The 72,089-nt window shown below is 39.8% G+C and overlaps 2 protein-coding genes across 4 annotated transcripts; both read right to left on the bottom strand.

Moving 5' to 3' along the window:
* Nucleotides 1–9,516: 9,516 nt before the first annotated feature.
* Nucleotides 9,517–12,440, bottom strand: foxi2 (forkhead box I2). The gene is made up of 2 exons (XM_075447943.1): nt 11,834–12,440; nt 9,517–11,149 (listed from the first exon to the last, which is right to left on the bottom strand). Exons 1-2 carry the CDS (start codon nt 12,438–12,440, stop codon nt 10,572–10,574), a joined length of 1,185 nt encoding a protein of 394 aa, XP_075304058.1. The 3' UTR covers nt 9,517–10,571.
* Nucleotides 12,441–26,715: 14,275 nt separating this feature from the next.
* LOC142365971 (phospholipase A and acyltransferase 4-like) lies at nt 26,716–31,000 on the bottom strand. Of its 3 annotated transcripts, none has more exons than XM_075447731.1 (4): nt 30,838–31,000; nt 30,441–30,549; nt 30,017–30,285; nt 26,716–27,044 (listed from the first exon to the last, which is right to left on the bottom strand). In XM_075447731.1, exons 1-4 carry the CDS (start codon nt 30,850–30,852, stop codon nt 27,009–27,011), a joined length of 429 nt encoding a protein of 142 aa, XP_075303846.1. In that variant the 5' UTR covers nt 30,853–31,000; the 3' UTR covers nt 26,716–27,008. The 3 variants fall into 3 exon arrangements, with proteins under 3 accessions (XP_075303846.1, XP_075303847.1, XP_075303845.1); XM_075447732.1 differs by lacking the exon at nt 26,716–27,044 and adding an exon at nt 27,345–28,849 and having other exon boundaries at nt 30,227–30,285; nt 30,838–30,999; XM_075447730.1 differs by lacking the exon at nt 26,716–27,044 and adding an exon at nt 27,345–28,849 and having other exon boundaries at nt 30,838–30,995.
* Between the last annotated feature and the right edge of the window lie 41,089 nt (nt 31,001–72,089).

The raw sequence follows: 72,089 nt of genomic DNA on the forward strand, positions 1-72,089 counted from the left end.
CTGCCAATTTTTCCCATCAGCATAATGTAATCAAAGTAAACCATAATTTAATGTTTGTGTAAAAGAAAAAATATGTAAAATCGCATTCCAAGGCATCCAAGAAAATAAAAGGCAGAGAAACTACAACTGTGGACCCACATTGGTCACACCGACAGAAGTACTTGATTACAGTAAAGGTAATTGACTTGATCCAACAGCAAATTAATTGCTGAAAACAACAGTTTTCTTACATTAAAAAACATTATCAATTGTTAGTACAGTATCAGCTGACAGGGGTCCCATTTTTCTAACAGGTTCCCCAATGTTTTCCAGCGAGGCAGAAAGTCATATTTTTGCCAAAGCAAGATGGCTGAATCAAAGGTGTTACAGTTTGTTTTGTTATTTCCAAGGGGGCACTGAGAATGAGTTCACCTCTCCTTGATCTCCCCCTCTGTTTATCACTACTCTCCCACATGTCCTCCCTTCCCTCAGCAAGCCAGGGCATGGGTGTCCTTGGCTCTGAGGTCTCAGCGATAACAATAGCCGGACTGTGCTGTCCTGAGTCCCAGTCCTACACAATGACCATGTCCATGTTGATTAGAGTAGGGTGGAGGTGGAACCCGGTTCGGCCTGGGCTAATAGCTTATTACGCAGTGTAAAATGACAGTGTGATCTGGAGATGTTCCAGGTGAACGGGTCCAATTAAAGGAGAAAAGAGCGGAGGAGGGAGTGTGTGTGTGTGTGTGTGTGTGCGTGTGTGTAGATGGGGTGGTGGGAATATCAGTTAGGGGGTTAGGATGAGGGCAGTGATGTACATTCCTCTGAAGTCTGGTCTAATTCACCCATGATGGGTTCCCTGCGGACTGACACCCTCGTTGACTGAAAAGATTTGAGCATCTTCCTGTTCTGTTTTTCCAAAATAGATCCCAAAAACCCCAAAACACCCTCACTGACTAAGTTACTACAGCACAGTTATGGGTAAACAAGGCTGTTTACTTGTTTATACAGTCTGAGAAAGGGGACATGGAGAAAATTAAGAAATACTATTTATATTTAAACCAATACACTATTAAACAAAGTTCAGTATAACTATGGCTTTGCAGAAAATGACTGTTGAATTTAAGCTTACATTATCACCTTGAAGGACCATGCTGGAAGTTGTATGCTTGTCGTTCACAGAGGACACTTCACAAATTTTCTGTAATATCCTGTCCCCACTGAAGTTCATGGTTTATACGTCTATACACATATATACATACATACATATTATTATATATATATATACACAAATATATATTTGTATATGTCTGTTTACATTGCTTTCGATACTCAATCTGAGCTGGGTTCCTGGTGGGCAAGCAGTTAATATCTTTTTTAAATTATTTGAAGTCTCTGCTCATTGGTAGGGATCCCCTCTGACATTTAACCCTGACACTGAAGAGGAAATGTCACTTTGACTGTGCTTGGTATCTCCAGCAATATTTAGTCAAACAACATTTTTATGTTGACTCGGGCCATCTGCTGGCTTATGGTATCTTTTAATTTAATCGATGGGCCATTACACAAATGAAGTTACATCTTTAACTGTGAAATCTGGTCCCCAATCAGCTGGTCCATTAATCCCTGAAGAAAGATATGTTTACAAAAACAACCAGTGATAGGCTTTTACCTTTGTTGTCATAGAATAGAAGAATAGAATAGAAAAATACTTTAGTCATCCCCTAATGGGGGAAATTCAAATTAGTCAAGAAGCTCAAAATTTTTTAAAATATTTACAATAATTGTATATTAACAACAACAATAATAATACCAATTCTAATAAAAATGTTACTACTACTACTCCTACTAATAATAAAAATATTAAATGACTAAATAAAAAAAATAAAAAAAATCAATCAATCAATTTGAGAAGAACTCAGCAGTCACTGTTAAAACTGGAACAAAGGACCTCCTGAACCTCTCAGTCCTGCAGCGCAGAGAGATGAGCCTCTCACTGCAGCTGCTCCTCTGTCCTGTCAGGATGCTGTGGAGAGGATGTTTATTGTTCTCCAAAACAGAATACAATTTCCTTCTCATCCGTTGCTCCACCACAGCACCGAGAGGGTGTAGCGTTCTGCCTACAACAGAACCAGCCTTTTTCACCAGTTTGTCCAGGCGCCTACAGTTTCTGTCTGTAGTGCAACTCCCCCAGCAGACAACAGCATAGAACAGTGCACTCTCAATGATAGTGTGATAAAACATGCGCATCATATCACTGCAGACATTGAAGGACCTGAGCCGTCTCAGGAAGAAGAGACGGCTCTGGCCCCTCCTGTACACTGCTTCTATGTTGGCAGACAACTCCAGTTTATTATCCAGCACCACCCCCAGGTATTTGCAGGTCTGAACAGTCTCTATCTCTCCTCCATCAATGTAGAAACATGTTACATCAATGTAACATTCCCTCACATTTGAGGATGAATTTTTTTTTCAATTGTGAAACAAACGCGACCAAAAAAAGCCAATTTTGCAACAATTACAGCTGCAAGTGTCTTGAGTTATGGCTTTAAAAGCTTAGTACATTTAGCCACTGGGATTTTTGTTTATTCCTCAAGATTGAACTGTTCTAGTGCCTTCAAGCTGGTTGGGTTTAGCTGTTTTACAGCGCTCTATCAATCATGCCACAGATTTACAATTGGATTGAGGTCTGGGCTTTAATAAGGCCATTCCAAGACAGTTAAATGTTATGACAGTTAAACAGTGTCTCCTTAAACCATTCAAGTGCTGCTTTGGTAGCATGCTTAGGGGATGTTATGAAGCTACAAGTGAACCTCGGTCTTAATTAACTTGAGGACTGAAACAGGTTTTCCTAAAGATTTTGTTTGCATTTAGCACTGTTCGTCATTTCTTCAATCCTTACCGATTTCTTAGACCCTGCTGATGAATAACTTTGCCTCACCATGATACTGCCACAAACATACTTTACAGGGAGGAGGGTGATTGTTGAGGTTGTGAGAGATGTTGCCAAAACTTGGTGCCCACAAACAGCGATACTTCCTCTAAATTTTCCAAACTTCAAATTTGCCCTCTATTTTTCTTTTCTTAAAGCACTCTTCCATAAAGCCTAGCTTTGTGGAGGGTACATCAAGAGTGGTCCTGTGGACAGACAATCCAGCCATGCTGTTGAGCTTTGCAGCTCCTTCAGAGTTACCATTGGGCCCTTTTTACTTCTCTGATTAATGCCATTCTTGCCCGGTCAGGGAGTTTTGGTCTACTATTTCTAGACAGATTTGATAATTGCACACAGCTGGAAGTAATGTCAGAAACTATATGACTTGTAAAGTTAACTGGCAGAAACATTTTTAAATTTGAGCTTTGAAGTAACAGGGGCTAATTTGCATTTACCACTTTTATTCTTTCAATTGTATTTTTCTTTTTCATATTTATTTCATCAATTTTGACAATTTTTTGAAGGTCTATTATATAAAATCCCTAAATATATCCACCATATTTCCTCTGACACAGGCCGAGGCCTTTATTTGCTTCAACATCTAAGGGTACCAGGCCTCTAAAAGAGACAGGACTTTATGAGAGGCAGATCTTTAATTCAAATTCTCATTGTTATTAGTATGACTTGCCATATTTATCTACAATCTCTTATTTAAATGTCTAAAAATAATATTTTGAACGGTGCACCTATTATTGACGTACCTGCATAGTACCAGAGATCCATTTGTTCCTATGTGGAGCACCGTAACCACCACTGTCGCTTTTGAAAAGAAAAGAAAAGTATGTAACTTTGAATGTAACGGGCTGCACTTTGGTGTGGTGGTTAGCACTGTCGCCTCACAGTAAGAGGGTTCCAGGTTCACCTCCCAGCTGGGGCCTTTCTGTGTGGAGTTTGCATGTTCTCCCCGTGAATGTGTGGGTTCTCTCCGGGTACTCTGGCTTCCTAGCCTGACTACGTCATACTCACGATTCTAGTCAGAATGTGAGTCTGATACCGCTCAATAGAGATTTGAGTATGGGGCGTGTTTCAACCGAACCAGGAGAAAAAATGCCTCTTCGCTCAATTGGACAGACCTACAACCAATCAGAGCAACGTAGTATGTGACGTAGATTAAGCAACACACACTTGTTGTAGGAAGGACGGCAAAAACATCTTTTCTATCGATAAAAGCCTTTATCACGTTCCTCTGTTCGTCTTTCAAAATGAATGCAATGTGGAGATCCTGTAGAACAGACTCGATGGCAGAATCTACACACCCTAGCTCTCCAGCGGCAGCCATGTTTGTTTCAAACGAAGTTAAACCAAGCGCTCTTTAGTGACGTAGTCGATAATGTCCCTGTTGATCATCTGTCCATCATCGTATAAAGCCCGCCCTGGCAATCTGATTGGTCCGACCAATTCTTGGTCGGGCATAATGATTTCCCAACTGAGCAGAGCCAGACCGAACTTCCCGACCAAATCTTTTATGGGCGGGGCTAAGTTCGGCTGGCACCCAGGCTACTGGCTTCCTCCCACCATCCAAAAACATGCATGTTAGGTTAATTGGTGTCTCTAAAAATTGTCCTTAGGAGTGAGTGTGTGTGTGGTTGGTTGTCTCTGTGTGGCCCTATGATGGACTGCCTCTCGCCCATTTTACCGCTGGGAAAGGCTCCAGCCCCCCCGCGACCCGACCGACGGATTCAGCGGGTATAGAAAATGGATGGATGGAGAACTGACAAACAAACTATTAGCTTGAAAAGTGACTACACACTTTACACTTAAAAAATACTCCAAGCAGGGCTTCCAATGTAAAAGATGCTGATTCATACCATATGAATCAGCTTACTTGAATGATCCGGAGTGATTTAAAATCAAGAAAACTGACAAATGCTCATTCCAATACAACAACATGTTTAAAGCAGAGTGGATATTTAATTGAAATAATTCGATAAAAATTTCGTCTTTGTCATGCATATTGTAATGACATGCTTTTAAAACTTTTTTCTAAAAATCTTTCTCTCCTGATCAGTATTAGAGGCTGGCCTCTATTAGTTCATGTCAACTCGACTTCCGGTAATTTTCTAAAGGTCCGACTTTTAATTGAATCCCGGTTTGCATTTGAGGAAATATGGAATTGTAAAAATACAAGCTGTAATGCAGAAAAAAAAAGAAAAATAATGCCAAGGGGGACCGATACTTTTTCAAGGGACTATACACATCACAGTTCACGTCACCTTCTGTGGTAATAATGTCCAAAATCCTGTATATTTGAATATACATATTTGACGTGTGAGTCTCCCACTTCTGGGAATATCAGCAGAAGATGAATCTGCTTTTTTTTTTTTCATCATTGATAAGGATGGCATGAGGCATGCTGCAGCTTTTTTGTGGAACAGCTTTTGTAGGTACATGTCAAAATAACATCCACCAGAACAGCAGGATTCCTGGTCTTCTCACAATTACTGTCAGATTTTCTGTTGTCTTTCATGTTTTTATTGATTCATTCATGTTATTTCTTAAAAAAAAAAAAAAAACTTTCTTTTTAAATTAGTATAATTAGTTTTAGTTTGATTAAAATATTTCTCTAAAATAAACCACAACCTAAATTGTGAAAATACCCTAACCACAGCTTTACAACTGTCGATCTGGTCATCATACAGGTTATTAGTAGAGACGCAGTAGCTTCTAATTGTTGGATAAACTGCAATAAAGTTATTGTAAAAAAAAAATTATGTGGATTTTTCTCAATGATATTTGGAGTCTGTCAGTTCAATGTTCAAGCTCCAAGAAGAAGAGCAACAGAAGGGGTTAATGTAATCCATTTGATTGGTGGGGGCCTCTAATAACTGGTCTCTCCTTGCGTCTTCATTGGCCCGCAGAGTTTCCATTGTGCTGGTCGGTGCAGGTGTAGGACATGCTTTGTTGATCATAATCCCCCTGGCAAGAGGAGAGGCTTTGAATGTGTTTGACGTACCCCACCGGCAGGCCCTTTGCTTCTCGGCCGCCGAGCAGCCACCGTCTTCAGTGGCCACTCATGGGATCCGACAGGCGGAAAAATAATGAACAACACCTCAACCCGTAGCTGACCTGGCTCCAATTCACCAGCTCCACACGAGGGGTAAACGAACCACTTAATTGAGCCTTCCAGGATCAAATCAAACTCGGGACTCCCCCCCTCAAGCCACCCCACAATCAACCCTCCACACACACACACTTCAAACTTCCCCGACACAACACATCAAGATGTTTTCCAACACACTCCCCAATCTTATTGCCCACTGCACGGTTTTTAACAGTACAACATTACAGGGTCAGGTTTACTGAACATAAAAGTACATGTGTACATGTTTACAAGCTGCCACCAATCAATCCCCTTTAGAGACACTTATTTCAGATAAGATATAGATACATTTCTCAGAAAAAGAAGAGGTATATGTTTGAAATAAATCAAAACAATTCTTCATATATATTTAAGTACAGTTATAAGAAAATGTCATGGTAGTTTAACCTGGTGAAACACAACAAAATTGATCAGGCTCACTTATCCAAAAGAAAGCAAATCTATCATTCCCAAGAAATAAATTTTCCCTCTTTATTTTTTAATTTTGCTGCAATAAGTTTATGTAGAATATCATTAAATCAGACAGGGGAATTATCATAAGGATGAAGCGATAAATTTACAGGAGGCTGAAGGTAACGTCCTTAGAACTATGTGCAACCACAACCCTTCGCCAAAACTGCCAAATTGGAAGTGCATATGAGACTTAGGTTGAATAAACTGAGTTTGATAAGTAGGATTTATATTTCGCCCAGCATTGTCTTAGATTGAAGAAACTCTAAACAAACTATCCTGGTTTGCCCTTGTGGATCATTTCAGAACATTTCAGAACACTTGCATTTGTGTGTCTTAAAACAAGCCACCCCGCTGATACTTTCTGTCCTTATTTAACACCTCACTAATGTTCACTTGATGAACTTCATCCCCAGCCCTTTATGTGAAACAGGCTGACGAGACTCAACAGTTGCTTACTGTGCTCCCTGTAAGATGTTTCTCATTAGTGAGGCGTCAACTCTTCCCTTTCCATTATCAGAGGAACAAATTGAGCTGGGGGTCATTTTGGGATGGCTTAGGTCATGAACCTACAGTCCATAGTCACCGATCGAAATTGCAGCAACAGACCCGTGTTTAACCTGTTTCCCAGCTCGTCCAACAATGCCGCTTTTCACATGTCACCCGATAGAGCTGTGCGAATGCCAAATTAGGACGGGATGCCTTATATTCCAGGCGCAAAAGAAGGTGATCAAACAGAGCCTGGGTCAATGGATCCTCTCTAATTAAGAAGTTCACATTTGGCAGCAAGGCCACTCATTCACAGACAGTGCTGGTGCAGCCTGGCCAAGTGGAAAGGTTTTGAAACCGCTCGGGTCTTGTGCGAGTTGTTCAGGAGTCATAATGGCACTTCAGCTGCACAGATCAAGCAACACATTTACACCATAACTGATTTGTGTTTTGTGCTTGGATTTAGGCACTTCTTCAGATCAGGTCGTCTTTAGCTATTGAGCTGTGTTTCTAAAGACATCAATTCCTAATGCTTATGTTTTAATTTGCAGGTCACACTGCATTTAACTAAACACAAGTGAACGAGCAAGATGAAATACTTTCTACAATGTCTTATCTTCATTATTAGACTGTGTTTATTTCCCTTAAACTAAATTAAATTCTCTTGTAAATGAAAAACTATATAAGCCACAAATGCTGCTTAACTCTTTTTACCAGCATTCATTCTCCTATCACTGAAGGCCAAAACAGACACAAATCCAAGATTATGTCAAATTACTATCGCATCAATTTCATTGCTCAGTGTTTAAGAACATGGATACAGGCATGGTGTGAATTATACACAGTGAACGCCAACTAAATCGTCAAATCTTTCTCCCTAATCTGCATGATGAGGAGCAAATATTTGCGATGGAATATCTTGATGCGTCGTCTCTTAGCAGGAACAAAGCAAGATGGCTTCCTCTAAATTTGGGGCAAACAGAGCTGGAAAATGTAGACAAAGAGAGGCTTAAATCCCATTGGTCTAAGGGGGATATTTTCACCTTTCTTCAGAGAGTCCCTAATTGATACATGGGGATTGGCATAAAGGACAGAAGACAATAGCTCTATTGTCTCATGGTTTTCTGTATCAAGACATCTGTCAACTGCTGTGTGTACGCTGTTTAGGCTTTGCTCCGAACTTGAACTTCTGGAAATTTCTCAGCATAGCTTGTTTCTGTCTCTGACACTGCAGGACATGTTGGAGGAAATTAGTTTTGACTTAAATTAGAAGTTTTAGAAGTGATAAAGGCACATTTTAGAAATATGACACGAAGTGTAAGTGTAAGTGTTGAGTCACCTGCAGGATGGAATACAACTCGGAAATTCAAACTAAGAAGACAGCTTTCAACCTTTTAACTGTTTTTGAGGATGGAAGTTTTATCTCCATATAAAGGTGTTCAAAAATATCGATCATAAGGAGCATTGATAAGAGCGTATTGCAGAAATATATATGAGCTGATGCTGCTGGGAGAGCAGGATATTTGTTGCAAGAAAAGATTGATTTAAATTCAAATATTCACTTATTATTCTCTTTGCATTGGAAACTTCATACTCCACATGAACTATTGTGTCTTTACTGTAGATAAGCTTCTGTTCAAGTTCATATAACCTTTTAGTTGTGCAGACCATTCACTGTAATCTATTAAAAGCGTGTGACAACTGTCTCTATTTCCCCTAAAATAAATAGCAAACCGAGGGCTACATTTCTTTCCAGAATATTAAAAAAAGAAAAATGTGAGAAAATTACTGACATCTGAAAAATAAAGCATTACTCTGGAATTGTTCAACATTTTTACTGCCATACTGATTTCTTTAAAAATGTCTTCAGTCACTGAGACCTGTTTTCCAACATGTTAACAGTATACTGTATGAGGCAGTTTAGGGGTCGACATATGGAAAATGTGGTGATCTCAACGTGATTCTGAGCGTCAAGATTTTCCTTTGACCATAACATCGCACGTCCGACATTAATCACTCATCTGACTGGAAGAGAAGGGGACTAACAGTAGCAGAAGGCCGTCAGATTTAATTTCAACTGAGAACAGCAGGTAACTAATTAAATTACCATAACATGAAGAATCATAAATACTATTAAAACTGTATAAAATGATCTGAATTTAATCCCACAACCGGCATCTGCATTTTCAACAAACGTGCACGTGAAAGCTAGAAAAGCATTTAAAATGCACTTAGATATAAAATGGTAAAACCACATACATTTAAAGTTACATTTAAAAAAATAGCGACGATAAACAAAAAATCTGTGTGTGTGTGTAAGTGTTAAGAGGCTGCATGGAGATGAAATGGAGTAGAAGAAAATTGATTGTGAGCTTAACGTGAATTTAGGGGAAAGCATTCAAATTATAATCAAGGCCTGAATACACTTGCTGCTCGACTTGAAAAGGATGCAGAACAATACAATGAAGGCCACATAATATTTATTTATGATCACTGTTAAAACTGCCTGTAGGACGTATGCACTGTAAAAAGAGTTTTTTAAAAAGAAAGACAACAGCAGATACAAAAGCCATTCAGTGATTGTCGGACTGGATCCTGAGAGAAATCACTATAGGAAAGAGCTTTGATTATCTGCTCATATATACTGTATATTTATGACATCTGGGTTTTAGTTATACTGTTCTTGGTGCAATTTGTAAGCTAATATTCACTTCTGCTTCAATCAAACTATGTTCGAACAACAGTAGAACAATGGCCTATTAACATAAATAGCATAAATATTCACAAACTTTCTTTATAATTTACAAAAATACACATCTATCAAGTCCACGTGTATTTACATGAGCCGTAGAGCTGTGGTTTCAGGCAACATGGAGGATATGAAAATAAGGCTAGCCCATTCCCAGTTCGTGTATGAGTAAAATTTAATATTACTGCATTTGTCTCAGTAGAGAAGCAAACCCTTCAGAGCGGGGCCCTCTTGTCACATGTGATTGTTGTTTTGAGGTAATGACGGTGTCACGAAGGCAACTTTGGCTGGATTGTCTTGATAATGAATAAAGTGTGGGATCAACTGGAAGGATTTGGCAGCTTTTCAAGGGCTCAACTTGTGGAGGAAAAAAAACAAAAAAAAAAACTATCAAAAGTAGATTTACAGTACAACTTGGACAAGATGGAGTAGTTTTGTCTAAAAACAATGGGAAGATGTAAAATACTTCAAATATTACAAAAGATTAGGAGAATTCAAAGGTTGCTTTAGCTTGCGAGTATATTTCATCACTGAGAGCACAGTGGGAGATTTGATTTGATTCCAAAAGAGAAAAAAAAAACACAAGTGCTCATCGATTTTTCTCAATGTTCAATTAAGCATACCAAAACGTTTTGTGTCCTGTAATCTCTCTGGTATGCTGGTCAGTGGAGAAGTGTGTCTTTGATGCAGAGGGGCTGCGTAACACTCCAACTCACTCTGCAGTCTGACATCTCTGGAAGCATGCGTTTTATTTCTTTCAGCACGATTCACAGAGCGAGTCTATGTAACAGGGTGAAGCTGTGGTCATGCGTGTCCTATAGCTCAGTCCCGTCCCTGGGGTAAATCAAGCTGTTGACGCTGAAGCTGTTGTAGAAGTGGCTGTTAAACTGTCCACTCTGCCCGCTGCCAAACGTGTTGTAGTACACTCCACGGTTGAAATGCAAGCTCTCATTGTGCTCTGATGCCCCCGTGTCCTGCCCGCTGTGGCTGGGGTGGTACGGGCTCAGGGCAGTTATGTTCCTGTTTGACAGCTCGTTCACCAGTCCGAGGGACCCCTGCCGGCTGGGCGCGCCTGAGCTGAGCGTGGACATGTTGCTGTAAAAATTGTTAAAACACGGCGTGGTCGAAGTCAGCCCAGGCGGCGACGACGAGGAGTTTTTGTGGTTTTCGCTCATGGCTTGCATCTCCGGCGAGGAAGGCCCCAGGAGCTGGGGACTGCCTGAGGGCTTCAGTGAGGCGGCCGCTGTCGGTCTACCATCCTCAACCTTCGCGGCTGTGGCTGCTGATCCTCCGGTGCTGTTCGGATCTGACCTTCTTTTCCTTTTCCGGCGGAAATTTCCGTTGTCAAACATCTTTTCACAGTTTGGGTCCAACGTCCAGTAGTTCCCTTTTCCTGCAATTGAAAATAGAATTTTTTTTTTTACTCAAATGTCACCTGATATAAGTTATGGTTTCACTATAAAGGTTTGTTCATAATAAAGATGCTTTTTTTCCCCCCATTTGTTCCCATTTTTTAAAATGTGAAAATGTGACTCACATTTGCACATATCCAACACTTTCCGAATCAGCAAAAATCCTAAAGTACAAAAGCCATGATCACTTTTCCTGAAGTTTCTGGGAAAACTGTTGAATGTCACCTTTCCCTGAGCTCACTATCTTGAGTTGAAGGTTGGAATTATAAACATTACGATCACATTCAAGTCCAACACATGCTCAATGGTAAAAAATTTTAAAAAATACTGTTACATCAGGTAATGGAAAAATTTAAAATATATCAATTATTGTAAATTAATATATTTTGTACAGTTAAAACGTTCTAATCTAATTAAACTACAAGCTCACTACACATAATCTGTCATAGAAAACCACAACTGTAGGCCTATCATAATAAGGAGCTGAATGTTGATGTTTAATTCCAATAAAAATTGGACAAAATGTTAAGTTTGGCGGGTGGGATATTCATAATAAAGACTCCATAAAAATAATTCTTGTTTTACATTTGACGGTGGATTTAAAACAGCCTTACTGAATGTTTAAGGTGGAACCTTTTTACGCGTTTAAAACATTTTCACGTTACCTGGGTCGTCCTCGTCCCTCGGCACTTTCTTGAAGCAGTCGTTCAGAGACAAGTTGTGTCGGATCGAGTTCTGCCAGCCGGCTTTGCTCTTCTTATAAAAGGGGAAATTGTCGGCTACGTACTGATAAATCTGACTCAGTGTCAGCTTCTTCTCGTGCGCATTCTGGATCGCCATGGCGATGAGCGCGGAGTACGAGTAGGGAGGACGCACCAGCTTCAGCAGCTCCTCCTGGCTGGCGATGGACAGCCAGCCCAGGTCGGCCCCGCCGAATCCAGGTGAGTTGGTGATGAACTGCCGCTGCGAGCCGTAGGAGGGCGGGATGAACGACGCCGGGTTGTTGCCGTGCAGGTAGGAGGCGGAGGAGTTGACGCCAGGCCCGTTGAGCCACAGGTACGGGTTTGGAGACGCAGCGTAGTCCCCGAGGCCGTAGCTGGCAGGTCTCTGCGTGCTTTGGAGACTCTGCTGGTGATACATGCTGCTGAAGTTGTCGCAATACACAGCGGCCATGTCCGGGGACTCCTGGGCGCCTTTAGGTGGGAGAGAGCCGACGGTCGGAGAGGTGTGGTGGTGGTGCTGGTGATGGGACTGAGGGTCGATGGAGTTCATCACTCCCCGCGGACTCCCAAAGGAAATGCTGAAGCGGTTGAACTGGCCTCTCCCGGTGATGCGCGAGCAGCAGCGGCAGCAGCAACAAGTGTCAGAAGGGATGGAGGAGTTTTGGGAGCTTTAATAGAATAAAGCATCGACTGCAGCCACATCCAGGCAGCAGATAACTTCCAGCAGCCAATAGACACACGCAGGGGGTGTGGTCATGCTGTAACTCACTCAGCAAAGAGTAGGTCAGTGGTTAAAAGCTCCAGGAGAGCAGCTGTGGTTGTTGGGTTCAGATTTTCCCTGAGGGGCGGATGGTGTGAGCATTTAACCTCAGCCAACAAACAACAAACAGGGACTCCAGAGACCACAATTATAAGTTTTGATAGTAATACATCGATTTCCTGGCCTTTTCCCACAGACCTGCACCTTCAGACCCAAGTGTTATCCTTAGAGCTTGGATACAAAGTGGAGATTGTTGTCAATTTTTAAGTCAGTATTGCACATTGTTCAACATGATCTTTAATTGTATTTTGTTGATTTAGTTCTACTGTCAAAAAAAATCAGTGGAAGGCAAACTAACACCCTGCCACCCTTCATTCTCGGCCCATTTTGAACACAGATTGGAAACTTGACAGCTCGAGCTTTTGATTGAGTAAAGAATGAATGACTGAACGCGCACTATTGCACTGTTAGCTCATAGCTGCCGTGATGTTGTTATCCGGGGCTATGGGGGGGGGGTCTTATTATTGGAAGCTTTCTACACACGCGCCTCGTGGGATGACTTCATCGATGCGCGCTGCAGCAGCACAGCTCATTCACTCCGGTAAGGACGTCCGTCGTACTCAAAGTCGTCGTCCACGTCGTCAAATTCTGATAAATAACCTGCCATGTTGCACAAAATTAGCAGTAGCAAACTCCATGTGAAGTTAGCCGACCGTCACAGAGCACAGAGTGAATAAACTGTGCTGCAGCGGCGCGCGGCGGTGAAGTCATCTCACTAGAACGCTTCCCATGAGCCCCCCCCCATAGCCCCCAATAACAACAACACAGCAGCTCTGAACTAACAGTGCAATAGTACGTGTTCATTCATTCATTGGTCTTAAAGTATTGGTGAAATAAAGACAGATAATGCCTTATTTAGAGGCTGTATTGTCTCTGCCCTGTTCTCTCCCGTTATGGACATACGCGGAACTCGAGTAATCTAAATATCTTCCGAAGTACGCCGACTTTCACCAAACTGTTATCGAGTAGATGAACGTATTTTATGCTAGAAATAAAAAACTCAAACTTCTCCTTTAAGTACGATGCCTTGAAAAAGTATCAGCCCTATGAAATACTTTCTCTTTTGGCTGCTTTATAACTAGTGATTAAGGTGGAGTTTTTTGCGGATTTGATAACATTTTCAATTGAACTCTTGTTTGTAAACCAAACCAGAAATAAGACCAAAAAGGTCAATGCCCTTTAGAAATGAAAGCTAGTTTATTGGGTTGTGGCTCTAAAAGAGTGGCACACCTTGGCACATGCTCAAAGATGAACCTCTGTCCCAGTTTCAATTTTCTGAACTACTAAAACAAGTTGTCGAGAGAATTTGTCTGTATTTAGCACCACTCCTTCTAACCTGACCAATACCTCCCCCACAGCATTATGTCCCCCCCATTAATTTACTGTAGTGGTGGCTTGTGTGGTTTTTGGCTTCAAAAAGGTTAAAACAAATGCACACGCTACTTTTCAGTTTCTTTTCTTTTTTTTCTTCAAAGTACAACTCATAAATCCGGACCATTTGTTCTTAGTATATTGTAAAAAACATTTCAATGACAAAGTGTAATGCAGCACAATAGGAAAATCCCCCTGAGGAGTAATGGGGTTAATAGGACAGTGAAAAAATTCTATTGTGAATAAGTTTTAATTGCCTGCATTAAAAACAGACATGATTCTGTCATAAAGATTAAAATATTAAGTCCTTAAACGTGAAAAATATGAACGTAAAGTGAGAGTATATCGATCAGCAACAACATTAAAACCACCAAGGAAAAGGGACTTTCGAGTTCTGTGTGTTTGACCTTGGAACCATGGCACCAGAACTTTAGGTCCTGTGGGTGAGATGGCGTCTGCGCTTAAATTTGCAACATTCCTTAGGTGGACTCCATCTTTAGACTCACTATTACTGTAGCCCTTATCAGAAATCTAGTAATACATTTGTCCAGAACATAGTCTGCAATCTTAAAAGGTGATATCTTACCCCTAGGAACTAACTTTTAATGCCTAATGCGAAATCATCAGCAGATGAAATCACAGCTGCAATGAATTGCTAGTGGGAGGGGAGTTAAAAAAAAATCCAATGACAATTGTAAACACTCTGCAGGACAATTCTTGCACCAGCAATCTTTTGCATAAAGCTGTGATTTAGCGCTTTAACCGTATTCCCAGCGCTCCGTCTGCAAATTATGTGCATACCAATCAGAAGTCAAGCTGTGTCTGTAAAAAGAGAGTAGAGAAAGTGTTACAACTGTACAACTTTTGACGTTTTTATTATGAAACTGCTATGTTTTGTGCTGTGGGCCAACCTAGTAATTTCACAGTCTGTCATGAGATTGGGCTTGTTTTTGCTGTCGCTGTACAATAAAGTTCTTTTCTGAGAGTATTTGGTTGAGTTAAGACGCTGGGATAAGAATTAGCAACTTCAAGTCTGAGGCCATGGTATTCACATGGAAAAGGGTGTTGTATGTAAACATGTACGCGAACAACACTCCATGTTGGGAGAGAGTTACTGCCTCAAGTGGGGGCATCGAAAGGAGCCAGTTGCGGTGAGTCAGGCAACTGGTCGGGGTACCTCCCTGGAGAGATATATCACTCCAGGAGGCCTCAGGGCAGACCCATGACCCGAGACTTTATCTCTTCGTTGGCTTGGAGATGACTCAGTGTCCCCCTGGAGGAGGTGGCTGGGGAGAGGACAGTCTGGAGATCTCTGCTTAGAATTTTGCCTCGACAACACTTGGACTTGGATAAGTGCTAGAAAATAAAAGAATGGAAAAAAGGATTCAATTTCCCTTTGTGACACAAGAACCCATTGATTAGATTTTTGTATCTGTGATTTGACTACTTGCAGTTTTCAATTTTTCTTTTTTCGAATCTAGACACTAACTCTCAACCACAATTCGAATTTTTGATTTATTATTTTTAGGAGTTACAAATCAATTTAGAAAAAAAATCTTTTTACTTTTATGCCATGCTGTACATAAAGCCCTGCTGCTTTACTCTTGATTAGCACTAAATCTACTGAAATCACAAAGTTCTATTTCACATTGTCTGAAAGTAGTTTTTTCTTTTTTTTCTGCATTGCCTAATCATTGTTTGTGCCTCAGTTAAATAAATCCTAGGTTTAAAAAAGATAACTGAGCAGCAATCATTTTGTAATGACTGCAGCAGTAACCAGTGGGTCGGCAGGTTTTGCTGAGATTGAATAGCATGTCACATGAAAGTAGCTTCATCCTGTCAATTTTATTTACAGCATAAATTAAAAATGATACATCAACTCTGAATTAGAATTGATATTTGACCAAAAATGATAAAAAGGCCAAAATACATCACTCTCACACACACTTACAGCCTCTCTGAGAAATTGGCAGCTTTGTGATCACAAAGACCATGTGATCACACCAGTGCAACCTTCTATATCAGAGCTAATTACATTATTTATTAATTATAAAGCAGCAACATCTGATGAAATCCATTTGTGAGCTGCTTTTGTAAATTATCTTATAAGCTGATGATGACATTGTTAGGCAACACTGTGATTCACTGACTCCTCTAAAACAGTCAGGCAATGACTTTTCAAAGTAGATTTTTACGTTTCATATTGATTTAAAAAAAAAAATTAGTTCTAAATGCTTTGATTGCTGTTTTTGTGATTCTTTTCTGTTAACTGCAGAATTTGTTCTTGCGCAGATGTGTTCCATGGTTTTTATGTTCTATAGTTATGGTATTTGTTGATAAATTACTGAAATCAGGCTGTTGTAAATTTAGTAACTGAGACTTTAAACTGACTGGAACCAACAAAATTAAAAATTAAGATTATCAAGACCATGACTTAAATCAGTTCTGTGAACACATTGCCATTGTTAGGGATATTAAGAGCACAAGGACACTTTTTGAAGTCATCAGATCCCTTCTGTCTGTCTCAGGCTCAGACGTTTCACAGAAGAATCACTTGTGGAGTCATACTGCCACCTTGAGATTTTTCCTCTGAAGCAAATCCCTCGAGGGTGGCCCCTCTCGAATATCTCGAGTTCTGTGTTGGAATTAATAGCTGCCACAAGATGGAGGCAGCTCACTGCCTAAAGTACAGAGAGCGCGAGTGAGCTGACAGGGAGGAACGGGAAGCATAACAAGGAGAGAGCCACACTGTGCTGTAAATGTTGATGAGCCCTTGTAAGTTTTGGCCCCAGAAATCTAATACGGAAATGTGGTTTTATTATGGGAGCTCCTGTAGTTTAAAGAGTCTTTGAAGAAGTTGAAATAAGCTTTCGACTGATCAAAGGTTATTCCAATCAAGAGAGTCCTGCATATGACTAATAGCTGCCCAAATAACCTGTGTCATGGTCTTAAAACAGTTCACATAAATGTTTTTTTTAAAGAAGAACCCGTCTGCATTTTGCTTGAACCCGATGGTGTTAAATTTCCTCTTGGAGAGGAACTTTCTTATATAGTGGAGTCAGACCCCTCCTGAGCCCCTCTGTGATTGCCTTGGTTGGTATTGACACATTATCTGCCAACACTTCCTCATTTTTCAGAATCTGATAGACTGGGGTTTTCCTCTTAATGCAGCTTTTCCACTGAGATCCAGGCCACAGGGTAATTGTCCTGCAGCAGCAGGAGTCGTTCTGTCTGACTGTAATTCTATAATATCGGGGTTGGCTATGACAATAATCTCAGGGTCCATCACGCGTCGCCAAAACTGTTTCACAAACTAAAATGTATGTATGATGATCTGAGATTGTGGAAGAGGGAAGAATCATTGGCTCTGAAGCTCATGTCAGCAGACGCTTTTGAAGAGCAAATGTTTTGCGAACACAGAGCTGCTTGACTTCATACTTTTCTTCTTTTTGCTCTTTTGGTTAAACAAGTCAAACAAGCAATGGAAAGCAGACAATGTGATTGTGGTCCACAAAAATGTATTTTTTCTATCTATTATCATTGTCTCTCACAGACTCAGTTGTGGTGTCTGAAAATAATACTGTTATGCGTTTCTCCCTTTAGTATGAAACATAAGGAAAAGGAAAAAATGATTTTGAAGCTCTGTCCCACTGGGACTGGATCCCACCAATTTCAACTGACATAGATTGTTCTTCACCACTTTGATTATTTAGATAAAAAGGGTGCTCATCTTGAAGTCAGGACAAACATTATAATAAGAATATAACAGTGGAAACAAGTCTAACTGTGTTCTGCTCTGCCCAATTGTTGCAATTTCACAAAGAGTCAGAATAAACTGGGAAACCTTTATCAAATACTCAAAGAAAAGATGAGTGAAATGCGTTATTGCTACCCTGGTTATATCATGTTATGCACGTGAATTAATAAGGAAACATGAAAGGACAATTGTGGCTATTGGCCTTGACTTGAAGTTCCCATCTGAATAGATAACATGAAAAATGTTCTTTTTGAGACTGTTTTAAAAGGGAAACTTAAGTTTATGAATGCTCGAGTACAACTCTTTCAGATTAGTTTAAAGTATAGTTTTCTTATGTTATATTTGAATGAGAACTTGTATTTATAAACTAAGTGGCAAAAACAGGAAAAAGACCCCCCAAAAAAGAAAAGGGTGAAGTTGTAGTACTGGAATGCATTTGTCTTTCTAGAGGGGTAAAAACTAATTTAGTTTCACTGTAAATAATTTACCCATAAAATAACCGTAAAATACTTGCTGCATTTTTTCTTTACAAAGAATTTCCTTTCATTTATCTTCTATAATATTGCAATGCCATCTCACAAAACACCGAAGGGTTCCTATGCAACAAACCGATATCTAGAACCAGCAGAGATGAGAGGCCTCCTGCTGGGTCTCTTCACGTTGCTAGCATCTAAGCAAAAAAATCGGCACATGTACAAACTGCAAAAATGACTTCCAACTCCCAGTCTGTACAAGAACTCGTAGCTTGCCAGTGCAGAAGGGGGCGGTAGTACATTCGATTTAACATATATGAAATCGGAAAAAAAAAAAAAATTGCCAGAAAAAACACAAACGTAGCGGTGGGAGGTTTGTCTTTGGGTAATGTCCTTCATACAGAGCTGCACTCGCTTGAATCATGATTATCTGTTCGTCCTCAGTTTCCTCCCTCCACACGGCCGTGCTGTAGTAAAAAGTGTTGCTTGTTTAGGATAAATGAAGACAACAAAAGAGAAGACAAAGTCCTTGAGGTGTCAACTGAGTCGATAGCTTTCCATCACAGCTGCCTCCCTTCTCATGCACTCACCAACAGAACGATTCAACATGCTGAAGTGGCAGACAGAAAAACATCCGAGTCCAACAATGGTGACTGTGCGTTGCAAGCTGAAAATACGAGAGAAACACATGTTCCCCGACACTTCCCAGACATTCTCGAAAGTTGTTTGCCTGACTTAGTTCCCCATTGGGATGCAGCACATGTAGTTAATGCATGTTAATGTCTAAAAATGACTTAAAGTGTTGTATGCTGTTTAATGCATGTTTATAAAAAGGACAATGCAATTTGTAACTTGACCACAGGTAGAACAGCGCTCGTCTGTGGATGTGATAGCCGATGTGGATCAATAAACAATTCAATTAAAAAAAAAAAAGTTGACTTTGATTTAAAAAAAAAAAAAAAAAGTTCTGCAATGGGTAAGACTTAAGACTTAGGAGGGGTTTGATGGATGGTGTTAATCCTTGAACTGTCATAAGACAAATTGTTGGTTCGAGTTTTGGCATGCACAGCATATACTACTCGGCCTGCATGGAGGTGTGTTGGTTAGCATCATGTTCCTGGTTTGGGACTTTCTTTGTGGAGTTTGCATGTTCTCCCTGTGCATGTGTGGCTTCTCTCCAGCTTCCTCCCACTGTTCAAAAACATGCTTGTTAGGTTAATTGGTGACTAAATTGTCCCAAGGAGGGAGTTTGAATGTGCATGATTGTCTCGTTTGTCTCTGTCTGACCCTGTGATGGACTGAGTATACTCCATTTCTCACCCAGTGGCAGCTGGGATAGGGTCCAGCCCCCCCATGACCATGGATTGGATTAAGTGGGTATAGAGAATAGATGGATGGATGGATGGATGGATGGATGAACAGACAACATATGCTAGTGTCCTTTCCCTTTTGACCAACTTGAAGCTAGTGTGATGGCAGATGAGTCACGGATGAACTTTGGCGAGCACGTTAAATTCCAAACTTCTTTAAGAACAGATCACCAGTTCTATTATACTGATGTGCTCGACATTAGAAATTGTCAACATCAATCATAAAGCATTTCTCTACACTCTGGGCCTGTGGGTCTGGTCTTAAGTTAACTGTGGGTGCAAAAAGAATTTCTGTCTTTTAGATTGATAAGTTAAAAGTTGCACAATTGTTGCCTCTCTATATAAACAAAAGGAACTTGGAGTGGAAAACATTTGTTTGACCTCATTTATGACACTGCTATGTTTTGTACTGGACTAAAGTAGCTATAATATGTTCTGTCATGAGATCGGACTGCAACACAACATCATCACAGACTATATTTTGCAAAATCATCAATAACTATAAATAAATTGTGTATTTGAAAACATTTCCAATGAGAAATGGACACTAATTCTCATGAAAGTAAGATTTACGGCAGCTAGATGATGAAATATTTTTCTCACAAAATATAGACATAAAAAAGCCTACAGTGTTATGAATGTGCTGGCAAATTATCCATTTTGACATTTAGGAATGGAAACTTAACAAATCCCGATAAAGTTAATAATCTGAAAAGTTTTTTATGCCTCAAGGATAAAACTTCCGTGACACGAATAACTAGTGGGTGGTCTAATGATAGATTACATAAATGTTAAATTAGTTTCTGTCACTTTTAAATTAAATGGCCTTAACATGGAAACTTAATGGACAAAGGACACCCTAGGGCAATTAAGCAAACATTGAATGATAAATGTGTGGTGGAGATGTTTTCACCCCCAAATGGTTACGTTGTGTATAATCAATAAAATCTTCATATGTACATAAACAGGCAACCGTGTCAGGCTTTGCTGCGTTACCACCAGTGGGAAAGGGGGAGGCTGAGCTGCAAACCTGTAAACCTGTGGATGCAAAGACCTTTTTATTCCTGTTTCAGACACAGTCAGGCTCATTCAGTGGATGCACAATCTCCACCATTTACCTGCAGTCTATTTCTGAGACATTAATACGCCCATGCATCAGGCCCTCTGAATCTCCCTTTCTTAGATCAAGCAGGATCGTTTACACAGGAAGCATTTGGAAATAAACATTTGCACTTATTATGTGTGTGTTTCATGAACAGACTCATATGTGAGAGCAACAGAGGACAGATAACGTGTATACACGAACAAACACAGAGGGCATTCATATAAGGCGGTAATAACATCGTGCTACATTTGAGAGGCCAGCCACAGTTCTGTGGGCTGAGCGGGTATATACAGGAGATGTTATTTCTCTATATGTTTATAACGCTGCCATGGAAAAATAAAAGGCTCAGCCACAGGCATTTCCTCAGCTCCTCTCTCTCCTCAGTCATCTCTCCAAGCCTATGTGGGAGAGAAGCAGTGAGCATTTAGATGCGGGCTGAGCACATGCCACGCTTCATCATTTTCAGAGACAGGCATCCTGATTTCTTTTTCTACTTTTGTGCGTATGCAACCACAAACCCTTTTCACCATCCATCTTTTGTTTCTTTGCCCAACTCCAACATTATCTACTTTGATTGTTTGAACTCTGCACTCTGAGATGTTGACTTATTGCAATGTTAGAAACATGGGTCTTTAAACATAAATATTTGTAGGAGGCTATTGGGTGCGTCTATTGTTTGGTTGGGCTCTCATACAGCTCATATTGCAGGCCACCAAGGAGCGGATATTTGCTCACTGTTGTGCTGTTTTGCATTTGCTCTGAATTTGAACTCGGACCCCCTTGTTGTAAAATAAAAAGTAAAAGGTCACAGCGGATTTTTCTTTAACCATCTAAATGTTATATCTAGATATTTATCGAAATAAGAATAATTCATAACGTTTAGATTTTAGAATCAATCAAAACAGTTTAGCAGCTTTCAAACTCTGAATGTATTCAAGATTCAAAAGATAACTGCAAAGCACAATTCTTCTCTAAGTGTTGCTTTTAGACCAACTTTAGATCTTTTTCAAATGTCTGTTAAGAAAAGAAGATTCAAGGAAAAGGGAACTGGAGGAAATGACCCTTATTTTGCACAGGTCTGCTCTGAATGATAGTCCCAGCCTATGATGTGAATGAAAATAACAGTTGAAATCATGTCACATTTGATTATTTTCAGATACAGCTATCTTCTCTTCATCTTTGCAACCCTAAAACCAGCTATCTGTGATCCAAAGGATAATTAAACCTCTGAGCATGGTGGTAAATGTTTGGTCTCATTTTGCTTGGCTTTAAAGAGAATGTTCTTTTTGGATGCGGCAGTAAGAGCATATATAGCCTTTAAAAAGGCAGAACTGTAGCTGCTCTGGCCTCTGATGTGCCATCCAACTTTAAAATACAGCTTTGGGAGCTTGGTCTTCTTCAAAGCCTTCTTTTTTCTTTTGCCTTTTCCCCCCCTTCTGCCAGCCCCAACTTGATTCTGCCTGCTGCTTCAACATGATGGGTGAAGAAGTCAGGTGAAAAGCCTGAAAGAAACTGCAGCTAATCCATGAAACAAGCCACTGCCGCCAAAGCTGTAGTGGTTATAGCAGAGAGAAATACTGAGGACTTGCCCATTGTGCCACTGGTGTTGTATGTGCTGATCACTGTTGTTTGTAAAATTTGCTGCAAGTAATCACCTCAAAAAACCCACCTTTCTTTTGACTTGGAGGCCTAATGGCTTTTTTTTTTTAGTAATGACTTTGTGCCTTTAAGAGCACAAACATCATTAACCGAGGCCATTGTTATTTTAATCTCTCCCAGTTAGCAGCCGGAGAAACCAAAGCTTTGTCTTGCTGAGACAGTTTCCTCATTGTAAGCCAGCCCGGAGTAAGAAGGGGGGTGGAGGTGTTTCAGCCCTTGCCACCTGAGTGGGCATCAGCAACCCTCACATTTAGGGTGGTCCTACCCTCCATCTACAAACCACGTCCTCCTGGCTCCGGTCTTCCACCACCCCATCCTCCCACCAACCTTTCCCCCTCTCTCTGCACAACCTTTCTCACAAAAAGCCCTTTACACGATGAAGAAAGTTTCACGGGCCTTCATTTGTTGACTTATCTGGCATGGCAGCTGTTTGCCTTTTCAGGGAAAAAAAAAAAGAGTCTTTAACACTGTTTGTTGGGCTTGTTTAGCAGTTTCGAGGTGGTGGACTTTTGTTACCCCCTCCGATACACAGGAAGAGCCTGTGCCATCTCCTCCTCAACTTGAGCAGGTGCAAAGACAAGGCTCAATGACATCTTTGTATCGAATGGAAGAAGTTTGGGGGTTTAACTGCAGTTCTGGCTGGGCCTGGCACCACCTCTCCCCCCATCTGCCTTTGGGGAAACTTGAACGTGAGAAGTTAGTAGAGACAGACTGCTGAAGGGGAAACCATACATCCTTAACTGACACAGGCACCAAAAGGTAGTTTGTTTTTGGCCTCCACGGCTGCCTGTCACACTGCTTTCATCACAGACTGCTCTGCTTTTTCTTGCTGTACTTAATCATGCTGTCCCTGAACCCAACTCACAATAGAAGCTCACAACAAGTCCCGTTTCCTAAGTGTTCCTTTTCTATAGGCCTTTAAACTCCATAGTAAAGCATCTGTGACAGTATTAATCTTACTATAAACAAGACAAGACATGTTAACAATTCAGTAAAATATGGTAATACTGTACAAACAGCATTCATTCATTCATTTTCCATACATGCTTCATCCATTCATTGTTGCAGGAGGGGGGGGCTTAGGTCTATCGCAGCATTCATCAAGCGAGAGGCAGGGCACACCCTGGATAGGTCTCCAGTCTATCAAAAGGCCAACACAGAGACAAACCACACTAACACACACACCCTCCCACCTTCTGTTTGGAGTGCAGGAGGGACCCAGAGTAGTAGAAGAGAATCCATGCATGCGTGCATGGGGAGAACACGCAAACTCCACACGGAAAGGCCCCAGCCGAAATTTGAACTGGGAACCCCTCTTGCTATGAGGGAGCAGCGCTAACACCACACCACCGTGTAGCCCTATACAAACAACATCTTATTAAAATAACTGGGTTAACTGAGGCTCACTGTTGGACTAATCAGGTCTGTTCCTCATTTTGCTGTAAGCCTTTTTCTGAGTCAAGACCTGCAAATCTGTCCACTCTGAGTCGGCTGATTGGGGTGACATCATGGCATGATGGGAAAAAAACCCAAACAAACACTGGTTCAGTGATCGTTGCTGTAGAATTACCGATAAGCACATCGGTGCTACAAGAAAGAAAAATATTGTTATTAAGATATTTATCGTCAACCTGTGTGTGCTGCAGGAATCTTTGACATTTTTTCCTTCTGGTTGGGTTTGATTGCCTTTTTCTTTTCTCCACTCTGCTTGTAAAATCAGGAACGTTGGCACGCCTACTGAATCTGTAAATACTGTTGCAAGTTAACTGAGATGACAACAACTGTCTCATACATAATAATATGTTTAAGCATCACTTATACAGATGCACAAAATGCACTTCTATGTGACCATTTACTAGAAATGGGAAAAATATGTTCTCGTGTGGCCTTGCAGTTCAAATTTATGATAAAACCTTCAAGTCATAGAGCCCTTTAGCTCTGCTTTGAGCCAGACAAAAAAACTAATTCCATGAAGTGTGTTGAAGTCCAGTGTTGTATTACTTTTAAAAAGAACTAATTATATTATGGGCTAGCTGCCATTTAAAAATCATTAGTTATGTTTTTATGTTATTTTTTTGTGAAAAGAAACTTGTTGAATTACTTTTGCACTATAAGATATAAACGATCAGATGCTATATCTATTTTATAGTGCTTTATTAACAATCAATTAAGTTAACAAATAAACATAAAACCAAGCACGTGGGGCTCAATGCTAAACAAGTTATAGGAATGATTGTAACTCTTCAGCTGTTGATAGCATCTCCTTCACCAGATAACCAGCAACGTGTTCATTAATTGCCGATTGAACGACAGCTTTAGCTGACTTGAACGTTGGCTGGGGGCTGCAGAAACCAGTGGAAGCACTGGTGTTGTTGTGGAGCTATTTTTAGCTTGCAGATGCTTCCTCAAATTCAAAGTGAAGTCCTTCACTGCTCACAGGCTCTTATTATCACCCAGACACAATATCCATTTCACCGTGATTGCTCTTGCCACCTGAACAGAAAAAACACAAAGCATTTTTGCTTTTTCTCTCTTTCTTTCTTTTTTGTTTATTTTATGGCAACATAACTCTGAGGCTGACACAGTTAAATGTGAGCAGTAAGGAGCTGCTAATCTGAGAAAGTAACTAGCGATGGATTACTTGAATTGCGAAAATAACAATATACACAATATTACGATGTACCACAAATAGTCATCTAAGTACTTTGTATTTTGTTACTCTAACAAAGTCCAAGACCAGCATATGACAGCTGTTGATACAGAATATGACCAGCATGGATGCCATTTTGCTGGCTGCAAAATTTTTCACTCACTGGTAGGGTTACCATACTCCTTAAATGGAATAATGTCGATCGGACAGTCTTCTGGTTTGATAACTGCAGCATCATCTTATAAAATCAACATTCGAATGAATGTAGGACGTCTGTTCAGTAATTTCGGCAGATGTCCCAGAGAGAGAGAGTTAGAAGCAACAGAATGTCATTTTCACACAGCCCACAGAAGAAGCAGGTGTTCCCGCTGCGGGGAAAAGACCTCTCTCTGGTGGGGGACAAAAGCACCAAGATGGAAATACAGGTACTGTCAGTCTCCTCTTTTTATGCTGCAATTTCCTGAGTTGTGAATTTGTATTTTACTGTGTGAGGAAATGGATGTGTGGCTTTACAGTTTGTACAAAATGTGAATTGCCAACTGCGCAAGTCCAAGCTCAGTGCGTGACGAGTACTGACCAGCCAGCCAAGCAAACTGCTTCTCATAAACAGGGACAAAACATCTGTGTTGAAACACATTTTAAAAAAATTTAGCCACGAAGCAAATGACTATCTGATACAAAAGTGGCACAACAAATGTATGTTGTGGTGTAAAAGATTACAATATGGCATGTGCTCAAAGAGGAAAATTCCTTCTATGTTGTTCCTCTTCTAAGTAGGTTAGCTTGGCTCGTTAGATGTCTAGTGCAGATAAGAGATTAATTACAACTAAGTATGTCACACAACCCCACTTAAAAAATATTTGTAATAATAAGGCTCGCCAGGTATCCTGCCATGTCACTGCCTTGTAATCATAAGCAATTAATAGGGCATGAACTATCGGCCAGAGCCTAAAGGATAGGGCTGAGTAGCCAAACTGGCAGTGATCACTGCCACTGTACAGTGATCACAGGTAACATACATTTTCACAGGAGCCCTGCTCCTTTTTGCAGCTTTTGTGTTACAGTCACCAACTTGTGGTGGTCAGAGGATTAATCTCTAAACAACAACACTCAATGTTGTAAATGAGATAATCTTGCCCCCCCCTCCTTTTTTATTTTTATTTCCAGTGATGAAGTGGTATTTCAGTACTTTTTCGAAAGCCTTTGAACACTTATTCTGTCAATGGATATTCTATGGTGGTCGATATTGAAATGACTTCATTAGAAGCCATTCTGCCAAAGGTTCGTTGTCTCTTAGTCTGGCAAAGCCTTGACAATCTTTTGCCCCCTTTGTGATAAAGATCTATCTCTGCCCTTACATGGGTCCACTGAATTCAATTGAAGCCATTACTGAATATAATAGTTGGACAAATTCTGTCTGGCAGCAGGATGAAATAAAGCTACTTGTCCAGTGATCAAATGCAGCTGAAACCACAGGAACAGTCTATGGAGGTGGTAAAAAGAAATGAAAAAGTAGGGGGAAAGAAGCTGGGTCTTTCTGGTTAATTAACTTTATGATAAAAGTAAATGCAATTAGCGTTCATGTTTCTGTGCTCTACTGTGTCAGTACACACACTGTAATCACATAAATTGTCAGATTGTCTCTCTATCATCGCTGTTGCTTTACATTTGTTTCTACAGGGTGGTTATTTCTGAGCTGATTCTGCGCTTTATGATCAGCCACTGTAAGTCAATCTCCCAAAGTGTGTAGAGTATGAGGTTTTATTATTTCTGGCTTCAGTCCCTCAGCCCGAGCCTTCGCAGCCCACCCTGGATTTCATGGAGCTCTCAGAAGGTGACCTCAGCAACAATGTGGGGCGCTGTGCTGATTCTGGGGACGAGACAAGTCCAGCTGCCCCCACCTGCTAGCAGCTTTACTGTGTTGGCTCTGGCCCCAACTCCTTTTCACGCTGCAAAAAAAACATCCAATTACTCAGATTTAATTTCAGTTTGTTTTTTTTTCTGAAAAACTGAAAACACTAAAAGTCTGTTATTTGTTAATTTGTTTAAAAGTCTGTCGAAATTATTTTTTTTATATTTTCTTCATTGACCAACAAATTGTATAGACAGATAAAACACTAGCAAAAAAAAAAATAAAGTGTATAATATCTAACATCGTTCTGAAAGATTCTACAATCAGCAGATTAACTTGAGACAGGTGAGGGTGTCAGGATTTGGTATAATAGGAGTATCCACCAAAAGTTGTCCAAGAAAGGATGCCCACCATTTTGTGTCAGGGAATCATCAGTAAGTTCCAAAAAAAATTTTTAAATCTATTTTTTATTGCAAGATTGCAAATGGCTTTGGTCTTTCAACATCTACAGAGCCTAATATTGTGAAAAGATTCAGGGAGTCTGGGGAAAACTCAGTGCTTAAAGGCCAAGGATGGAAACCACTGTTAGATTCACGTTCCCTTTGAGTCGTCGAAAAAAATGTAATCTTAAAACTGTATTACACAAAGGAGGAAGCCATATATCAACTATATAAATGTATGGAGCATCATGAAGAGGAGAAAAAGACAACAACCACAGACTGTTGAACTGAAATCTTGCATTTGTCAAGCATGGTCAAAGATTCCTCTGAAAAACTAACAATTAGTATCATCAGTTCCCAAATGATAAAAAAGTTTAGATAAGAGAGAAGTGCAACACATTTGTAGACATGACTCTTTTCTATCTTTTCTTGAACATTTATATTTGGAAAAAACAAAGTTGGTCAACGAAGCAATGATTTTTTGGGATTTGTGTCAAATTTCAAATGAATCTAAGTGGAGTTTGCACATAGACATTTGTACAAGATTATGTTAATTTTCAACATCACAGTAAATGTCTTAGTCTGGCATTTGCCTCGATCTAAACTTCCATCTAAAGTCTAATTTTAAAGATAGGCCTTCCCTCTAGTCCAACATTCAAAATATGAACCACCTTCCAAGCAAAATATCCTAAAATGACATTTCCAAAAACCTCACAAAATTCCCCAAATATCCACCCTTCAAACTCTTACCTCACAGTAATGCAGAGACAAAAGTATACACATAAATACACACTTGATCCCGTTGTTTTGTATAAACACCCACCTGCCTGGGCTTTAACGGTTTACAATGAATGAACAGTGGTAGACTGTGATGCTGAACAATGCTTTCTCAGTGGCAAAAGGGGGGATAAACACCCTATAGGCTTAAGGCCTTAAAAAAAAAATTACTCAGCGTTCTCCTGTTTCTCCGTGCTGGCACTGTTTGCCTTTTCACAGATATGCTGCTCACTGCGTCTTCTATCAGTGCCTCTGACAGAGAAAAGGAGGGGAAAAAAACTGTTCTTACATTCAGCTTGTCTTGAGGCTAGACTTTTGAAGTAATGCTTATGCTAAATCTTACTTACCCATGACAAAAAGATTTTAGAAGCACATTTAATTTTCTCTGAATAATCAGCCCTTACACAATTCCAAACAATGCAATTCCCATTAAAAATGGCTTCATATCGTTTTTCTTTGCAGATCACAAAACAAAGGATTTTTATTTATTCACATAGTTTCACAAACTATGATCACTGCTACATGAGTTGATTTGGACAATTTATGTTATGTCGTATCCATGTCGTCACTTAGGATTGTCTCGTTTGTTGTCATCTTTCAGAAAGGCAGAAAACAGGGCGGCACCCAAAATTGCAACTGCTACACCTGCTGTGGCGACACCTCCAATCACAGCTGCTGTCTGAACCTGCAAAAACAACAACTTGTGACTATTGTCAAGCTCAGTCTTACCAGGAAATGTAATATATGCACGATTGTCCACTTTTCTAATCAGTACTTGTCTCACAATTCATTGTTTGAAATTTTGAGACGGTAGCATATCCCTGATTTCTGTCTAGTCGCATTCATCCAGCATAACAGGACTTGCAACACAGGAATAAAAAAAAAAGAAAGAGCTGTAACCATGTCAATTTTTGTAATTCTCTAGCCCCGAGCACATATATTCAACACAATCCAAACCATCTCGCATGAGAGCGCGTGAAAAGCATGAAATTCCAGGTGGGAGCCTGTGAAACTCATTTTCACAGTGATCCTGACTTTTTTGAAGAGCTTGAGTGGAGCTCAAGCAAAATCAAAGTTGCCTGCTTTGTAAGTTTTCCTGTCTTTGTAATCCATCCTCAGTGGTTCAAGGTGTAGCTGCAGCTCTTGGAACCTCTGTGCAGAGATTCTAAAGATAATTATTTGCCGATTCCAGGAAAACTCTTTGTTTTTGAATGACAAGCAGTCTAATCCTCTTTACATACAGTTTCTTCTAAAGTGTTTTAACGTTTCATTTCAGGTATTTGAGGACCCACATGTAAGGTCTTGTATTTCGGTGAGGAGTACAATCCTCCTCATTCATTCTGGTGAGACTAAACAAGGTTTTGATATACATGGTTTGAAACATGCATAATCACAAAGTAATCATTGCCACATATGTTTCTTATCAATCATACTAGACTGCGTTAGATGTGACTGTTGTTAGAATGAAATCAGGTGCTCGTATGATAAACCCTTCCAGTTTGGAGCCACAGCTGCAGACTAAACCAGGTAGTGCATCATTCTGATAAGGGGATTTCTAACTGAAACAACAAGAACATGTTTCTAACAGTAATTTTTACAGAAATTAAATGAATCCTTTAAAAATACAAAATTATCCTGTCCATACTCTATTTGATATGACTTATCCTCTGTCACATTTGACATGTAGTTATGTAGTTACAGCCCAAAACACTGCAATAATACATTCAAACCCAAATTCAATAATAATAATATACAGCCCAGAGTCACGTCTCACACTTTTGGCCTTATTAAACCACTTTTTAAGTGTCAAAAAGACATGAAAAGGGAAGTACAAAAACCCTTGCACACTCACCTGCCGTGACTCTGGCTTGCCGTATCGCAGCACCGTGACGAAATGTTCACAGTTCTGAGTGACAAGATTGTACTGAAATTCCTGACCAACCATGCTACAGGCATTCCTGACAATAATGTGAGGCTCACGAGGCTGGTACTCATCATCTAGGAGGTTGTTGACACAGAACCTGTCGGATCCGACCACTTCCCATAACCTCTGACGTCTCACCTGCGCTTTGCCGCTGTCTAGCAAAGTCAACAGGTCACTGAAATCTCCACCTCTAGGTGCTTTATGAAGAGATAGATAAAAAAAAAAGAGGTCAGAGAGACAGTATAATTGTGATTTTAACTATGTCGGTTCTTTCAAAAAAGATTATTAAAAGATTGTTCGAGAGCAGTGCTGTACTTTTGTAAAAAGTCAATAAATGCTTCAATTTACTTACTTGGAGGAATTAAATGAACAACTTCATTTCCTCCAATGAAGACAGCCCAATGCTTATAAGTCCCACGGAAGATCTCAATCAGATCCCCTGGCTTTGCATCACTGTCAAACTAAAATCATGAAACAAAAAGGGAAGAAATGAATCCATAAGACAGTGTAAATAGTCATTACTCTACAGTTGATAAGAACAAGAAAAATCATAGCACAATGGGGATAACAGGTTTTTATATTTTTCTGTCATTTAGTAGAGGGGTCTGAAGCCTGTTATTGTTTGATTTACAGGCTAATGAAAAGATTGAAATATAGTCAAACTAAACGCGTACAACATGTATGAATTCAAATTAAAAACCAACACAAAATATACACACATTTTTGTAGGTCAGCAATGGTGGACTCACCAGTGTTGGTGCCATGTTTTCACCTCTTCTTCAAGCAAGTAAAAGCACGAACGACTCACAGCAAATTAGTCTCTGCGGAAACTGAAACTTAAGTCCCCTGTCAGAAGCAACAGTGTTGAGGCAAGCAGGCAAAGATTAGGTGAGCAGGCTGGCCTAAGTTCGATAAACATTAAACCAGGTAAATGTTTAACTTGAACGGCTGCCATGTGGCTAAGTTTCCTTTCCTGTGAAACAGTAAATACAGTCAACCGGATTGGTTGCTTACCATTTCTATGCAAAACCTATGCATGACAGAGTAGACAATTATGTGAACACCAGTGAACTTCTACAAAGAAGCCTACAGTCAGTGTGGATCAAAATGCCATAACAGGCTAATTTATTACTACAAATAAAGGTCACTAAAAAGTCTATTTTTTTTTTTTAAATATCGAAACTGGCCAATGCACAAGGGCTCCAGTTACCAATAGTACCACTGCTGCCTTCACTTCTCACATCTTTTTGTCACGCCATGGGACTCATGTTTTTAGTTTTATGTTTTAGGTCACGTTTTGGTTTTCAGTCCATGTTTAGTTTTTAGTTTTGCCATGTTTTAGTTTCCCTGCACTCTGTTCATTAGTTCACTCCCCTCACCTGTTCATTCCCCACCAGCTGCACCCACTCACTTAATCACTCACTCCCTATTTAGTTTGCAGTTTCCCCTGTCTTGTGGCCGGATCTTTGTTTGTCTACCTACCCGACCTGCCTGCCTGCTTACCTGCCAAGATTCCCGTGCTACCCCATGTTCTTCGTCCCCCCTTCCAAGTTAAGTAATGATCTATTCCATGCCATGCCCAGTCCTTTGTTTTGTTTTTCACAACTACGTTTTTTTGAATCCGGCTCTGCCACGCCTTTTGTTTGCACTTTGCTTTTTGTAAATAAACCAAGTTTTTCTTTGAAGTCCGCATCCGTGTCCTACCTCCACCACACCCACGTGACACTTTTCAGCTCCCTCTATCAGCCCTTGGTATTTCTTAAGCCTCTCGTGTTCCTTCTTGATGTTGCTGGATCAATGCATCTGTTACTACTGCCTTCCTCTGTAGTATGTCAGCTATCACAATGTCCAGTATGTTAGCCATTGCCAGTTTATTTGTCTGGATCTGAAGTCCCACAGGATCTTAGTTCTGTCATTCCCCTCACCACCGTTGGAGGTATCTCCCACTTTGGCTTTGAGACTTCCTACCCATACTAGACGTCCCTGTACATTATTACTGCCACTTTGTTATGGCATTCCATTTATGTTGGAATTGCCTGCGTCTTACGCCCTGCTACTTTATGCTGGACTGTGTTGGAGGCCACTTCACAGCTTACATCTCGAGTTTGGTGTGGTAGACTTTGTACTAATATCAAAAAAAGACATTGGATACCTTCAATCTTTGTCATTATCCCAGTCTATTAGAACCCTTTTTCAAGAGAATCAAATTAATGGCAGACCTACATATTACATTTTTTGCATTCCTACATTTCTCTTATGGCCTGGCTGTGTTATAACAAATAAGGATGACACAGAGGGGAATTACACAAAATAATGATTTTTATTTACCTATCAATTTTCCATACCTGGGTAATCCTATTCAGAGTCACAGAGGGGCCGGAGCTTTTCTCACCTCAACACACAAACAAATAAAACAAACAACCATGCACACTCAGACTCACCATAGTCATAGTCAATTTAGAATCACCAGTTTTGGACCGTTGGAGGTAACTAGAGTGCCTGAAGAAAACGCACACTGGGGTTTGAAAGCGAACTCCACACATAGAGCCAGTGATGCTTCCTCTGTTGTGTCTGTGACATGATTTGGGGCATCAGAGAACAAACCAATAAACAGCTCAGGCACTTAAGCTGCACGTAAATGTTGCACCATTATATACTTTCCCATATGGTTGGGTATACAAACAGTTTAACAACCAATGCCACGTAACCACTGAGTACCCAAGCCTAGTTGCTACCCTTATGATATATGATGAACAACAGACATGGAATGAAATCAACATGTATTTCAAGTTGAACATGTGCTGTAAAAACAAAACCTCATGTATCCATATGGAAATACCTGAGAACAATGAGTGTGAACCAGAACCTTAAAGTTCAGAACAAGAAAACCAGAACACCAGAAATAAGAAACTGCAACATTCACTTTGGGTTTATCATCATAGGAAACCCCCTTGTTGGTGATTTCACTGTCCACCATTTGTTGGAAGACACTGTGCATTTAGGAAAGGTTTTTGAAAACTTGCTTTCTTTTCAGATGAAAACAGAAAGTTGAGAGAAAAAAAGTACGAGCTGATGATTTTCTTCAGCACACCCTTGCTGAAATATTCTCAATCCATGGTGGATTCTCTGTGGATCAAATATTGAATTAATGCTCATTAGGTGACCAAAAGCAAGGTTGTGTTGTAATGTTAATGCTGCTCATAACACTGTAATTTGTCAGGGGGCTCGTGTCTGTCAGCTTACTTTGGAATTCTTCCTTTCCCTGAAGTGATTTACCTGTTTAAAATGGACGCAGTAACATACGCCCAGCATTAGCAGGTGCATTTGGGAATATCAGCCAGAATAGACAGAAATCTAAATCTACTTTCCTTTTTACTATCGGGAAAGCCTCCAAGTGTGTAGTTAAATTTCTCCCCAGTTCCTCATTTAGTACTTAAAACAGGAAACCCTCAATCAGGGCATCACAGGGAGCTCACTGGCCTTTTAGCTCTGCAGGATGTTTGGAGAAATTCCCCAAACTCACATCAACACTGCTGTGCTTTTTATTAAATACAGCTGTAATACTGTATATTGTGCACCCCTGCCAAGAACCTTTTTTCCTCTTCTCCATTTTTTTCTATTATGCCTTCACATTCACTGATCTGCTCTGTTCTTGTTGTCTTCAGCGCGCTGACAGTAGACAGACAGGGTGAAGACAGAAGAGAGATTTGACAACAGGCATCTATCTCCCTTCCAGTCTTTCACAGCTGCCTTTTGGCAAAGCGCCTGTTGCACGGTGCATGCCTCACCTGGCCACTGCCTCTCCCATAGGTTCTCAACAGTATAAATGATCTCATTCTCTTTCGCTCTGTCTTTTCCTCACTTTATTGCTTTGTTACGTTCTAATTGGAAGCAGCATTATTGCGTTTGAAACCAGTCTTGGTAATAACGGCGTTAGAGTATAACGAGTAATCTAATCAATTACTTTTCCGTTGACACCGTTGCAAATGCGATGATGATTGGCTGGGGGGGGGGGGGGATCATGTTTATGTAACATTCACTTTATGCCCAGGAAAAAGACTTTATCCACGTCTGCCTCAAGCAACTCGAATCTTATGAAGCACCTCACATCAACACCTGCTAACATGATACTTGTTGCTGCTGCTGCTAAGTGGCAGGCTGCAATCTACTGAGTTCAAATAAATACCAAATGTTCTAAAATACTGTATATAGTGTTTTTTTCTTCTTCAATCAGTTAATATAAACATATTTGACATTAAAAATGTTATTGAATAGCGTGTAACATGAAAAATAACATCACAGTTACTTTGCTGAGTAACTAATTACTCTTACAATGAGGTAACTGAGTTACTAACTCAATAACTTTTTGGGAGAAGTCATTTGTTACTGTAACTAATTACTTTTTTAAAGTAAGATGACCAACACTGTTTGAAACTGCCTCTTTGCTCTCTCCACACTGGGAAATAAACAATTTCATGTGAACAAAACTTAAAATAATTTTTGCATATTGAAAATTATTTTTCAATTCATTTTTGTTTAAAATGGGATAATTTATCTCTCAAATCTCCTTTTTTATGGTAATGAATGAAAAGTGGACAGATTAAAAGTAATTTTCACATTCATTATGCAGTTTACTGTATAACATAGTCCAGCCATCGATACAGTCTCGAAAGATGCACCTAGCACAGGTCAGATCACCACTGATGCTGCATTAAGATTCAGACCTGAAATGTTGGAATGCACATTCCTATAAACTCACTGTTAATACTACTGAGAAGGAACCAGTCCTGCATATAAACTGACAGTTGAATTATTATCTGTGTTTTATTTGATAGACCTTCCTATTTTATGTAGCACATGTATTGCTTATAAACAGTAAATCTAAGTCCAATGTTTGGGTTCCTGTGCACCCGAGTCGGTGAACTTTGTTGGATAAATAGATAAGTTTCTGTGCAAGGTCATCACTGCGGTGCATTTGCAAACTTTTGCTTTTGGAGGAGAGTTGTGCTCATCCCAGACAAGCTCCTAAGCAGAGATGACAAGGCAGTAAACTGAACCAACCACCAAAAAAGATTGAAACTTGAAAATTGAATGGAAATTGTTGTTGATATTCTAAGGGGATAACAATCCTTTGCCAAGGCGAGTTTACTGGCCTTGATGCTCTGAGCTCCTGCAAGTCTAGAATGCAGTGAAGTCTCTGCATCACTAATTTTGTATCTAAAAAAAATGCAAAACTCTGATCCTGTATCATTGACTTTTTCTCTTGTCTCAACAAAACGAACATTATTAAATGCATCTAGGGATTAGTATGCAGATTTCCCTTTGTGAATACCCTTGCGTTCTAAGTGACATAAATGTAAGTGATCAGTCATTTCTGGTCATTTGTTGACAAGTATAGTACCGTGAACTCTTAATTTCTCAACATATCTTAAAACAAATTTATTAATGCAGACTAATAGGTGTGGTCCAAGCTAACAGTAATTTCAGCTCCAGCAGCTGTGAGAGACTAAGCCAGATGTCGCTCATGTTTAATGTAGTTTGCAGTAGGTGTAACTTCTGTCACATGTTGTAAAGAATAACTTTCTGGAACATTTTTACTTGATAGCCCAGTGAAGCTAACATTACCACCATGCTGATGAGATTGTTAAATAAGAGCAGAAACATTACCTACTTTTAAAACCTGGTAGGATCATTCAGAAATGTTGTCAGCTTCCATATTCCACAAGTCTACATTAAAACTCTGAACTGGGACATGGCAATGACTGTTTTACCATTGAGTTACCTAATCAGAGTCAACAAGAGTTTACACATGATGATAATATACATTCATTAAAGAAGTTTTTTGGATTCTTGTAACTTCAAACTGCAGTTATTTCCCCCTGGATGTGCACACATCTACTGTTAGTATTTAATTTTCTCAGTTTGCTTGTTTTATCATGCAACTATAATCTGTCCTGACGACAGCTGCTGTTACTACCACAGAAGAATGCATTTAGCCTCACTTTTTGATGGGCTGGTTAAAGAAGTAGTAAAGCTGTGCATTTCTATATCATAATTACAGGTGTGCAAATGCCAAGATGTATCTCAATGTGGACGTGAGGAATTCTGCATCAAGTAACATAACATAATTGAGTTTGCAGCCTACACAAAATTAAATTCTATATGACGTATATGATCATTAATTTGTGATTTTGCAGATGATCAATTAAGTTATAGTTTAAGAGATAGTAAAACACCAAAAAAGAGGTCATTAGCACCGATGTTATCCTGACATTACAGTGAAGAAAACACTGCAGCAGAGGACAAAAAAGCATTGTGTTTATTGAATGCAGATATCTGGATATACTTTGGACTTTAATAACTGACTTGAAAGCACAAACTAGATAAGACGAGATGAGGTACATAAAATCCACCTTAGCTGTTTTCACTGTGACCAAATGTTTGTATCTTTAAGGAACACAAACTGCCTGGAGAATCAACTTTGTCCTCCAACCCTGAGAGGGAAGACAATCAGCAGATCTGTGGCAGTTTTCATGGGTAAGGATCTACACACAGCTGCAGAGAACATTGGGCCTCATGCAACAACCATTCGTACGAACAGATGCGTATGAGTGATTTAAGAGAATTCACCAATTTTTTGGTATTTTGAGTATTCTTTCAGGTACGAAAAGAATTACGAGTGATCCAGACCTGTCGTAGGAGTTTCGTAAAATAGTCTATAGATAGAGGCTGTATTGTCTATGCCCTGTTCTCCCCATTATATGTATATACGCGGATCTCGAGTGATCTAAATAGCATCCGAAGGACGCCGATTTTCACCAAACTGTTTTCGGTGAGTAGATGAACGTATTTTATGCCAGAAATAAAGTCCAGGTTAAAAAAAAAGACTTCCCCTTTAATGTTTCAAATTAGTATATTTTAAACTCTCCCGATATCTTTTAGATAAATCTAGCCAAGTAGTCTTGGTTCCTTAAACTAACCTTGTAGTTTCTTATATTCATTCATCCGCACCTACTTCATCATGTTGAGGGTAGCAGGGGTTGGAGCCTATCCCAGCTGCCATGGGGAGAGAGGCAGGGCACACTCTGGACAGGTTGCCAGTCCATCACAGGGCTAACATGGAGACAGACAACTATGCTCACTACTGTCAAATTAGAATGACAAATGAACCTAACACGCCTTTTTATTTAGGGATGAAGCTGGAGAACAGAAAAGCCAAGCTGAGAGTCCAGCCAGGAATCTCCTCACTATCAGGTAACAGTACTAACATGCACATAACACCAATATGCTTGGATAAAGCTGCTAGTTTTGGTCCCCAAATTTTAACAAATTGCAAGTGTAATATCAAGTAAACAACAACTGTATAAAAGCAAGGAAGTAAAAAAAAGAATGCTGAGCAGATGGTGTAAAAATCTGGTCTCATGTTTGTAACTCCTTTGACTTTTCTCCACCTGTTCTCCAGCCTTGTTCAGTGGAAGTTGCTCATAAATAAACAGCCCACAGGGATATTTGTTTTCAGCACGTTATATTGACAATGCCAAAGCATCAGAAGGCACCACATTTCCACACATATCCCAGAGATGGCTTGGCTTCAACAAAGGAGCCAGGGCCGTGCAGAGACCTTTGGAGGGGCAGGTGCTCAAAGTCAAAAGGGGGCACATGGAGCACAAATTTGAAACATTCTTATTGTTTTTGTTTTACTGTCCTCTCCTGCAGAGGCATCTCTGCAGAATGAAATATGATTGATAAACTATAATCTAATGCACATAAAACACACACACAGTGACATTTCATACTTTTTTCAAGACACATACTGAATAGCTACGAATTTGTTCCATGGTGCTGATTCATAATCTGCCCTTTATTATTCGTAGTGCTGATATAGAAATCATGTATTTAAATGTATTCGTGCTTGACTATCCACTTTGCGCAAGGCAGCAAGGTAGTTGTATTTATACTAATATAGTCCAAAATAGTGTGAATAAGCATGTAGGCCACATTGCATAGTTTTTGTGAAAAAATCTATGCCTCAATGCCTCTAGAAACATGCATGTAGGAAAAACACTGCAACTCCCTTGACAGTAAAATTATACATCTCTCTAATGCACTTTGCCCATGACAAAAGAAACATATAGAAACAAAAAGAAGTCATACATACAGGCATACAGACATATTGTTTCCCCTCAGCACGCTGTGTGCAGAGTCAGACGCACACACACAGGATGCTGCTCACTTCACTAACTTCGTCAGTCATCTTGGAAGAATACACCGTGGCGTGCACAAACAAATACTGCTGCAGAACCTACTCACCGGACCCTCAGTTGTGCTCTCTCCATCTCTAGCAGCTTATCAGCGCCTAGCTGCAGTGCAAGTCGTCTGGGCACGTCAGGGCAGTGAGGGCACGTCTATGAGGATCATGTGACCGACTGAGGGCTACCTGGATATGCATTATGATGAATATTCAGGTCATTCTTTTTCACACCTACGAGGTTCATGCAGTATTTTAGTATTTCAACCTTTTGACCTCTGACCTTTTATACTAGAAGCACTTGTATGTCTGCTTCTTAGGTTTAACAGCAGTTCTCTTGTCTCTAATGTCTTCCTTCTCATATTCCACCTAATCCTCATCCTGTGTGTGCAGGCTGCAGGGCCGGTTCTAGCCCATTGGCTGCCCTAGGCGAGATTGAGATTTTGCTCCCCCCCCCCGTTTGAATCCTGTTTGAACGAATCACAACCACATTCTTTTTTTTTTTAAGTATCTTTTTATTTCACAAAAGAAAGCCATTCAGCATACATATATTCAGTCTTACATTTTGCAATTTTTCTTTTGAGCAGCAATCCCACCCCCCCACCCTTAAAGGGATAAGCCAACAAAACACACAAACGTAAAAGTACAATTATGAAAATGAAAAAGGGAAAAAGCAAAAGAGAAAATACATGTAATCATTCTGATATAGGTACACTATGTTATATGTATTATGCTGTACATTTATATTTGATACATGAACTACAAGCAAGGTAATGGTCTTAGACCATTTTTATTTTTAGAAACTTTGGAACTTTTACAACCAACTGCTCACAATGAAACACGCCTAGCCTTCCTAATCGCAAATTCATCAATGGTGTCATCGAATGATATCTGGCTTGACACGTCTTGGTTTACACTTATAAGAGCAAGCCCATTGAGACGTTCTTGGCTCATTGTTGACCTCAGATATGTTTTTATCAACTTTAACTTGGAAAAGCTTCTCTCTGCAGAAGCTACTGTTACTGGAAGGGTAGCAGGAACTCTGAGGGCGACCCACAAGTTTGGAAAGATTTCTCCTAATTTCTTCTCGTATAAGAAAGTTAGAAGATCCATAGTGGTCATGCCAGCTTTTGACAAATCAGGGAATTAGTTTTACAATGACTGGAAGTGTGAGTTCATATTTTATTTAATACATACTGTATTAACATACTCCTATAATAGATGATTATAGCTTTATTATGTATAGCCCCCTACTACTAAAACGAATGCTATTATTACCAAAAACTATAATAAATGAACTTACAAGATTCAGAGAGAGGTGAACCTGGAAGATCAGCTGAGCTTTCTTCAGGTGAGGGTCTCTGCAAAAATCTCTGGAGTGCACCTAGACATTTTAAAATATAAAATAATATGAGCATAACACACCACTCATCAACACAATCACATTTATTACAATTGTGTATTCACATGTATCTACTATTTACATGACCGTAGCAGATTCTACATAAGCCATTTTTTCCATAAGATATCCAAGCAAATTAAATCATTTCTCTGATTACTTTGAATGTTTACCTAGCTGGAAGGCTCGACAAATGTTAAATGATAAAACAAAAGAAAACTAGCTAGGGTATTTCTTAAAGTAATTTGGCTTACAAGACTAACTCTAGGTCTTTAGTTTCCTTTAAAAAAATGATTTTGTTGCCTGTGAAAGACAACTTGTGGATTAAGCTAGCAGGCTAAACGATAGCCCACAAGCTTTCTAGAAATAGCTAATGCTAGCGGAGTAACGTTGTGCAGTGATAGCTAGCTTCTACAATGAAACGTCAACCATGAACAGTGACAGAAAACACAATTTTGATTAAACTTTAGAACTAATGTCTGAGATGAAAATACATACCTCTATACTGGGCTTTCTTCTCCTCCTCATCTTTTTTTCGTTTTCGCCCCTGTGCACCAGACAGTTTGGTCCTTTTCATGTCGCTAGTTGACCTTCTACGACCGTTAGCGTGATCTAGTTCTAGTGTGGCTGTGACTTGCAACTGCATCGTCATGACGACACCCATGCACATATTTTATGTAATATAATATTACATTTTCATTCGAAATATGGGTTGAGGCATGTTCATTTAATTCAATGAGGGTTTTATTGCCCATGCTTTTTAAAAAATGTTTCGTTAATCAATGTTGTTAAAACAAAGATGAATGGGGCGGTGGGTGGCGTAGTGGGTTAAGCAGCCGCCCCATGTACAGGGGCTACAGTCCTCGCTGCAGCTGGCCCCGCTGACTCCTGCACTGAGCGACCCTGTGCTGCGTGTCCACCCCCCCCCCCCCCCCCCAAAAAAAAAAAACAACAACAAGGGGGCGCCCCCTGCCAATTTGGCGCCCTAGGCAGCCGCCTTGGTGGCCTGTAGGAAGAACCGGCCCTGGCAGGCTGCCTTTCTTCATGTGACAAATGAAAAGCAACTGAACACCTCAGAAAGCTCCGACCGTTGGACTTTCACTTTTCCCACCTTTCCCCACCTGTCAAATCCTGCCAGTGAACAGGGTTCAGGCAGGCAGGCCCATGTCAGATGTTGGTCTTTGATATGCTTAAATCTTCCCTTTTCTGTTTAAAGTATTGACTGGTAGATATGCATACCAAGTGTGATATGTAGCCTATAAAAGTGAAAGAAGGAGGAGATATTGTTGAAAGTGCTCTGCTTAGTCAGTAATTGGCACTCTTTTCCATCACTGAGTCTTAAAGGGGAACTCCGGGGCATTTGAAGCGCAATCCCATTGCTAGAGGTTGTCAAATACTGACAGTAGGACACAGACTGGTGCAAATCGGCACTCCCTGTGCGGCGATTGCGCTGTTTGCGCAGCCTGTCATGCTAGCCAAATACGTGGTGGCCAAGGAGCAAGTGCTAAACCTTCCACGTAAAACAACAACTTGCACACTGCAGAAACGTCACACCACTTTATAAACCATCCAGTAATATTGTTGTAATGTTTTAAATACTTGAACGCAGTTTTTCTAGAGAAGATAATTGCTTTGTATATGGGAGTATCGTCCATTGACTCTTTTGGGCTTTCACATGCGCGAGCATACCGACAACCGGTAAGTGACATGCTGTTGATAAAGTTGTTTTGTAACGTCCCCATGCCAGTAATGTGAGAACCATGCATATGGTTTTGATGGTAAGGCTTGTGACTTTATTGTCGGATGGTTTATAAAGTGGTGTGACGTTTCTGCAGTGTGCAAGTTGTTGTTTTACGTGGAAGGTTTAGCACTTGCCCCTTGGCCACCACGTATTTGGCTAGCATAACAGGCTGCGCAAACAGCGCAATCGCCACACAGGGAGCGCCGATTTGCTCCAGTCTGTGTCCTACTGTCAGTATTTGACAACCTCTAGCAATGGGATTGCGCTTCAAATGCCCCGGAGTTCCCCTTTAAAAGAAACCAGTTGAATTAGCCTGACAGATGGATGCTCACTTTAAACTCAGGGACAGACTTTTTCCCCTGTTGCACAGGTTCATATTCAAAGTAGCAAAAGCACATTCCAAAGTGAATAACTTTGGGTCATAAGTAGATGAGAAGAAAAATAGACACCTTGCTCATTCCCTTACTCTTAAAACGATTAATGACTAGCCTGATAAACCAGCCTAAATGGATTGGATGTCTAATTTAGTCTGGCACCGATCAATGGATACAACGGAACATTGTTGATGAGCACAACCCGTTGTCTTTCAAACCGCGTCTGTGCCTATAGGCCAACGCTCTGACGAATCAGCGCAACTGACTGTGACGTAGTAAGCGCGACAGAAAGCTTTGGTGGGAGGGGACTCTTCCGGTTTCCAACGAGGCGATTTTGGTTGCAGTTCCACCCTCTTTCCACGTGGGGCGCCCAATTTTGGAGACCAGAATGAATGGAGTCCTATGGAGCTATACGCCCTTTCGTGCCCTTATCTCAAGATATAATTTTTTCTCTAGTAATTCGAATGTTGTTTTCGAAAAAGGGTGTTTAGAAAATACCCATGGCTGAGTTTTAGATTTTTAGAGCCACTCATTTGCTTAAAAAAAGGATTTGAAGTGTATATGACGTCATACATAGCGGGTCGACCAGCTGTCATTAGCACAATGCTAGCGCGTTGTGGACAACAAGAAGCCAACCAGTAAGAAATCAAAGCGATATATGTACTCGTTCAGTAGATTTTCTACTTGAAACCCATGTTGAGCTCTCAGAAACTACATTCAAATCTGAGCGCTCTTGAGGAGACTTATGTGAAACTGACCATTTGTAGCATCTAGCTCCATAGGGTCCCATTCATTCTGGTCTCCACCGACGCTCGCAGTGGAATTCTGGTGGAACTGCAGCCAAAAAGCCGGTACAATGGGGCTTCATACAGAGTGGCAAGGCTGTTCGTTATAATGGCTGTGTGCCAAGGCTGAATCAAACGAGCACTGTTCCATTGCCGCCGCCATCTTTCTTGTTGTGCTTTCGCTTGTCTATGTTCGCTTCCACTGCCCAACGTCGCACTGCTCTGTCGTCACTCCCTCAGAACCCTCTGGCCCGCCCGCGTTGATTCAAAACACATCTCTGCGTTGTGATTGGTTTAGTTGCCATCTGCCAGAATCAGGGCAGTATTTTCAAAATGACAAGTGGATCGAGGCCAGACCCAACCGCAGGCAAAACATTTTGCCGTCCAGCAGTTGGCGCTGGTTTTCCAGGCTAATTAATGACGGCTTTGATTTATAATTTTGCATGCGTCATCTACGCTGTTCCCACCGCCCGTCTACTTTTGCCAGACACACAGCTGACATTCAGTGAGACTAATCCAAATAACACAAATGATGAACAATACTGAAGGGTTTGTGAGCGAAATACGGATGAAATGGAGCGACGCGTTGGTTCTGGCAGGCCACGTAGTCAACGCGCCTATTGGCTGACGCCGACCCAACCCCTATGGCTGTCAACAAATCAACTGCGCTTATGGTAATCAGCTGCAGCTCGCAATTGGCTGCTGGCATGTGGGGCGCTTCATTTAAACTACCAAATTTGTTTTGCTGTCACTGCTCTTTTTTGCTTCTGCTGCACCCACCACCTCCCCTGCTCCACCGACTTCTCATTGCCAAACCATGTCATATGTTGTCATTGTTGCTTGCTCTGTTCTAGGGGGTTGTTGCCTTTACAACAAATGGAAGGCACTCCACCTGAGGATGCTGCTGTTCCCTGTCTGGCTTCCATGGAGCTCATGGGAAGTCGGGAACTTCCTCCGAACAGAGCCATACCGCCAAACACAAATTGTATGCATTCAGAAATAAAGCTTCTGAATTTATTTCTGTCTTCGTCTCGTATTTTTTGATTAGAGTGGTTCTGACAGAACTACAGCAAACGGTGAGTTAAAGGTGGCCACCTAAAAGCCACGTGGAGCAGGAATGGCTTGCGTGCAGATATAGCAGGTCTGAAATGCATGTACATCATGTTTATTTTCCTTTAGTGCAACAGAGTATTTTGCCATTGCAGAATTTCTACTAAAAGCTATACATCTCTCTTAGATAGTAGTTGATAAGATTGCATGCTTTTGGGCCTTTTTTTGCCTCTTTTGGCTTCTTCTTATAGGCCAGGTTGTTTGTTACTGTCAAAAAATCTGGCAACACTGGAGTGGGTAATATGCTTGCTATCTGGACCTTAATCACTAGATGTCAGTGATTGTTATATACTTTTCTTTTAGATAAATCACCAAAGTCTGCAGCTGAATATGTTTTTTCAGAGCCATCAAATCAAAGAATAATGGCACTGCACAATATATTGAGTTAGTTGCACTGGTGAAGATATGTAAGCTAAAACAGGATTTACAACTGTATTTAGAACATAACTCTCTACAGCTCTGAAGTTACACATAAGCAGCTGTCCAAAGTCTTAGCTGAAGAGAGTATACACAACAAGGATATTTCCATTACTTGGCAACCCAGAAGGTCTTGTATTAATTTATTTCTACCATGTGTGCAGGAATCAAATAGGAGTGAGATTTGAGTCATAATGAATTTAGACTTAAAAGTGAAAGAAGTCTAAAGTTCTCAAAAGTGTCCTCAAGTTCTCAAAAAACTCAAAAGTGACACCGAATTGTGAGCCCATAAAATAGCTCACAGATCTCTATATGTAGGTAACAAATAATCTTAATTGCCTTAGACTGTATCCCTCTTTTTGTGTCAGTCTTTTTTACCTAAGAATGTGGCTCATTCATTCAAAGAAAAGCTAGAACTTTGTTTGCTTGGACAGAAACTTATGAGTTACCATAGATGCGACTGTTTCAAGGTTGTAATTTACTGGAATTTGTTGTTGTTAAAAGCTAGTACAAATCTTGTAAAAATTACAAGACAAAACATATTTCAGTGTATAACACAGTCTCACACCCACCTACACACACACACAAACAAATATATATCACACATACATGTAAGTATGTAAGAAAATGTATATATTATATTTATATTTTGGCGTCTTCAACATCAACATAAATCAGCCTAGGCCACATTTTTTTGGAAGTACCGCAGCAAAAGTCGCCTCCTTTACCCCATATTCAACCACAGGAGGACCATAAATCACGCTGGCTCTTTGGCAGTGGTCGTGGATCATTTTACAATGGTTAATTAAACCAAGATTCATCTCAGTGCCAGTGATTCTTTTTTTACCCTCTGTCTACAAGATGCAGTCCCATGGTACCTCCAGCCCAGCAAGGAGGAGAACAAGGATGGCGACGAGGCCCACAGTGTTTGCTCAAGGCGAGAAAAGAAGTTGCCACTCATACAGTATTTGTACAGAGGACAAAGCCTTGCAGGCGCTCTGGCTCCATATGAAAGCCATGTTTTCACAGCAAATACAACTGTTCATTTTTTTTTTTTTTTGCTCTTCTCCAAAAGCCAAATTTCAGGAAAATGACTTTTGTGCAAGTTACCATGGTGATTGGTCAGCTCAGTGGGAAAAGCATAGTTGAGGATAGCTGGGTGCCAGAGTTCACATCAGAGTTCCTTATTCATGTAATGGTAGCATACTGAGCAATATTTCACTGAAAGGTAACTCTGATGTAAAAAGTGGAGGTGAACAAAAAAAAAAGAACAAAAGCATTTAAAAGGTGAAAATACATAAAAAAGTATTAAACATGAGTGCAGACATTTGTGCACTTGAGGTCAATAAGACTTTTATCACCAGATTTATGAAGTTGGATGTGATGATCAGTGTACAAAGTGCTGCGAGTGCTGTTTTTATCTGATGTGAATGGAGCAGATATGGCTTGCGATGGGTCCCATTCAGAGTAATCAAATCAAATCAAATCAAATTTATTTATATAGCACATTTCATGTACAAACAATTCAAAGTGCTTTACATAAAATAAAAGCATTGCAGCAGTGAGTGTTGTAATACAGACAACAACTTTAAGGCAAAGTTCTATTCAATTCCCAAGCTGTACTAAAAAGGATTGCAAAGAAGAAATTTAGATTTAGACCATGCTGACATGAAGGCCTCTGACATGGCCAGAAAATAAGATTGTATGATGCAGACCCAGAGTTTGCAAACATGCAATAACAGTTTTGCTCAATAGCTCCAAGCAAGACTGTAAAGTGGAGTGAATAAGTTTTAGATGAAGCTCCATTACATAGCAGTGTAGAAGAAGGTCATTTGGAGCGTTATAATCTGTGCTAACATTGGGTTTATGTTCCTTTAAATGGAGATCTTTACCTAGAATTAGTCATTTTTGTGTGTACACCAACCCAGACTAAAAGCAAATGTAAGCTGGAAAAAGAAAGAAAAAAAATGGTACAATACAGCAGCTACAAGTCAAAATCTAGAAAAAAAAAATTTGAGGTTTAGATACAGAACATGAATCTAATTTTTCTCAGGGAAGATCCTGTTAGATGCAAGGGTGAAAGAATGGGGGAAAAATATGGGCGCCTACACTGTGCAGAAACACAGTCTTTTATTGGTTTGTCAAACTCTTTTTAAAGATAACCTGTCGATCCATAATTGTTTACTGCAGGAGCCCATAAAGTTGGTGTCATGGCAGGTGATGATATAGAAACATGCGCACATGCACACGCACTCTCAGACACATATAAACAATCTATGTTGATATGCATGACTTGAATTATTCTCATTTCATGTCTATGACATGACTTAGATGAGTAGACTAACGTTGTTCTGTTCAGCAAGTTTGAACTGTTTGACTGATGATTGGCTAAATGGTGAAAGTTTTACCACTGGAGATTCTGCTGTGATTAAAAAAAGTGTAAATCTTCTCAAGTAGTATTTCCATTGTTAATGTTCGAACTGAAATTGATCACTTAAAAGTGCATCATGCAGATATGGTCAGAAAATGAGATCTGATGCCTTCCAAAACAAAGACCCTCTTCTTGGAACTTTTGATGACTAAAAACAGAGGAAACATGCACCACTACAACTGCAGCGACTGTGAAAAGAAAAGGTCCTCGCTCTATCTTTCCTATCTGGTTGAGTTCTTCAATTACCCTGGATCTTTCCTTTGCCAAAGATTTTTCCGTATCGAGATGTGAGAAGAATGATGCCAACAACTGTAGAGCTGTCATCTCTGAAGCTTAAGCCCTATTCGGACGGGACTAGTTCAATGGGGGGACGTATGGTAATGTTGGTTAACCAGACGACGCCAGGGAGAAGAAATGACCAATTCGGACGGGACAAGAAATCCCTGTGATATTCATCTAACATGGGAGGAGTTGTTGGTTACGCACAACCGTCACATCCTGGATGTCTACCTGGATGCACGTCTTCATTTCACTTCCGTAAACCCCATCTGTAAACAGACATGGCGCCGACCATGCGTGCGTGCAAGCAGCGCTTCATCCAGAACCTCCATGTTTGCAAACAGACACACCTAATTGTTTCTGTCTTTAAAAGGATGTGACGACATATTCCGTACTTATTACCGAAGGTCGCATTCGCACGGGATTAGTATTACCTATGGTAGATACTCCGGACCGTTTCACAGGAGGTAGAATTCTCGGCAAAGTTTACCGACATACTCCGCTATCTTTACTGACATGGCGCGTTCGGACGGGACTAGATTTCCCGGTTATTATTACTTTACCCCAGGTCCCCCCATTAAACTAGTCCCGTCCGAATAGGGCTTTAGATGACATGTCAATGAGCCCTCTGCAGCTTGCCAGTAACACTCAGAGAAGCTAGCAGCATGGGTTGATTTGTGATTTGAAAAGACTTCTTTTTCTTCTTTGCAAACTTCCTGCTCTGGGCCAAACAAGCAAGACAACTCTTAAGGCTCTGTGCCCCACATCCCCAGGGACTGACTTGTCCCTATGTGAAGCTTTGACCTCCCTCTGCAGGCTCTGGCTTGGTCAGTGCTTTGACCACATTTTTCTCACTCTTGTCCTTGTCATCATGACATTTTGGGAGGAACCAAGTGATCCTGTTAAAAAATGAATAAGACCCTTTTCCTTTATAATAAGAAAATTGCTGATGGTTGGAGTTGCTATATTCTGTTTCTCTTTCTCTCAAATACTTTGTTTTCTGTCAGAGTATGCTGTAATCCATCTCATGACTGTGTGAAAGTATCTGAGCAAGAAAAGAAAGGAAGGAAACAAACTCTCCGGAGTTCAGTAAAGTGTCAGATTCAGCAGACAGACGGTAGAGGATGATTCATGGAAAGCCTTCTGCTCACCCTCTGTGGTCTCCTCTGAGAGCACGTCCATGTGACAGACAGAAACGGTGGATATTTTAACCAACAGGCAAGAGTTGAAAGGTGACCAAATGCCGGTGACTCATTCAAAACAAACTGCTTTTACATGTCTGCTGGGATGGAAATCATGCCCATGTGAACACAGTCGAAGAATAAGTGAAACAAGGCTGTGGCTTTTAAAACTTTTGCTGTAATAATCCTTGACAGTTTTACATAAATAAAGATCCATTTTTGTTACAGTGATTCAACCTGCATCTACACTATGAAAAAAAAATTTAATTTTACAGGAAATAGTCTGTAATTTTTCACAGATTTTTCCTGTTTTCCAATAAAACGATTTACAGATATTTTTTTTAGTAATTTTAGGTTTTATGTTTAAAATTACAGTTAATTATCCGTAATGTAAGATTACATTAATACTATGTTTTTTAATGACAATTTATTGTATTTGTACATCTTTAACTTTAATTTTACATACAATTTTCTGTATGTTTTTACGGGTTTATCACCATTTTCCTTAAAACAATGTAATAACTGTAAATTAACGGATACTAGTAGTAATTTCAATATTTACCTTTAGAATTACATGTATTGACCAATAATATAATTTACATTATTACTATGTTTTTTACAGGTAATTTAACATGTTTCTTTCATATTCAAATGTAATTTTACATCAAATGTGATGTAAATTTACAGATCTTTCCTAATAATTTGAATCAAGAAATGTATATAAAATTACAGAAATCTATAGTTATTTACACAAAGTTTCAGGTTATTTAGCATTTATTTGAAGGGATTTAATGTTTTTTAACTGTACATTACTGAAGAAATACAATTGAAAATATTATTTTACGTGTACTTTAAATAATGCAGTTTTACAGAAAGTATTCCGTATTATTACAGGTTTTAACCTGTAATAGGTTAAAACCTATTGTTTTTTACCTTTAAAAAACAATGAAATGCCTGTAGATTTTGAGTCATTTCAATTTTTGCCATTAAAATTCCAGGTAATTAATCATATTTGTAAAGATTTTAATGTCATTTTAGATTAAATGTGAGGTATTAATTTACAGATTGCTGTCCATGATAACGAAGACGAAAATGGGGACTGGGCATATTAATATGCAGGACCATAATAAAGATGTCACTCATTCATTCTTTCTATCTATCTGACATCAGAAAATAATTTGGGAAAACTGGATAGAGTACATATTCAAAGTAAACACAAGAAACTTGTGCTAAAGAAAGAATGGACCAGACTCAGTGAATAATTCCCTATAATCCCTATAATATAGACCAGTGAGCAGTGCTGACCAACATATCATTGGGGTCATCAGGTGGGAACCTCCTTTCATTAGTGTTTCGTCTAGTTGCCTTCAATTGTCTTCAATACCTGCAGCTAAGCTTCTTAATACTTGGTTATGTCGCCACGTATACCGGCCTTGTGACAGACTAACCTTACAACCTGACAAAATATGCCTTAGAGTTGCAGTACCTGAACATAACGGGTCTCCATTTACCCAGAGTTTTTGGTTCTGGGGAGTTGGCAATACATCATATGTTGCCCCTATCAAAAATCTAATACTCCTTTCGTCCATACTCCACAGCTCTTTCCAACTAAGCTTTTTCTTCTCTACACCTTCCCAATTCAACCACCGTCCCTGCTTAGCCTGAGCCACTGCCTTTGCACCCCTTAACATTTCCTCCTGTCTACGAACCTGCTCAACAACTAGTTTTCTCTTCTCCTTGGGACCTGCTCTACTCCCCGGGCCAAGCCCCAAGCCTCCCCGGCCTATTTGCACATTACCCACAATCTCTGCATGTCTAAGAGTTGCTTCTGCCTCCTGGGCTGCCATTCTTGGATTCCATTTACTCCCCTTGGTTGGGTTTGGAACCACCTTACTAACTACCACATCTTTACTCCCAGCTAACAGGAGCTCTAATCTTTCCATTTTTTCTGCAACTGACCAAATCAACCTAGGAAGCAATCCAAACTGCAGACACCACAGTTTCAACTTTCCTGGAAGCCCTGATTTATCTATTCTATCCAGTCCCTCAGCAACATTTTTCCAAAACTGCACTGCCCGCTCTCCATCATTCATGTCTGCCTGGTACCACCTGCCTAAACTCTTAACTGCCTTATTGCTAATTATTGGAATTTTTTTTCTTCATCTATTACAAACTTTCTATCACTTAATTTCCCTCTACTTATTGAGATACTTCTAGACTTAGTAGGTTTGATTTTCATACCAGCCCACTTTAGATTTTTATTAAGTCTCTCAAGTATTCTCTTCATACATGGCACTGTTGTAGTCACTAACGTCATATCATCCATGTAGGCCCTAATTGGTGTAAGGTGCATGCCATCCTGACGTGTCTCTCCAGCTACAACCCACATGGAAGCTCTCTAGGCATTGTAAATGCTAATGGAGAAATGGTACATGTTGCCATAGTGCCTATTTCTAGCCTCCACCAACCTGTTGTGAAACCTGCTGTACTTACGCACAGTCTAATATCCTGAAAATATGCTCTTACTAAGTTAACAACCACTACAGGCACTGTAGTAGACATTTGCTAGATCCAGAAATATAACACGCAAGTCTTTCTTCTCAATCTTGGCTGTCTGAATCTGATGCCAAATCATGCTAGTGTGCTCTAAACACCCTGCGAAACCTGGTATGCCTGCTTTTTGCACAGTAGTATCTATTAAGCTGAAAACCCTAGTTCACAGCTACAGAAGTAGTGTTTTTTCCCTTTTATTTTATTTTACTATATTTGCTACACTGTAACTTGGTAAAACTCTGTCAGTTTAACTGGTCAAAATGCATGGTAGAATGTAAATAACCACTATGTCCTGGACATAATTTTATTTGTGTATATAAATAGGTATGGTTGTCCTTTATTTTGATTCAAAGTAAAAGACTGAGTGTCATGTTTAATGTAAAGATACTGCATTTGAAAAACTAAAAGTCATTGTGTACCAGTTGTATGCAGAATGTATGTTATAATGTTAAAATAATAATGATAATATATATATATATTATATTTATTGTGTGTGTGTTAGGGAGAAGGAGTTGCAATATTTCCTTTTTTTAAATAATAATAATGTGTGTGTATATAATATATAATAAAAATAAAATATTTTCATTTATGTATTTATTTTCATTAGAAACGCACTTCATTCACTTTTTCTGTTCAAATTTCAAAGTTGGCGTCTATTTCCAGTTAGCTTCGTCCGGCCCAAAACGACCAACCGGCCAAGTTTGAAGAACAAAACGCTCCTTCAATCAGGTTCGTAGTGGGCATGTCATGAGTCAATCACATGAAAGACGTACCCTCATAGAAATTGGGCGCATGATCTCCAAGGAGGACGTATGAGACATCCACAACGGACATTGTCAACCAAAAACCTTTATAGGTAAGTGTCCCAGATAACGCATGTGAATGATATTTTAATTAATTTTCATACCTCGAGTGAACAGCCTTGAAGCTAACGTTAGCATCCCTTGAGTGGACAGCCTTGAAGCTAACGTTAGCATCAGTTTTGAGACTCTGGCTGTGTTCGAAACCGCCTACTACATACTACAAACTTGAAAACGGCATACTCATCAATCAGACAGTATGCAGAACGTTTACACACAGTGCACTTCACTCCTTCCCGAGCCGAAATCAGCCGGCCTGAAAAGCTGATTTCGCTTAAGCTATAAACTCTGTAAATATATAACTTTAGCAACATTTGAAACATTTTCAGGCGAGAAAGTAGTCATTTAGACCCCCAAGGTGTTTAAAATATGACAAAATACCGGCTATTTACAATTTTGTTCCCACGAATTCGGCGCTACCACAGCCATTATAACGAACAGCCTTGCCACTCTCTATTAAAGCTGCAGTCTGCAACTCTTTTTCAAGCATAATGCCTGGAACTGTCCGGGGATCCTGAAAGTAGTACATTAAATACCCCAATACAAAAAAAAAATGAGTTCTCTAGGTCCCCTATATGTCCCGCTAGGTCCCTCCAAAGCCAGCAGGTTTGTTTACAAAATTGCAGACCGGACCGGTAAAAGGTAACCAATCAGGTTTACGAGCTGGGCTCTGCTGCCTGTCAATCACCGATTGTGCACGCGCGATACAAGGTAGGCTCGTCCCCACGCTTATTTATCTGGACTATTGAACTTCATTACGGGCTAGTCTACTTACTGTGTCTTCCATGATCGCAAATGACAGGTGAGTTGATGAATGAGGAGTCGTGTAGGCGCATCTGGCGTGCACGTAGACGTGCACAAGTTCTCATGTGTTTTGAAGGGGCGGGACAGGAAGTTGAATAACTTTTTATTTTTCGGTTAAAAAATAAGCATTTCTTGCATTTTGCGACTACGGAGGTCACCGTTTTCAACTTCAAGCGTTCTGATGGATCATGTAAACCCTTAAAATGCCAAAAAGTAGGACTTTACGTATGACAACAACAAATCTTGCAGACTGCAGCTTTAAGCCCCATTGTACCGGCTTTTTGGCTGCAGTTCCACCAGAATTCCACTGGGGGCGTCGGTGGAGACCAGAATGAATGGGGCCCAATGGAGCTAGATGCTACAAATGGTCAGTTTCACCTAAGTCTCCTCAAGAGCGCTCAGATTTGAATGTAGTTTCTGAGAGCTCAACATGGGTTTCAAGTCAAAAATCTACTGAATGAGTACATATATCCCTTTGATTTCTTACAGGTTGGCTTCTTGTTGTCCACCACGCGCTAGCATTGTGCTAATGACAGCGCTCAACCAGAATTACGACCAGAGGCACCGCTTGACAGCTGGCTCCATACCAAGCGACAACAGAATTAAGATGGACTTTTTCCGCTTATGTTACCACAGCCTAAGAATCTGTGATGTTACCACACATTCTCTCTTACTACAGCTCTTCCTTGAAAACGCTGCTGCCTTTGAGACCAACAACAAGCAGGATTGTTGCCGTAAAGCGGCATCTCCGGTCGTAAGTTATGTATGACGTCATATACACTTCAAATCCTTTTTTTAAGCTAATGAGTGGCTCTAAAAATCTAAAACTCAGCCATGGGTGTTTTCTAAACATCCTCTTTCGAAAACAACATTCGAATTACTAGAGAAAAAATTATATCTCGAGATAAGGGCACGAAAGGGCGTATAGCTCCATAGGACTCCATTCATTCTGATCTCCAAAATTGAGCGCCCCACGTGGAAAAAGGGTGGAACTGCAACCAAAATCGCCTCGTTGGAAACCGGAAATGCACCGTGAGTGGCGTATCTGTACTATTATAGAATCTGTGGCGTTACTAAAGCTAGCCGCAGTGAGCAACGCACTTCCGGTTATGCCGTTTTGACTGCTCTCGTCCCGTTAACGGAATTTGACCGTTCAAATGGCGATGGGCGACGTCACGTTACGTTGCATCTTGGGTAGTTTGAGTGTGACAAGTTACCTCATGATGAATACTCAACATTTCGGCGAATCTAGTATGCATCTAGTGTACATCTGGGAACTTAAAAAAGTATGACTAGTAGGAATAGTAGGAGAAGTAGGCGGTTTCGAACACATCCTAAGTGACTGATGGCATCCAGGTCATTTTATTTGACAGCTGAAGTATTTGTTAACATGCGCTTTCGGTCAAAGCCTTTTCTAACATGGCCAGACGTTAGTTGTAATTGTGTTGCTCTTTGCTGATATATGTTCATAACAGTTCTTATCCGTGATATGAATGCGGTCAAACTGCTGTATGCTGCTCTGTGTAATGTCCCACTCATCCTGCATGAGATCTAAGTTTTTTTTTTTTTTAATTAGTTTTGTTCGAGCATTAGCAAGCCTGCTCACTGCTGTCTTCCCTCGCAAGAGTCTGCTCTGTTTTTTCACCATAAAAGTTTATTTCTTTCTATCGCCCCAGGTGTTGAGATGTTTGTTCGTTTGTGTTTAAATAATGTTGTTAATCTCTGGGTCTGCCCTGTACAAGTTTGTTGATGCTAAATTATAGAGATGCCTGCTGAATGTGATATTAGTCTATTTGGATTTAAATGTTAAACTGAGATAGTGAAATGTAGGTTTTTAGGTTACCATATTAAGTTTGGTTGCCTAATTGTTAAATCTATTTTTTTTTAAAAAAAGCAGAACTTTAAATACTGAAGCATTGAAAGCAGAAACTTAACCTGTTTAAAGAACCAATGTATGTTATTTCTTGGAATTTAATTTTACTGTACTAAATTGATTATTTTATTGTAAGATTTAAGTTAAAAAGCCTTTTCTAGCTCACAACCAGCTCACGATTTCTGTGTTTCTGTTTGTCACCGCAGTTGCAAAGTAAAGATTTTGAGATCCAGTACTGACTCCTACGTCTCCTTTCCAACTCGGGACACAACAGAGACATACTATGGAGATGGGTTACATATATTTAACATATGATAGAGGATGACTCCCAGTGATAATGACTACTCAACCCAATGAGACACAACAAAGACTGTGCTTCTCTTGAGTGGAATTACTGTCCTATTTCCTTGGAGATGGTAAGGACAAATAACATTTTTCCAATCTATAAAACTAGATTCGAGCTTGCAATTAAAGCCTGTGCAGATGGACATACTTGCTACCTGTCTCAGCAGAGATGCACTGGCTGTCATTACCACCAGAGGTGCAGCAAGACTACGATTACTGTATAGATAAATTACATTTTTGGTACAGTACATGTTAATTTGTGAGCTTTTATTAGCTTTGGACAGAGCCAGGCTGACCTTTTTTCTCCTGTTTCTCCATATGTGTGTGCGAGCTGCTTGTATTGATGTCGTGCCTGTAAAAAAAGCAGACTTTGACCTGGAGAAGATAAGACCATATTTATTTCTCTGTAAAACTCAGTATATAACTGCATGAATCTATTTCCGAAAGATAAGTGTTATCAGGATCTGTGATTGACATGTTTAAAGTTTTAATTTGAGCAAATCTTACTTTTAAGAATATAATGTTGATAGGAGTAACGTGCTGAGTGTAATCTCTAAAGAGAATATTTATCACTCTTTATTTCTGCTCTTCTATGTCTCTCTTAGTTTGGAAATAAAGTGGCACATTGTTGGCTTTGCTAGAAATGGTCAGCGGCTTGTGGATCACAAGGCAGACCCCAGCAGCCGAGCAAGTGAACAGACAGTTTGTAATGATCTGACAAGTTTCTCACGGACAGTATGTATTGCCCAAATTGAATGTATTCTAAAATTATTTTTACATTTGTTTGATTTGCAAGAAATGTTTAATGGCCATGACCTAAGTCCAAATATTGCTGATCGTCTTCATAAGCTCCTCCTGTGCTTCACAATTGTAGAACAGAGTCCAGCTCCCAATCCACATTCATTGCTCAAAATTACTAGGGATGCACCGATGCATTGGCTCCTCCGTAACTCAGTGGGATTAAGCACTTTGGATCGCCTTGTTGCTGAAAAGTGCTATATAAATAAATTTCACTTCACTTCACATCACTTCACGATATGGCACTGAAAGGATCAGATATTTGGCTAAATTACAATAAGACTGAGTTATTAAGTGCATATAGACACCTTAATCTGACAAGAAATTGGATTGATACTGTTACTCGGATCGGATTAAGACCCCGAGATAACTCGGTTGAAAGTCAAATTAAACCTGCTTGTAGACGCTGAAGCACGTGGTGAATTAGACTTTGCGTTGTGCGCATGTTTAGTGCTGGGCGGTATACCGATTCACACCGAATACCGGTTTATAATTTCGTTATGATATGAATTTTTAATATATCGCAATACTGTTGTATTTGATTACATAACGGGGGGAACGCTGCGTCGCGCGACATTGTTTGAGACGGGACCCTTTTCAGTGTTGCGCTTCTAAACACGCATGTTTACTGTCTATAGGTGCGAGGTGGTAATAAGCACTTGCGTTACGCGAAGGTGAAGGTGGATAGCAGTGTTTCCCACACATAGACTAATTCGTGGCAGTGCGCCACAGATTCAACACTGGCCGCCACATATTGCGTTTCGTTATTATTATTATTATTTTTAACGCTATTTAAAAAATACTCGTATTCGTTAAGCTGCACGCGTCTCTCTCACATAGCCTACACACACAGCTCCTCCCCTCCGTGCACACCGCGTGTGTCTCCATCAGCGAGATCATCCCTGGAAGCGTGGAAGCTTGCTAGCTTCAGCGTCGCATTAGATTAGCTCCCATTAAAAAGTCCTATAAAATATTTTATATTTTTAATACAATGTTGTCCCGACCCAACCCATAGCAAACAAGCGATTGTGCCTTCTTTATAAAGTTAACTAGTCGCAAGTTTGCCGTAAAAAAAAAAATAAATGTAGTTGGGTTGTCGAGGTCAAAACACTAGCAGCTATGAATCAAATAAAGTAGTTTTTTTTTTAAACTCTTACACTGAATGTTTGCTGCTTCAATCCAGATGAGTATTGAAAAATATTTTCCGCGATTGAAAAAGAGACGTGCGTGTTGAGGATGAGGACCAGCCTGAACCCGAGGTATCAGTCTGAAACAGAGCTGAACAGTCCGACCAGTGTAATTAGCTATGTTATTAATTTGTTTACAATGAAGATGTGAATATTAATACAATAAAGTTCTGTGTGACCAATTATTAACGAAGGAATTATTTTGAAGAATTTTAATTTTAATTTTTAATTCTGTTCTCAATCTGTAGAAAATGCTGTGAACACCTAATCGTGCATGAAAAAAAATACCGTGATACCGTGAAAAAATATCGTGATATGTATTTTTGGTCATACCGCCCTGCACTACGCATGCTCGAGATATTTTTCCCGGGGTCGGGAACCGGAAGTCGCCATCGGTTCCGTGTTGTAGTCGCCATCGGAAAGAAAAACACCGCGATTGAGAATGCGCCGTTGTGCATCGCATTTGTGCAATAAGCAGCTAATCACAAATTAAATATATGAAATATAGAGGGACGTAGCTTCATCTTGCTCTTCATTCACCATTTTCTCGAATGCCTGAGTTTGGTGTTGAAGGGGTCAACCGGAAGTGGCTCTATCGATTTTGGAAGTAAAACACTATATTGAACAATTATATAAAGTAACTGCTGAATACCTTACATTTACAGAGATTGCCTTGTGTTTTTCTTTCAAATTAAATTGTTCAACAGTTTTGGTTCAGTTTACTAAAATGATTGTTTAATCCCATAAATTTACAGATATTATCTTTAAATACTCATAATGTATTTTGATGTACAGTGTTTAAGTTTCCATTGTCCAATTCACTAAAATAACTAATACTGTAAATGTGCAGAAATTCCTATTTGATTAAAGATGCATATTTAGTTTATACATTGTTATACATGTGTCATTGTTGTTTTACTTGGGGAAACCACATTTATGCAGCAAATCAGTGTAGATGGACAAGACGGTTTCATGAAATGACTACTAAATACCCTTAATTTACAGGGATTGGCCTTAAATACAGCTATTTTTGATGTATTTTTAATGTACTCTGCTTTTTTACCCACTGTCCAATGAACATTTTTAAATCTTGTAATTCTTTAAAATTACAGAATAATACTGTAAATGGGCAAACGTTTATCATTGGTTTAATGCATTTATAGCATTTTTATACATTATTCTCAGTCATTGTACATGAAAGAACAATATTTAAACAGGAAATTACTCTAGATAGATGAGGCCATTCCATGAAAAAAATACTAAAATACCCTTAATTTACAAGGACTGACCTTAAATGTAGCTATTTTATATGTATTTGTAATGTATTTAGCTTGTTTTTCCACTGTCTAATGGTTGTTTTTTAATATACTAATTCCCTAAAATGACAGATTAATACTGTAAATGGGCAGACATTTACCTTTAGTTTTATGAACCTAGTTCGTTTTTATATGTTAAAACTTTGTTATTGTACATGGAAAACATAGTATTTTAACATGAAATTACTGTAGATGGACTGGGCTGTTTCCTAAAATAAATAATGTATACCACGAAATTACAGAGATTAATCTGAAAGTTATCTTATTTTAATGTTTTTTGACATAAAATGTATGTTATTTTACAGTATGATGGCATTCATCAACTATAATATACTGTATTTTAAGTAATTTTGACTGTAAAATTTATTCTGTATTTTTACAGTTATTGTATGTAATTCTGTGATCCAGTTATTTACTGTAAATTTACGGTATCCGTTTGGAATCTTTGCTGCCAGTGCTTTTACCGTTTTTTTTTTTTTTACAGTGTAGTTCCTGAATATTATTGCATTTGTGGTCTTAATATGCTGTGTCTTCTAACTTCTTCTTCATAAAAAGACATGTGCTGCTTGGATAGGATAGAATAGGATGGATTGGTTTGCTGGGAGTGAGGAGGAGAACCTGTCCATGAAAGGTGAGGTCAACCACGAACAACAAGAACTGACAGTCTCAGACTGAATAAAAAATAATCATCTGTAATGTACTTATCTGTACCAATGAAACCAATCAAATAGAAAAAGGTTTCTCAGTTATTAGTTGCGGAGCACAAATGGAAGTCATAAGGCTGTTCTTTGCAGTCTTTTAAAAACATACCCCTAAGCATGTAAGGATTTCATTAAGGTCCAGTAAAGGCGGGACTCTCCACTCACCTACCAAATGTAGTTTTATTTACATACATTAACAGGGAGGCTATGTGACAGGGCCTGAACTTATTCAGGAGCTATCATCAAAATCCATGCAGCCAAACTCACAGAGAACTATCTTCAGAGACGAAGAAGAGCAAGAAGTCCTGCAGCAGATAGTAAGACCTGCTAACACCCACTAACATCTGGCTTTCTAATGCGCTGTGAAAGTCTTTAATCAGCATTCAGTCCTGCATCGAATGACCCTGCTGTAGACATGGCTTTTTATCAGTTCCAGCTTGGTTCAGCACTAGTGGGGAACGTAACACCTGAGCGTATACACTTGTTTTTAATGAGAATGCTGAGGATGATATTGGAAGGGGTACAGCTAACTTCCTCTTCACAGAAGCGTACATTTGCTGAACATAATATGTCATGTGGAGGCTCTGAAACTGACCGCAAGAAGTCATGGAGAAAAAAGGGACTCGTGACTGTGTCACCGACACACCGACTGGAAATATAGAGATTCAACATGCAATATCTTTGACAAGTAGGCTACACATTAAAGGCCTACAGAAAGCTGACACTACACCCAATACATAATGATAATACATACACAGAGGAACAATAATGATCATTGGACCCTACACCAAAACATTTCATAAACGCATGAAATTTGCGATTTTGAATTTGCCGCTTGGAAATCCTTCCTGGAATTCTAGACTGGGGGCGGGGCTTCCGTGTGACGTCACAGGTGCCATGGGTTTTTCCTGGCTGCCGCTATTGTAGTATGCTTGTTGAGTGGTGAAGGCAATAAAACGTTGGGTTTAATGCAGTTTTTATTGCGAGTAGATGTACGAAGTGCTGTGGGTGCGTGTGTTGCCCTCAGCAGCTCACACCACCGGGGACAGAGGAAGCAGAGAGACCTGCGGTCGAAACTTGTGTCTGTGTCTTGCTGTTCGCCTGCCTCCTCTCTGGTGAAATCAGCCGGAGCGCATCCCGCCGTGTTCAGCTCCCTGCGGTGCGGACACTCAGGGGGAATCCACCTCGCGGAGAGCGGACACACCTCGGGATGGATGCCCTGAAATCAGCCGGCAGAGCGATCATCAAGAGCCCCGGCGTCCCGCGGCACGCATGGGGAACTTCCAAGCACGAAAGTGAGTGGGAGTATACTTGTGTTTGGACATGGTTTCAGTGCCGCAAATGTAGCAACAGTGGTGTTATCTATCAGAGATGGAGAGGAGGGCGTTATGGGATTCTGTCTCTTTGTTGCAGCCTAATGGACTGTTATGTTTTATTACCGGTGACCTTTTTTTGTTCCTCCTGCTTTGGTGCCAAACAGTCCAGCTGTGTATACAGCGGTGGAAATAGCTGCACAATTACACGCTGCTTTTGTGACTCGTGGCCTAGACCAAACACAGTGTATGCTGACCAATCGGCATTCTGAAGACGACCAAAATCACCATGATCACCATCATCGTCCCCACTGCTCTCGGACTCGGACTCCGACCCACTGTCACTGGCAATGGCTGGCTCGAACCTGTATGGTTCTAGCACCAATCCCTCCTCGGTTTCTTCTTCAGGCTCTTCATTGTCTTCTTCATTGTCATCAACGATATTCGGATCGAAATTTGGCGTGAAGAAGCTGTCCAGGTCTGGCAAACTGCTGGCTTCGCTACTAGAACTACTAGTATCAGACATGGTGATTGTTGGGGGTTGTTCCAGCAGCTGGCACTCGTGACGTCACGCACCTGTCGTCTGCTACTTTCGGTTTGCCAAATGTCGGGCTATTCGAGTCAAATGTGGTGATAGTTTATCGGTCCTAATCAGGACTATCCAGGGGCATAAAATTATTATAAAATCATAAAAAAATTCCATGGTATATAAGGAATCGATCTGCTATTTCAGTTTTGTGCAAAAAAATCACCTTTCTGTAGGCCTTTAACATCTATAAATCAAGACTAAATTTACTTTGGAAACATGCTCATTTTGTGAAATTTTGGTGTGGAAAAATGAGTGCCGAGTGTCTGTGTAAAGGCACACGCTCAGTGCCACTGGACTGTTTCTTCTGCTGTGGAAACAAATTTGCTTTAGTTTATTTTCTGTTTGTACCACTTTATATACAAATGGTAGGGATGGTGGGACAGTGGAAGCCATAGTTATTTATGTCTGGGATACGTTAATCTGTAGAAAAGTAATTCCCTTTAAGACCTTCTACAAACCAACTACACAAACTTAACGAGACCTTAAAAATACCAGAAAATCCAAAATAACTCATTTGGATTTGGGAGGTGTGACAAAGTCTATTATGTACTGTCAATATTAATCACAGATGCAGAGCAGAAAAAAAAATACTTTATAGAATCTGTACTGACAGAGGTAAAGTCCAGATTTCTGCAGTTGTTCCTTTTATAACTTTTAATAAGTAACTGAGTCCTAAGGTATACATAATACTTTAATCCTACACAAAGACATGATAGCAAAAGGTTAAAAGAAAAATGTTCTTATTAGATGGCATACTGAGCATTGCCCCAGACTAAACCATGATAAACCAGAAGTTATATTTGCTCATATTTATCTTATCCTAGAAAAATGAAGACTACTAATCTACCTACTGAGCAACTACCAAACTGGAATAAATAGAAATCAATTTTCGATCCCCCCTGGGATGTGTGGCAGAGAAATGAGGGATGATTGCGTTGACTTTGTTTTAAATCCGGTTATTTTCCAAGTTATTCCACGCCAGCTCTAGTTTTTATCATTGTTTCTGCAAACAGTGCTAGATCATCATTAACTGATCATAAACCCTCCCACGTATACAGTTAGTTTAAAAACAAAATACATCTCAGTGAGATTACAATTTGAGAGTAAGTGATTCTCATTCTGCTAAGCTGTTGGTGGAAACGTTTTTATGGTAGCACTTACATCTCTCCACAGATGTGAAAAGAGCATTGAATAGTTTAATTGTCTATAGTTGTTTAATTATACATCAAATTCTGCATGTGCAATAGAAATGATAGGCTGGTCTTCACCCAAAGGGAAAGCACAGAGTGCTCTTGTTTATCAGACCTGTTGTCTGACACAGCAGCTTTGAGTTGTCAGCTGACTTTGGCTGAGTCCTACCAGTCTGACGTATTGAGACATTATTTGTACAAGGACAAGCCATGGATGATTGATTACCTCTTATCTCCCTTGGCCAATCAGAGGCTTAATTGAGCCTGGTTTGGTTACAAATCCTTTTCTCTCTCCATGAAAGGCTTGGCCAGAGCTTTGGGTTCTCCCGTGCGATGAATGGCTGGATTCAGGGCCACACCATGCGGTGGGCGGGCCTTTGTTTCCCTGACTGATGGCTTTTGGTTGTTGAACAGCTTCCAGGAGATCGTTACTGACTTGATCTGACAGCGCTGGTGACTGCCAGAGCCCATTGGCACTGGCTTCCAGCACATACAGCTGCGGAGGGTGGGGGCATCATTCAAACACACTGACCTTTGTATGGATACTTCAAATTGCCCACTGCAGAAACTTCACTTTCATTGCTCAAATAAATTCATAATGCAGAGTTGCCCCTGAGCAAGGCATTCAATCCATAAAAAACTGTTTGAACTCTGTGGTCGAGTTACTTCTCCTGCAGTTTGCATGATTTGGTCTGGCAATGTTCAACTGGCATGTGGTTGGGTCAGTAGAAAGCTTTGTGGAGGGTGATTCTTGAAACCTGATTGGATGTAAGTTTCTTTTGAAGACTATACCATTTAAATCATGGAATTATTTTCGTAAAAGACCAAGAACACATTGATCAGAAGAAGTGAATCAAACTCATGACACCACTTTAACTCCTGGGAAAAAACTGAAACCATCAGTGGTATTTTACTTTAAAGTCCTTCCAAAAATGGTTTTACATCCAAAAGTGGCTGACTTGGTCTATCTCCTTCTATGGTCAGTGAAAGACAAAACGCTTTTGTTTGGGAAAACGCACTCATAACTGAGTTAGGGGCCTTATAAACTTAAAAAAATCGGGAACGTTTCAAATGTTCGGTGAATGTCTTTGTCTCTTATCTTTTTGTGTCATGCCCTGCAGGTTCTGTCAGACCCCAACGGGCCTTTTCCAGTCAATTAAACATGTTGGATTGGTGTTGGGTCTGTCAGTTAGAGAGATCACTCTGATTGGTTGTTTGGCAACTCCTTAGTGCTTTAAAGTGATTATAACTGTGTTGTCTTTTAGGCGTAAATGTTAATTAAAGCTTAAAAGTACGAAACACTTTTATACGATCTCTTTTTTTTTCTTTTTTTAGTCAAAAGGCAAAAAAATGCCTAATTGCGATAAAACTATGTTTGATGCTAAAATGTCAACTAATAATGACCTGACTTTATAGAAAGATTGTTTTGTTGACCTTTTTTGTAGCTTAGTGAATACTTTATGTGCTCCTGCTCCACTCTGCAGAGTTCTGTCTTCTTGTGCACCATAGATTGTAGTTGCAGTTGGCAGTTGGAGATCATCGACCTGCAGTCAATCCCAAGTGCTGCTGATGTCAGGAGACTAAACAGGGGGTCCTGCTGTAGCTGGTCATTTGTGATGTTGGTTTGGTATATAAAACCCCCAAGTTTCAAAGATCACCTGGTATCACCAATAATATGAATGAGGTGTGAGAAGTTGTGAACTAAAGGTTAAACAGAGGATAAACATTCCCCAGACCATTTACAGGGACAAATATACTTTTCTCTCTCAAAAGTTTTTAAAAATTCCAAGATTTTAACATTTAATTTTGTTTCAGCCTTACAATAGCCATTTTTCTTCATCAGCCCACACACATTTCAATACAATAGCAGAATTTAAAAAAAAAAAAGGTCCTGACAGTGTATGGTAAATTTAATGAACAAAAAAAAAGGACTGATCCTAAAAGTTTGTTACTTGTTTTTTTTGTTAGTTTCTTCCAATTTTCTTTGAAGAATTCACGTGGTTGGGTGAAAAGTGGAATTGAGTCATTTTTAGGTTTCTCCTGAGATGCTCACCTGGGTTCAGGTCCAATCTAGCAGGAACAGTAAAGGACTTTTTCAGAGTTTTGATTGATTTATTTGTTATTACAGATCTCCATTAGTCCTCCTTACCACAGTGAAGGGTCCAAATATTCACACTTCAAACTACAAACATAATCCAATAAAATAAAATACAGTCGTTACAATTAAAACATAACCAAATCTAACAAAACGGATCTAAGATACAATGCAATTCAACCCTTAATTTGTTGCAAAAACAAAAACAAAACAACAAAAGCATTCCATTCTACACACTGGGGAGTTTCAGAATAGCTAAAAATTGCTTTCCTGCTTCTCTTAGTTTCTTCATGAAGCTTACTTTCTTTATCATGGTTAAGTATAATGGGAGCTTATTCCAGTATGTTATAGCTCTGTATATTGTAGTCTTCTTTCGTGCATTAGTTCTTGGTAATGGCAGAGTAAAGTGAACACCAGAAGCATAGCCATGTCTAGTATTGGTGGGTTCTAGATGTAGTAACAAATTGTTAGGTTTACCAACACGCCAGATGTTAAACAAAAATGTCACCAGGCTACATGCCAGCCTTTGATCAACTTTTATCCAAGACAGTGCGGCATGCGTCCACTCCACACTACTCCTCCCAGAGAGGCGGAGAGCGAGGCGTGCCGCCCTGTTCTGGGCAAGCTGGAGTTTATGCTTGCCTTGCAGCACTGGACCATATTGTTGTCAGTAATCTACACTGGATAGAACTAACGATTAGAGCGCCAGTTTTACTGTTGATCCGGTCAACAGGCGAGCTCCCCTTCTTATTATTGAAATATTACTACTCATTTTAGACACCATTTTATTGATATGTGTGGACCACATATTATTGATTATTTCAATTCATACATCTACCCCTCCAATTTCTTCTGCTTATTCAAGGTCCTGTCTCAGAACAGGTCTGGGAGGGAAACCCAGACATCCTTTTCCCTAGCAACATTCTCCAACTCCTCCTGAAATTTTGAGATGTTCCCAGGCCAGAAGGGATATATTATCACTTTACTCTTCTTCCAACTGGACATGCCAGAAAAATCTTGCAAAGAAGGCATCGAGGAGGCATCCTAATCAGATGCCTGCACCCCCGCAGCTGACTTCTTTTGATGTGGAGGAGCAGCAGCTCTACTCCGAGCTCCCCCTAGATGCTTGAGCTCCTTCCCTTATCTCTACGGCTGAGCGTAGCCATCCTCCGGAGGAAGGTCATCTCAGTAGCTTGTATCTGCAATATCATTTTTGCGACCATAGCTGATGATTTAAAAGGCCTTTTTTTATTTTCTCTTAGCGTCATAAACATCCTGAATGATCACAGTGTTTATAGTTACTTATCTGAACATGGCCGGTTGTGACTGGTTATGGCCAAGTTGATCTAGAAAGATAATGATTGACATTTTAGAACTGAAAATATTTCTGAAATTCTTTCGAATCCCTCTCCAGATCAATATCTTGATTCAGTCCTCTACAATCCTACACCCTCTGAAGACAGGAGTTTGCCTTCATACAGTGCAGGACAAAGCGCACGTGGCGTCTTGGGCGAACCTTATTTCTGGTGTCCCACAAAATCAATAAACTAGAATTAAGTGTAAACCATACAACATAGACTACTACTAATGAACTGATTCAACATATAGTGACACATAAGTGATTTTTAAAAGGAAGATGTAAGAAAATAAAGATGCAAAAAAGAAAAAATTTAAATATACATAACACAATAGATTATTAATGACACTGAACTTTATGGATTTGTTTCAATATATGAATATGCATATTAAACACATATATCCATCCATCCACCCGGAGAGAACCCACACATACACGGGGAGAACATGCAAACTCCACACAGAAAGGCCCCAGCCGGGAGTTGATAAACACATATATATATTTTCATATTTATTCCTTTTAACTACAGAGCAGAATCATTAGAGAATAACTGTTTTGTTGAGGATGTGGACAATAAAGCAAACTTTATATACATTCACCAAGTTAAAAGAAATCATGTAAAGCACAGCAACAAGTTATTCCATTGCTGACAAAACAGCCTATTTAGCTCATATAAGTTCTTACAGTGATATGAGAGGGGGAAAACACAATTCAAATAAATAGTTGACAACCTTTGTCTTGATTTCTCCTGTCTTCTCCTTTTGTTTGTTGTTAAATGCCATTTACCTCTTTGAAACCTCTGTTGGGATAAATGATACTCGCAACAGCGGCGCCTCTCAGGAGATGGCGCCCTCTGCAACTGCCGATATTGCCTACAGAAATGACCGTCGCTGGCCTCATAACGTGTTATGTCTCAATACCTATATGTAAATGGGAGTTTTCAGAGTCCATATTTTTTTTAAGAGAAGTTATTTAAAATAAATTCACAAAAAAAATCTATTTTTCATTTGTCATTTCGGAGGAAAGTGTGTGAGCTGATAAGGGGGGGAAAAATCTCCAAATCTGTCTTAAGATCAGTTCTAAATTATGTGAAGATAGAAACCTTGGAAGAGTTTGAAAACTTGTGGCCAGTGCTGGTGTTCTTGTTGATGCTTGGTGGTGAGGTCATTTGGACAGAGAATAGCTGAACTTTTTAATTGCCTCCTTCTTCTAACTCTTTTTTTTTTATGACTTAACAATAAAGCTCTGTTCAGAGTTTATCTATGAAAAACAAGAACAAAGCTTTCAAAACAGGGTCAACAAGAAAAGCAAAAGCCTTTTGTCCCTTGCATGAAGGTCACCAACAGGGCTTTGATATAATTCTTAGTACTGGAAAGACTACAGAAACTCTCTTCATTTGCCTTTCATAAGCTTATCTGGTCGGTAACCTGAATAAACATTTTCACCTGAACACAAAGCTGCTTTTTGTTTCTGTTCTGACAGTAATTGATTGTGCATGCCTTTTTTGTTGAGAAAATCTAGATATGCACACTCTTTGATAATTGTAAGTCAAGCATGTCACACTCTGAACTGCACAGAGTTTGTTTCTCTCCGTGGCTGTTATCAAATGTTGTGGGCCAACATCATCCTTTGGAATCAAGAAAACAGATGAGGATTACAACAGCAAAAGCTTTACTGAGCACTTACTTCTGGAAGTGAGAGAAGATGAAAGCCAGACTGGTCCACCAGCAATGCCCCAGCCTGAACTCCTCACATCACAGGGACCTCTCCCTTTGAATGCCTCTTTTGCTTGCTAGCGCTATAGTGAAAGAAAATCCCCCAATATCCAGCATTCTCAACACGTTTTTCCATTATTACAGCTGGATGTATAATGAGGCAATTCAAGTCTGGATTCAGGTTAAGCGCTGAATGTGTTACAGCAGTTGGGACTTTATTGAGACCTGAACCAAGGAACCTCTCCTTGTTGGCTGTTGCATCCTACAAACAAATGCATACCGGTGAAGTTCTTGAGAAGCAGCAGCAGACTCGTACATAAATCAGAGATTGTGATTTTATATTGATTTCCACTCTTGGGGGTGGAATCACTGACTGTAAACAGTTTGTATGAAATTAAACACCTGTTGTAAAAGGACCAAGCTCACAGTGCATGAAAACTCAGGAAGAGGAAGAAGTTCTGTAATCCTGTTGGGGTTCTCTCTTCCATGAGCTTTTAGCAACACACCACAAAGACAACTTATGACTGCCTGGCAGGATATACAGTAGTCCACTCCTGACGTCTGTTACTGGCACCTCTGTGGGGAAGGGGCAGGTGGTAAAAGACAGAAAACCAGAGAACTAGGAAAATGACAAATGAGGAAGTAAAATCATAAGATGAATAAACAAAGCAGTATTTACTTTGTGTTTTTTCAGGAATGTCGTTCAGAACTAATCTCTCTTGAATAACAATTATCAGTTAGTCTCCAGTTTCGTCACTCCTTATGGCCGTGTTATTGTGAAATGTTGCTTATTTTGGAGAAGGGAAGACATAAAATGAAAAGATTGTGTTTGACATGGTAAGTAATCTGCCAGCTTTCTGTTCTCACTGCTGCCTCCCTTCATGTGCACTTATCGATTAAGGGTTTACTGCAGGACAGAAGTGAGCGTTCATAAAAGTGGGAGTTTCTACATCAAAGTCCATTTCACACACAGGCAGACGTGCGCACATTTACACAACACTAAGAAAATGAATTATTGGGTTAGTCAGACCAAAATCTGGACTTCTTAAATGCATGTAATCATTTTAGTCTATCCAAAATCACATGAAATTGAAGCTCTCAGAGCCGGATTAACACAGCCAGATAACACAGTTTGAGCATGAATCGCCCCTGTTGTTCTCACTCATCTAGACTGAAATGGGCTTAGGCACATGCTCCACAGTTACTGTCCATTACACAGAGGAAGGAGCCGGTTACATCAAAGAATAACCCAAAGAGATTGAATGCATCTAAAGCATAAATGTGTATTGATAAAGCCAAACCCAATTGAAGCTGCTCTCATTCACATTTTTTTCTGATTCTTTTTTTTGTTTTGGATACAATGCAAAACTGTGACTGAAAAGCAGTTCATTAAGACTATTAAGATGTCCTACTATAGTAAATGGCTAATCTGAACTCTAACTGCAGCTCAGCTCAACTATGCATGGAAATATACTAAGAGTCAGTGTTAAGTTTAAGATTGCAATACAATTAAGCTATTCTTCTAAGCATCATTATGGAAGCATTACTTACAATATATACAATATAATATTACTTATATCTGCGATGGACTGGCGGCCTGTCCAGGGTGTACCCCGCCTCTCGCCCATTGACTGCTGGGATAAGCTCCAGCCCGCCCGCGACCCGATCGACGGATTCAGCGGTATAGATAATGGATGGATGGATACTTACAATATTATGTAAGATAGCTTACAGTCTCCCAGAGCTGTTAGCATAGCTTAAAAGATAGATTTTAAGTATTTAACTAGAGCAAAAAAATGATTGAGTGGGCTGTTTTTCTGCTGTGCATGGCTCAATGACAACTATTTACCATCTCATATATACTGCCAAGGGACTTCTTTCATTTAGACAAGTAAAGAACAAACCATGTGACTCTCAAATTTTATAACACCTGACAGAGCAGCAAGCAAGCATGGTGGCTGTCCATGTGTTTAAGTTTTAAACGTGGCAACCAAATGTAAATCCCAAGGGCCATTTTAGGCCTTATCCTGCCCCACTCCTACCACCTCCCCATTTCCCACTGTTGTGCTGACCACCTGTCTCACTAAAATCACAGCAGGGCACGCAAGCCCCTCATCTCAGGATCGTTAATTCACCATGACTATGTACAGAACAGTTGTACTTGTTAGTGTAAATATTACGTTTGGCCAGCAGCCATAGCATCCTGCCATCCAACAGCTGAAGCTGAACAGAGGCTGAGCAGAGGCTGATCCCAGAGGGGCGATATCCTCGGAAAGAAGCCCTCTATCTGTTCATGACAGAAAATCAATTTGAGTTCTTCCCCTGTAGCGGGCTCCTATTTTCTCATACATGGGAGAATCACTTGCTTCCATGCCAACCTTCTGCTTCAGGTGAAATTTTAACTGATAAATGTTCATGTTTATCATGATTCACTCACTTGACTTCAATGGTAGAGGAACAATTTTCAAGTGTGACTTAGATGGGATAACTTTGGGGAATGACGCGTTTGTTTTTACTCCGCTGTCCCGTCTAACAGTCACCTTCTCAACAGCATAGTAAAAATTGAGAAATTGCAATTATCTTTCCCAAGGTGATGATAAAAGACACTAATTAAAACTAACAATTGAGCTTATACCATGCACTGAAACAGTCTTCTAAGTTCATTGTATGTTACATCAGGGTCTACTTGAACACGATAAATGTAGATAAAAAGCAAGGGTTCAAATTAGACACCACTTCAAATTCTTATCACAGCAACTGTGAGTTCAGAACAAAATAGCAGTTTGAATAAACGGAACGCTAAGCTACACACTTATGTTTTAACAAATGGTAATAGTACCTTTTAACCTTGTCAACGATATGCAAAGTGCTTTCTCATGTCTATTCTCATCCATAAAAACACTCATTCAGCAAACCGTATTTATGCAGTGCTCTTGTCTTCACAATCCCACCAATATGAGCATAAACATGGGGCTTCAGCATCTCGCCCAAGAACACTTTGAACCACCACTCTTCCAACTAGAGGACAACCACTCCAACATCTGAATCTAACAAATGCCACAACAAATGTCCTCCTTCTCCCCCAGTGGTCATGAGAGCAGCTGCATGAAAAGGGTGAAAATGGCATGTTTGACTGTGATGGTCGCTTTGTAAGGAGTATGTGTTTTATCGCTTATAATGATTGTTTTGTAACTATGAAAAAGTAATGTTACTGTCAAAACACAACAAGGAAGTGACAAAAATGTTTTAGTAATGTGTTGTTGTGTTGTCAATGGGTTATCAATGGGTTGTCAATGGGTTGATCTCAATCGCATGTCAGGGTTGAAGATGCTAAACGGAACTGTGCCATCCACAAACCTATCTCCTTATGACGACTTTGTGGCTTGTTAAACAAAATAGTTGACAATGGCATGAGCTCTGATGTGGAAACGCTTATATGAGTTGAATTACCCTAGTGCCTCTTACAGGATTCCATCATGAGTTCAATTTAAGGGTATGAACAAACAACCTTTATGACCGTTTCAGTTGGAGGACTTGTTAATACCACCAATAAACAAACAAATATTACATTGTCACTTCGTTCCCATCACTTAGGAAACAGAAATGAAATTCAGTTGTGCGTCCTCTTACCACCTTCTGCTCTGTATAGATGATAAAGATTTAATAGGTGACATAAGCAGAGAGGAGAGAAAGGGGGAGTTGTCAGTGTGGTAGTGGTGGCTGTACATGTCCTGCTTCAGTCCAAACAAAGCTCCCTGGGTACAGAGTGTTGAGGACCTTCTCCAGGAATAGCCCAATTCTGGCATTGCCCAAGGCCTTATAAAGCCAGGTACGGAGTCCGGATGCCAGGGACAGAGCTGTCTATGGGCTGAAATACTGCAGGGTTGCTTTAGTCTTTACAACCAAGGCATGTTTCTCTCCCTCTGCTCTCTTAACTCTCTGGCAGGAGCTCTGTGATAGATCAGAACTCATCAGTATTTTTGCACAAAGACCATGAGTGGGGTGTCCCCTAATGCAAAAAAAAAAGTTTTCTGTGAAGATCCAGACTGTTAAGAGGGCAATTTGGTAATCCAACTTAACTTGAATTATGCGTCCAAACTCTTTGGAAGAAGATTTTCTATCTGCCCACTAGGTGTGGTTGTAAAGAAAAAAAAACATCTTCTGAAGCATTTTAACCAGTTTTGGGTGCAATGATTTTGTAGCAGCACAAATTTTGCTCAAGCTCAAAACGTTATATTTCGTAATATACTATATATCCAGAAAGTCATAACTGGGAAATTAGATGAACTATTAAATCTTATTACACCTTGCTGAAAGGACTAAAGCCAAAGAGCAAGCAGATGACATAACTGTGTCTCCAGCTGCCTAAATGCTTCACATCGCAATACTTTTTTAAACTTCATTAAATGTTTTAAATGTCATTTTGATATCTGGGAACCATGAATGCTTTACAATATCTGATGACATATGTAGTTGAATTCTTACAATATCAAAGCATACAGGGAAGCCTATAGCCCTGTATAGCAGAATCTGCATTCTTTGTGTTTGAGCATTCAGTTATTTTCTAGACTTTTCTTCTTTTTTTTTTCTTACCTACCCAAGTATTGTTGTACAGCACCCAACGGTACCGAATCACTGGAACGCAAACTGGTACCAGGCTTTAAAGCATTTGTTATTGGGCTATTAGCAATTTCATCAGTATGACAACAATATTCTGTATACTAAGCTTATAACAACAGAGTGTCACTTTAGTGACACTGAATGCAACTGTCTGCAAGCTGCTCTTTCAGGGCTAAGCAGCCACCCACTTCACTGCCCACAGACTTTGACCGTTGATTCCCAGCTGTGGATAAGTCAAGCAGTGCAACGGAATGAATCTTTGACTGGAGAAAATGGACTCTTTGCAAGTCACAGAGGGCTTAAAAGCATATTTGAAACAACATTCCTGCTGGCCCTCTGGATCAATGATGAAAGTGAATAACAAACTGTAAAAGCCCTGAAAATGTTTCTTACAATTCCAACAAGATGTTTCCGCAGTTTTCTGCAAAGAATGCATCTAAAACTAAACTGCCAAATGGTGCTGGTGTCACTGGATGTTTCTTTCTCATCGGTAGGAAAAAAAAAATGGTATTGGCATTATTGGCATTGCTATTGGAGAGTTGCAATGTTTTTACAGTGAGGAAAGCATGTGCTGTGTGTATAGTCAAGCAGATCTTTAATGTTATGATGACGATAAACATACAGAACTTTTTTCAAAACCCTGAGAATAAAGAGTAAAGATTTTTTTTTGTCTAACAATAATAAAAAAATGTTGCAATACAATTTATATCATATAATATG

The sequence above is a fragment of the Odontesthes bonariensis genome, chromosome 17 (genome assembly GCF_027942865.1).
Source record: "Odontesthes bonariensis isolate fOdoBon6 chromosome 17, fOdoBon6.hap1, whole genome shotgun sequence".
In the NCBI taxonomy this organism is placed as follows: Eukaryota; Metazoa; Chordata; class Actinopteri; order Atheriniformes; family Atherinopsidae; genus Odontesthes; species Odontesthes bonariensis.

Bases quoted from the DNA above. Each gene is read 5' to 3' on its own strand.
- foxi2 (XM_075447943.1), bottom strand. From the start codon at position 12,440: ATGAACTCCATCGACCCTCAGTCCCATCACCAGCACCACCACCACACC. The intron at 11,150-11,833 runs GTAACGTGAAAA...TTTCAATTGCAG, and splicing joins GAGGGACGAGGACGACCCAG to GAAAAGGGAACTACTGGACG.
- LOC142365971 (XM_075447730.1), bottom strand. The intron at 30,286-30,440 runs GTAAGTAAATTG...CTCTTCATAAAG, and splicing joins TGTTCATTTAATTCCTCCAA to CACCTAGAGGTGGAGATTTC. The intron at 28,850-30,016 runs GTGAGTGTGCAA...TTGTTTTTGCAG, and splicing joins GCAAGCCAGAGTCACGGCAG to GTTCAGACAGCAGCTGTGAT.